Below are 72,089 nucleotides of genomic sequence, written 5' to 3' on the forward strand. Positions count from 1 at the left end.
AGTGCATGACATGACACGACACGACACGACATGACATGGTTAGTGCATGACATGACACGGCAGGACATGACATGACACGGCAGGACATGACATGACACGGCATGACATGACATGACATGACATGACATGACATGGTTAGTGCATGACATGACATGGTTAGTGCATGACATGACACACCATGGCATGGTCAGTGCATGACATGACACGACATGACACGACATGGTTAGTGCATGACATGACACGACACGACATGACATGGTCAGTGCATGACATGACACGGCATGACATGACATGACACACCATGACATGGTGAGTGCATGACATGACACGGCATGACATGGTCAGTGCATGACATGACACGACACGACATGACATGACATGGTTAGTGCATGACATGACACGGCATGACATGGTTAGTGCATGACATGACACCCCATGACATGGTTAGTGCATGACATGACACGGTGTCACGGTCCGCCTTTTTCACACCGTTGTGAAGGGCCGTGCGGCGCTAGCTAAAGCACTCTTGCTTAACTAGCCAGCCTTTTGTTTACCAACATTCATCCACGGAACACTTTCATTAACATTCAATCAGATAGCAGCGGAAATTATAATCAATTCATGAAAGCCGTGGCAACCAAGCAGTAAATATTGAAGCAAACGTAATTCATTAACAAATCCTCCGTTGACATGTTGTACTTAGCGAGGGAGGCAAGTAGGCTAAGCACGTTGACAATTGCTAGTGAGTTTTACAATGATTGATGAACACTCACCCTCCCCTAAAGAGCTTTCTGGGCCATTCTCACTCTGGCACTAGGAAACATCAATGTGACCGAGGAGTCATACTGCCTTATTTGGCTTACAATGAAGTAAATACTGGAAAATAACCCTACACTAGTATTTACATGATGGAAACCCATCCCAAACACACGAGATAAGCGGTCACAGGCAAGCATAATGCCCTGAACAAGCTTAGCTCGTGACATTCTCCCCCACTTATGCGGTCGACGTCCCCGTAGACTTTGACGCTAGGTACACTTCAACTTCATCTACGAACGGTTGCATGTCTTCCGCCGAAACCCAGCTAATTTCTTCGTCACCAAGGCCTTTCCACTTTACTAAGAATTCCTGCCGCTTCTTCCTTGAGGATTTGAACTCTCTGTCTGCAAGGATTTCTTCAACTTCACGTCTGTCAGGTTGCCCTGTACTGATTTCTGCTCTGGCTGACTGATTTCTGCTTAGATCGTCAGTGTCGGCGTTGTACGGCTTGAGGCAGCTGACGTGAAACACAGGATGCACTTTCATCCAAGTCGGAGGGTTGATTTTGTAGGAGACCTTCCCGACTTTGGCCAAGATGGGGACTGGTCCTTCATATTTGCGAAGTAGTCTCCTATCTCGTCCTCGTAGTGACCTGACTTGTTCAGGATTGAGCTTAACAAGCACCAAGTCACCTACGTTGAAGTGCTGGGGTCTTCTCCCCTGATCTGCCCACTTCTTCATCCGCTTAGTAGCTTTCTCGAGGTAGGCTCGGGCAATCTCAGCATTTCGTTTCCATTCTTTGGTAAAGACGTACGCCCTGGGACTCTTTCCTCTGTACGGCTCATCCACTGTGTGAGGTAACAGTGGCTGCTGGCCTGTAACAAGCTCAAAAGGACTCTTGTTGGTTGTGGAGCACTTTTGGGCATTGAAACAGAACTGAGCCACATCGAGTAGCTGCACCCAATTCTTCTGATTGGCGTTGACAAAGTGGCGCAAGTACTCTTCAAGTAGCCCATTGAATCTCTCCGTCTGTCCATCTGTCTGTGGGTGATAACTCGAAGAGATTTCTAGTTGTGAACCGAGGATTCTGAAAAGTTCTGTCCAGAAGTTGCCAGTGAATCTTGAGTCTCGGTCACTAACAATGTCGTGGGGAACACCCCAATATTTCACAATGTTCTTAAAAAATAACTGTGCTGTCTCCTCGGCCGAACAGTACTTCGGTGCGGCTATGAATGTACCATACTTCGAAAACCTGTCTATAATAACAAGTATAGACCCTGCGTCTCCCACTCTGGGCAGGTTGGTGATGAAGTCCAATGAGACACTTTCCCACGGTTTGGACGGTACTGGTAAGGGCTCCAACAGCCCAGCCGTTTTCCTCCGCTCAACCTTGTCTTGTTGGCAAGTGAGACAAGTTCGGGTATAATCAACCACATCATCAAGCATGTGCGGCCAATAGTACCCCCGCTTTAGTAAGGCCAAAGTGCGCTGCCATCCTGGATGTCCGGCCCACATGGTATCATGACATTCCTTCAACAATGTCTTTCTCAGATCACCTGCTCGTGGCACAAAGAGCCGGTTACCATGGGTTATCAGCAATCCATCTTCCATCCAAAACTGTCGTGCCTTCCCTTCTTCGGTAAGTTTCATTAAGTTCTGCGCAACTGGATCTTTGGCTAAGTTCTCTTTGATGCGCTCCCGCATCGTTGTGGTAACAGTGCTTGAAGTCAGATGCGTTACCATTTGTAAGGCCGCCAGTTCGGCCTTCCTACTCAGTGCATCCGCGACTTGGTTCAATCGCCCCGCCTTGTGCTCAAATGAGAAATCAAATTCTGCCAAGAATTCTTGCCATCGGCCTTGCTTGGGTGTCAACTTTGGCTGTGTGAAGAAATGGCTAACACCTGAATTATCAGTTTTCACCACAAACCTTGCCCCAAGTAAGTAATGCCTCCACACACGGAGACAATGTATCACCGCTAACATCTCCTTCTCTTGAGCTGTGTACTTCCGCTCCGCTTCACTAAGCTTACGGCTTTCATACGCAACAGGGTGTCCCTCCTGTACCAAGACTCCTCCAAGGGCGAAGTCTGATGCATCTGTTTGTACCTCGAAGGGTTTCATGACATCCGGAAGAGCCAGAACCGGATCTCTCATCATGGCATCCTTCAAGTCATCAAAGGCTCCCTGGCACTCCTCTGTCCAGTTCCACCCATGACCTTTCTTTAGTAGTTCTGTCATAGGGGCCGTTCTTCGTGAATACCCCTCTACGAACTTCCTGTAGTAGTTGGCAAGGCCAAGAAAGGAACGCAACTCTTTCACTGTTGTTGGGATCTTCCATTCTTGAATTGCCCTTACCTTCTCCATATCCATTCTGATATGACCTTGGTCAATCACATAACCAAGGAATTTTATGCTTTTCTGAGCGAAAGAGCACTTCTCCTTCTTCACATATAGACTGTTTCCCTTCAGCCTATCGAACACCTTCCGCAGATGCTCTTTATGTTCCTCCAGAGTGGAACTGTAGACAACGATATCATCCAGGTACACCACGACAAACTTGTCAAGGTATTCACGGAAAACCTGGTTCATCAAGGTGCAGAATGTTGCAGGTGCATTCGTTAACCCAAACGGCATCACCAAAAATTCATATGCCCCATACCGTGTCACACAAGTAGTCTTCGGCTCATCCCCATCAGCAATTCTCACCTGATAGTAACCTGACCTCAAGTCAAGTTTGGTGAAGTACTTGGCATGACTCAACTGATCCAATAAATCAGCAATCAACGGAATAGGATACTTGTTGCGCACTGTCACCTTGTTGAGCGCGCGGTAGTCTACACACATCCGCAGGCTCCCATCGTGTTTCTTCTGAAATAGCACCGGTGCTCCAAATGGTGCTTTGGAAGGGCGAACATATCCCGCTTCCAATAATTCATCAAGTTGCTTCCTCAATTCTGCCAACTCTGGAGGCGCCATCCGATATGGCCCTTTTGCAGGTGGTTTCACCCCTGGGAACAACTCGATCTCATGCTCCACACCCCGTAGTGGAGGTAGTTCGTGAGGTAACTTATCTGGCATCACCTCCTTGTACTCATCCAACACCGCTTGGATAGTTGTAGGCACCAGCTCTTTGCCTACTTCGTTATCTACCACCATCGTGGCTAGATATGTCTGCTCTCCCTTCCTCAGACCTTTCTTGAGTTGCATGGCTGAAAGGAACTTCCCATCATCTCCTTTCGTTGCAATAGCTTGCACCATGCACGGGTGATCTCCCATCAGGCATAGGGAACCAGCCGAAGGCATCATCACTGCCTTCGTTCCCCTTAGGAACTCCATTCCCAAAATGACTGGAAAGTCATCCAATGGCACTGCTGTAAAATTCACATGACCTTCCCACTGCCCAAGCTTCACAGTAACTTGCTTGGCTACTCCCAGAGTAGGCTGGGCTACAGAATTAACTGCTTTCATGCGTCCTGTATCCTTCTCTAAGGATAAGTTGAGTCTCCAAGCTTCTGGTTGCGAAACAAAGTTATGGGTAGCCCCGGTATCCACCATAGCGCGGGTGCTCTTCCCATTGATTCTCAAGTCCACAAACATTAGCCCTCTGGCTCGTGTAACCTTTGGTACTTTCGCCTGCTTTTCCAATGCGCTCACCTGCCGCATTGCACCCATCCTCGGGGTCTCATCTTCTTCCCCATCGTCTTCCCCTGCCTGTTCGGCAATGGAAGCCTGTAAAGCATTAAGTGATGCCTTGTGAGGGCACTCAAAGACTCTATGAGGACCTCGACACAAGAAACACTCAAGTTTACCCTTTCCTTTGGGTGTGTTGAACCCCCGAGACGACGAAGCTTCCTTTGAGGTTGATGCTTTATAGTCGGCTCCCCCATTCTTGGGTTTGCCTTTCTTGAAAGACTTTCCATTGTTTCCCTCTCCGCCAAATCCTTTGGACGAAGTGGTTTTCTCCCCAGCATAGTCAGTCAAGCGTTCGGCAGCAGCTTGTGCGGTAGGCAAGTCTTGAACTCTTTGTCTATGAAGTTCAGTCCTTGCCCACGGTTTCATCCCCTCAAGAAAATAGAACAACTTGTCCTTCTCCGACATATCTCGAATATCCAACATTAAAGCCGAGAATTGTTTCACATATTCGCTGATCGACCCCGTATGCTTGAGATCTCTCAGTTTTCTCCTTGCATTATACTCAACATTTTCAGGAAAAAATTGGGCCTTGAGCTCTCTCTTCAAGTCTGCCCAACTATCGATTACACAGTTTCCATTCTCAATGTCATAGTACTTAGCACGCCACCACAGTTTGGCGTCACCCACCAAGTACATAGTTGCAGTATCCACTTTCACCTGTTCCGAGGGCATCCTCACAGCGCGAAAATACTGTTCCATATCAAACAAGAAGTTCTCTAACTCCTTAGCATCACGGGCACCCCCATACGTCCTGGGTTCTGGCACCTTGGTCTTGCTGACTCCCGGAGTGTTGGAGTTCCCCATAGCAAGAACCATCAGATTCACCTTTGCATCCAGATCAGCCATCCGGGCCTGCAAAGTTTCCACAGTGTGGTGAAAGTCCTCTGACATTTCACTTGTCAAACTTGCTTGATGTTGCTGTGATCCCATCACCTCATCAACAAGTCCCCTCAGTTGGGCCATCTCGTTGGCCATATTGTTGGTTGTCTCTTCAACCTGTGCTTCCAGTGCACCAAGTCTCTCAGCAGTGTTTGGTGCCATGGTCAACTACAAAAGCTTCCCAAACCCAACAACGAAGGTAATCGAATTCACGTAGCAACTCAACCTTGGGCTCTCACCAAGTGTCACCGACTTGGGCTCTGATACCAAATGTCACGGTCCGCCTTTTTCACACCGTTGTGAAGGGCCGTGCGGCGCTAGCTAAAGCACTCTTGCTTAACTAGCCAGCCTTTTGTTTACCAACATTCATCCACGGAACACTTTCATTAACATTCAATCAGATAGCAGCGGAAATTATAATCAATTCATGAAAGCCGTGGCAACCAAGCAGTAAATATTGAAGCAAACGTAATTCATTAACAAATCCTCCGTTGACATGTTGTACTTAGCGAGGGAGGCAAGTAGGCTAAGCACGTTGACAATTGCTAGTGAGTTTTACAATGATTGATGAACACTCACCCTCCCCTAAAGAGCTTTCTGGGCCATTCTCACTCTGGCACTAGGAAACATCAATGTGACCGAGGAGTCATACTGCCTTATTTGGCTTACAATGAAGTAAATACTGGAAAATAACCCTACACTAGTATTTACATGATGGAAACCCATCCCAAACACACGAGATAAGCGGTCACAGGCAAGCATAATGCCCTGAACAAGCTTAGCTCGTGACACACGGCATGACATAGTTAGTGCATGACATGACACACCATGACATGGTTAGTGCATGCCATGACATGGTTAGTACATGACATGGTTAGTGCATGACATGACACGACATGACATGGTTAGTGCATGACATGACACGACATGACATGGTCAGTGCATGACATGACACGACATGACATGACATGACACACCGTGACATGACACGGCATGACATGGTCAGTGCATGACATGACACCCCCTGACATGGTTAGTACATGACATGACACGACATGACATGGTTAGTGCATGACATGACACACCATGACATTGTTAGTGCATGACACGACACGACATGGTTAGTGCATGACATTACACGCCATGACATGACATGGTCAGTGCATGAAATGACACGGAACGACATGACATGACAAGGTTAGTGCATGGCATGACACGGTTAGTGCATGACATGACACGACACGGCATAACATGGTTAGTGCATGACATTACAAGGTTAGTGCATGACATGACAAGGCATGACATAGTTAGTGCATGACATTACAAGGTTAGTGCATGACATGACACGGCATGACACGGTTAGTGCATGACATGACACGGCATGACATAGTTAGTGCATGACATTACAAGGTTAGTGCATGACATGACACGGCATGACACGGTTAGTGCATGACATGATACGACATGGTTAGTCGATGACATGACACGGCATGACACGGTTAGTGCATGACATGATACGACATGATTAGTCGATGACATAACATGACACGACACGGCATGACATGACATGACATGACATGGTTAGTGCATGACATGACATGGTTAGTGCATGACATGACATGACATGGTTAGTGCATGACATGACATGACATGGTTAGTGCATTACATGACATGGTTAGTGCATTACATGACATGGTTAGTGCATTACATGACACGGCACGACACGACATGACATGACATGACATGACATGACATGACATGACACGACATGACACGACATGACATGACATGACATGACATGGTTAGTGCATGGCATGACACGGCACGACATGGTTAGTGCATGGCATGACACGGCACGACATGGTTAGTGCATGACATGGCACGACATGGTTAGTGCATGGCATGACACGGCACGACATGGTTAGTGCATGACATGGCACGACATGGTTAGTGCATGGCATGACACGGCACGACATGGTTAGTGCATGACATGGCACGACATGGTTAGTGCATGACCTAATGTGTGTGGCTAGTACATGACATGACACAGAATGGCATGGTTAGTGCATGGCCTAGTGTGCTAGTACATTACATGACACGGCATGACATGGTTAGTGCATGCCATGACTCGTCCCGTTCGGGTGCATGTCGGCATAATCGGTGGGCGGGGCAGTTGGGTAGCATCATGGGGATAGGCAAGCTTCTTGGAAGGAAGCCATGATGCACCCTCCTTGAAGGCCCAACCACAAAAAAACCGAACCAACCCGCGCGCCGTGCACCGCTGCCTTCCACGGCATTTTTCTACCCCTCCCAGAGTGCAGAATCCAAAACCCAAGTACCCAAGGCCTCCAAATGGAACGCTCTACCTCCCCAAAAATTTTCATAATTTTTTGAATTTATTTGCTATTTTCCGTGAATTTTCTCTGTTTTTAATTCAAAAATTAATAATAACTACACCGGAGCCCGGAAAATTCAGAAATTTTTTCTGGAGGTAGCCTTTGCTATGCCCTTCCCATAATAGGAAACATCTCCCAAAAATTGTGCTCTCCCTTCATAAAACCGAACCAAACCGCGTGACATGCACACAAACTTCCTCGGAATTTTTCTTCACCTATTGGGTTTAAACGTACCTATTTATGAAGGGGTTTGGTGAGCAATCATAGCTTGTCTTTGGCTCCGCTGAAGGCTGTCTGGTTGGCCGCACATGCTAATCCAGATTGCATAATATAATAAATTGAAGGGCAAGAGACCAATCATGCTATAAGAGAAGCTTGTAGTCGTTCCTATATATGACTAGTAATAAATACACACGCATACATTAATTATACGCGTGCATTATGTAATGTAAGTACAACACATTATAGTGTTAAAATTTTTCAAAAGTGTACCCTTATTGGTAGGGCTAGTAATCCATAGCCGTCAAATCTTTTTTTAAGAAAATAAGAAAAAAGGGAAAGAAAAATGGCCCGTAACATGGGCTATGCTGTGGCAAATGGAACCTACAAGTCTCTCAAAAACGTACGTAGGTATTGACTGTTGACTTTATGGAACGTAAAATTCTCAGCACCCAATCAAAGCATAATATAATTAAAATGAATGACAAAAGCTTCGTGTGGCAGACAACAATAGATCCCCCAACCTCTCTCACATCTAGCCCATCCTACAGAGAACCAAATGTTAACGGGCATGCATTTTAAAAATTATTATAAACAGAATACAGTACAAATGTTAACGGCCATGCATTAAAAAAATTATTATAAAGGAAATGTGATGTGAGATGTGTGCCTCGTCATGCATTGGCGCCTCCCCAAGCTGGCTGCTACGCTAAGTGAAATATTTGATAAAATAACAAAATTTGGGGCTGCAAAAACTTGATCCCCCGACCATCCGCATCCAACCATCCAGCACAGACCAAACAGCCAACAAGGGAATTCGATGCAAGGGGAGCATTTATTTTATTATTATAAACAAAATGCAACACATGTGGGACAACAAAACGATAATGCAAGGATGATGGTTGGTCAAAGGTCAACTAAACAAGGACATCCTCCATTAAGAATCGCATGGGGAACCCAGTTGCTTAAGATGGAGCGCCCAAAAGATTTGCAATCTTTCCCTAAGTACAATGAAACCCCATTTTAAGGGGGAAAACAACCTTTTTTCGAAAAAATAATGGACCAAACCGCCTTCGGCGGTTTGCCATCACCTTCGTCTCGAAAAGTTACATGGAATCAAAAAAAAATTCACCTAAATCGGACACCCGAGCGCAAAGTTATGTCCTTTCAAAGTTTTACTACTTTATTGACTCCTTTTATGTGTCTTGCACCTCCCAGAGTGCCTTTCTTTTGCTCTCATCATCTTCCTCTTCAAAAGACGCACTGGATAGAGTGGTCATAATGTGCGAATGGATGATGGAGCGCAAAGTTGTGTTCCTTTCATGTTTGTCGTGTGTGTACACATAAGTTTACCGTGAGTGGTCATAATTAAAGATGCACTATTCTTGAATGCTCTAAGGTAGTGCCACCAAGGATTTTGGTAGCCTTATCAAGTCAGCAAAAATCATTGAAATGCATATAAAAGGTGGGAAAGTCAAGATCCAAAATAGGGGAGGGGAGATCACTGTTTGATCGATGGGTTATTTTGGGAGATGGGAGAGAGAAGCACCCATTTGATTTGCGTTATTTCTTGTTAATTTGCATAATTGATGTCTTAAAGTGCTTAAATTCTTGTTATTCATGCTCATATTAGAAATTAGGTGCCTCCTTTATGTCCGCATTAAGACAACTTATAGTCGATAGAAGAGTTATGCCGATGCTCTCCAACAAAAATTAGAGTTTGATATAAGGACCATGGTTTCTCTAAGGATAGCACAGGTGAAGGGGTTATGAGATTCGGGAAGAAAGGTAAACTGAGTCCTACATATATTGGGCTATTTGAGATTTTAAAGAGAGTCGGTCCAGTTGCGTATCGAGTAGCATTACTACAACAACCTAAAAATTCATACCATTTTTTTTTCTATATATACACTGTAAAATTATATTACATTGATACCCCTTATCAAATCTACTATAATGTCTCGGTCCCAAAGTGGACACCGAGAATTCTTGTTCATAGAAACAAGACACCTATGGAGTAGAAAACATAAATTACATCACCATAATTACAATACCAGAGTTTCAGTAATTTCCAAACATACATAGACACCTCTCCGAAATCATCCACTAGATCCCCTACGAACTACGGAGAAGCTGAACTTGTGCTCAACTTTAGTTGGTCTTCATGCTTGAAGACATATTTGAGCACATCATTTATTTATATACTGGTTGAGATAGTATCTTCTTCTCCAAGTGGAATCATAATACCGCGTGCCAAATTTATCCCATTAAATCACAATTAATCTATAAAAAGAGAGCATTTGCGAGTGAATATGCAAGCAAGTGAGCATTAGCAAAAGAGTTTGAAAGTGCTGAAAGTGAGAGAGAGAAAATTATGAGAAGAGTTGAGTGTGTCTCCTCCTCCTGTTTCTTCCAGGTTACAGTAAATTTGGTGTGCTCTATGGACGTAGGTCAAATTAAACCAAACCACATAAATCTGGTGTTCTTATTTTTGCATATTTATTTTTCTTGTGTGCGATTGTTGTTCCTAGATCCTATCAAAGATAAGATAATGGAGGAGCTGTCAGCGGTTTAAAAGGTTCGACCTTTTAAAAAACGGAACTAGTAGCACAAAGTGACTTAATTATTATTTATAATAGGAAAAGGGATAGATGTAATTTGGAATCAGATAGTGAGAAAGGATTTAATAGCTCTCAATTTAGCAGAGAAAAATTCTCCCGAACGAGTGAATTGGCAAAAAAGTATTCATGTAGTCAATCCCATGTAGTGGGACTTAAGACTTCTCGTCATTGTTTGTGGTTCTAAATTTTAAGTTGCTAGAAATTATAATATAAGCATAAGCTGTTGTTTAGTTGCAAAAAATATTTTTATCTCTTATTTTAAAATTTTAAAATCTTTTGAAAAATACTACCACATTTTTTAAATTTTTTCCACATTCGTATAAAAATTATAAAAAAATAATAAAATTTTCATAAATTAAAAAAATAAAGTGACATTTTTATAATTGTTTTAAAACTTAAAAATGAAAAACAAAACTGTTTACTTTGAGCTGACATTAATATTTTGGAGGGCATCATGAGCTTGCAAGTCTATTGCATAATACAAAAAGAGCAATATTAGGGTCCGTCTTATTGTGAAAATAATTTTTTTTTTCTATTTAGTTTTCTAATACTTTTTTTTTTAAAAATAGTTTGTTACTTTTTTTTTTACACTGGAAATAGTTTTTTATTTTTAACTTTTCAAATAATTATAAAAAATATTATCTTATATTTAAAATTTCCAAATTTATATAGAAAAATTAGAAAACATATTTTCATTATTTTTCTAAAAATCTAACTCTTACTTTATATATGTGCAACTAGTCAACTTTAATGATCAATCGACATTGCTTGCGCATGGTTGCATTGTTCTTTTGTATTTGATGTGTTTTGTCACCACCAGAGAAGGCTAACTAGTCAGAAAGCAACCCCTCACCAGCTTCTTCTTTTTTCTTTTTTCCCATGAAGCACTCACCTACCTACTTCCTGGTTAACACATAGCCCGACGAGAATTCTAGCTTAAGATTTAATATTTTCCATGTGAGCGTACCTGTGGAAAACTGAAATTTTATTTTCACAAAACACGATATTAAAATTTTACTAAATTCTTTTTGAACTGCAAATACAAAGCCTTCCAACAAAGGTAGTTATGTTGCTAAAAATAGTATGAGCCCAATAAACTTATGGCACATTGCAAAATTTGACCCATATAGGGATCTTTTTCATTTCAAACTCTTTAATTAAGTTCAGAGATCCCACTATGATGGGTAAAAAAGTTATCACCTATAAATAATGGATTCTCACTTTTCTATTCAACATGAAGTGTCACGATCGTGATCTTTCCTATTTGTTTTCAAGTTGTAGCTTCGAACCAACCTAGTGTAAAAAAATCTTACTTTCCACTAGGATGATTATTTCCATTTTTTTGCCTAAATTGAAGGGTGTAGTTCTACTCTCCATACGAATTGTCTAGTTTATAACCACAACTTATCCATTCCTTTGTCGGTTTCTAACCAACATGACCACCTGCAAACTACATTGTTTGGAAGTCAAGGTGTTATCCCAAGATCTTTGTCACTAAGTTCACTTATACTTAAAATATTATACTTTAGTCCATCAACTAAAAAAACATCATCAATAGCAAGTAAGGGTTCTTTATTAATTTTACCTATTCCGACGACTTTACCTTTGGCGTTGTCACCGAAGGCCACATAGCCTCCATCTTTTTGAACTAGGGACATGAACTTTGTTCTATCTCCCGTCATATGCCTTGAACACCCGCTGTCCAAGTACCATTTTTCCTTTGATGGAGTAGTCCTAAAGCATACCTACAAGGAAGGATTCATGGTGTTACTTTTGGAACCCAAACCTTCTTAATTTTTTTTAAGTTATGCATAGTTTTAGTGTTTACTTTCCGTTCATTCTTGATTTTGACTTATTTCTTTTTAAGTGGACAACTGAACTTTATATGTCCCTTATCTCTACACAAGCAGCAAGTGGTGTTTTCATGTATATTTGTAGAAGATGTGCTTGCATAGTATTTTGCTTCTTTTACAAAGTATCCCATAAATAAATTTCTATTCCATTGTAGTCTATACCTTCTTTATTACTTATCCTCCTTTGTTCACCAACAATCTTTTCAAAATTTTATTTACCTCTAGTAAAATTGTAAATGATTTTGTCTTTATCTTCAATTTTGCTTTTAAGATCACTTATTTCTAGGTCTTTCTTGCTTTCATCATTTACTTGTAGTTTTACTAATTCTTCAGACATATTCGTAAGTTCAATAATTCAGCTTGGATTTCCTTATAAGAAGGCATACTATCACATGAATTATTACTAGACTCTCCACTAGATTCTTCCGATGAACTATAATAAGAGTTTACCTCAGCATTGTGTGCCATAAAGCACATGTTGGCAACTTCTTGTTCACTTGAGTTATCCTCCAATTCGTTTGAGCTTGTGTCATCCCACTTAGCTTTCATTGCCTTCTTTTTCTTCTTCTTGTCTTTCTTTTGTTGTCGACAATCGAGTTTAATGTGTCCAACCTTGTTACAATTATAACATGTTGGTGGATCATTCTTAGTTTCCTTTGTGTTTCCTTCACCTTTGTAAGTTTTAGATCCTTTAAATTTCATAGGGAATTTCCTATTCTTCTTCAAAAATTTTCCAAGTCTTTTTGTGATAAAGGCTATTGATTTCTTATTTTTATTATTGTTTTCTTAATTTCATTCATTGCCATTCATATGTGAGTAAAGAACCTATTAATTCATCTAGGGAGGTGTTTTTTAAGTTTCTTCCTTCCATAATGACAGTTGCCTTAGGTTCCCAAATTGGTGGTAGTCCTATGAGGATTTTTCGGATCATTTCATAATTTGAATTATTTTTTCCTAAGACATTAAGAGAGTTTATTATGTGAGTGAACCTAATATACATACTAGTGATGGTTTCATCCGAGTTCATCTTAAAAGCCTCATTCTCACTTGTGAGCATGTCAATTCTACTATCCCTAACATCTATAGTTCCTTCATAGCTTACTTCTAACTTGTCCCAAATTTCTTTCGCTGACTTACATGCCACGACCCTATTAAACTCATTAACGTCTAAAGTACAATATAGTGCATTCATGGCACTAGAGTTTACTTGTATAATTTTATAATCATTGTCGGTCAAGTCTCTTTCTTCTTTAGGTACTTCTTTACCATCTATAAGTTTAGTGGGAATATAGTCACCATGCGTGATAACCTTCCATGCTTTCCAATCCATGATTTGAATATATATTCTCATTCTTTGTTACCAAAATGTATAATTTAAACAACAAAAGTTAGGCGGCCTAGTAGAGGATTGGCATTCAGCAAAAGGGAAAACACCTAGGTGTGCTTCTATGCTTTATATAGCTTCTATGCTTTATATAGCTTCTAATTAGGATTTTCTATAACTAGTCTCTGATACTAATTGAAAGTCAAGGTGTTTATCCCAAAAGGGGGGGGGGGGGGGTGAATTGGGTTTATAAAAATTCCTTGAAGTATTTTTACAGAATTTTCAACCTCTTAATTTTAAATCAACCATAATCCAAACACAACCCAAATGCCAAACAATAATCAACCAACCAATCTCAATACTTAATCAATTTTGTGAGAGCTGCTACACTTATTGTTTGCCAATATTTCAGTTTGCAACCTTGTATGAATAATTTTTTTAAGCGCTCCTTTTATTCAAGATTTTCGAAAGCGGTTAATCAACGTACTCCCTTTAAGGTTTCTGTAAAATATTAACCAACATATTTTCTTAAATTAAAAGGTCTCCTCAATCTCAGATTTTCAGCAAACCTGCAATTAAAAACACAATTTGTATACGCTAAAATTTAAATAGAAAAGGGTAGAGAGTGAGACCGAGATTTTTTACGAAGTTTGACTTATCCCTAGCCTACATGCTCGCCTTAGGTAAGACCACCTAAGGATTCCACTAACTCGTTCCTTTCTGAGCAGAACAAACTGATTACAATCCTCCTTTAAGGTGGAGCCCCCTATCCAAGCGATACCCCATGCTCGGTTACAATGATCCAATCACCTAAACTGTTAAAGAAACAAGAAACAATAAAAGGCTTCTTTTGTACAAAGAATGCTCTCAGATAGAGTTGGTTAGTACAATTAAAAACATTATATACTTCAATAACAAATATCAAAATAAATAATATTGAAGCTTAAGAACAATTTCACCAGAATACTTCTCTAGATGGAAATCAGTAATTCAGATTGTAGAGCTCAGAGAAGAATGATTAGCGCTTTAGAATATCTCAACAATTCAGATTGAAACAGTGAGCAAAAGATAGCTTTGAGAGAATAAGAGAGCTTTCAACTTGAGAGCATATTTTCAATTGCTTGGTGTTAAGTTTGATTTGTGAAAACATGTATTTATAGGCTCAAAAAGGTTAATTTGTGTGTTCCAAGTTTACTTGGAGTGTTTCCCAATTTTTACAAAATTTGGGGCACAGGAAACTTAATTTTTTATTTTTAAAATTTTAAAAAATATAGTCATTAACAGTGTTCAGGCACCTCAAGTCTCGGGGTTAGTCGCCTGAAGTTCTTTAAAACTGTGATTTTTTTAATTGAAAACAGGGTCAGGCGCCTAAGGTGACAAGGGTCAGTCGCCTGAGGGTACACTGTCGTACCATGCCTCTTCAGAAATTCATCAAGAAATTCTTCAGTCACTTAAGGAAATTCTTCAGGTGCCTGAGCTTACACTTTGGTCACCTGAACAGAAAAAATTTCTGTTTTTTAGTTCAGTTTTCAAGAACACTTTGCTCTTTTGCTTTGTTACTTTATAAAAACATTTTTTCAGGGTTTTAAAACAAGGTCTCTAAGTCCAACACAAACCCTAAAGAGCTTCAAAATATTTCTACATGATATTTAGAATGAAGTACTTACATAGTTCATCCTAAAGCCTTAAAAACTCTAAGCTAGAAGTCTTCATGGTGTCTTTTTCTTTGAATCCTCTTACACTTGAGCTTGAGTCAACTTTAAGTTTCCATATGCTTTGCTCATTTTGACCTTCTTTTGGATCACTTTAAAATAAGTGTGGCTTTATGGTCCTTGGTGATCTTGAACTTGCATTTCCTTTGATATTTTGAACTTTATCATTTAAGCATTCTTCAAACATCATCACTTAACAAAACATGTTAAAGCAACCTTCATTTGTTATCATCAAAATGAGATTTGAAAACCATGTTAGGCCAACATTACCATTATACATCTGTCATATTTTTTGGGATTTTAAGATTAATAAAGATAGAAGATGAAGTTAAATAACAATGAAAATGATAGCAATATATAAATATACACAGTAACATTATCACACTTATATACACCCACATAAATTCTTGCACTTATATATATATATATATATGTATACTTATATATATATATATATATGTATACTTATATATATGTATACTTAACTATCAACATACATATTTTAAATGACACACATTTAAAATAATAATAATAATAATAATAATAATAATAATAGCAATTAAACACAGCAAAAGACATACTAATATATAAATATACACATTAACATTATCACACTTATATACACCCACATAAATTCTTGCACTTATATATATGTATACTTAACTATCAACATATACATATTTTAAATGACAAACATTTATAAGGAAAATCACACCTATATTACCATGTACATATTTACACCATACATTATTAATATACATGTTTAATACACATACACACACTAAAGCATAACTAATATCTAAATATGAATATTAACACTATCACACTTAACTATTAACATATACATATTCTAAATGACACACACTTATAAGAAAATTCACACCTATATTCCATACATTCTTAATATACATATTTAACACACACATCTTTATGTGTGTGCGTGCACGCACATATACATACATACCTAAATATTAACATTTCCATAATCATATTCACACTAACACACACACACACACACACACACACACATATTCATATATCTATATTTATATGCACACACACATATATATATATATGAAAACAAAGGTGTAGTCCCAAGAGGGGGGTGAATTGGGATATTAAAATTTCTTTTAAATCTTTTTAAGAATTCTTTACCTTTTGTTTATTTATCAAAGTTACAACAAAAACTGTAAGTCTTTATTCAATCCACAACCATACAATAAAACAAAACTCAATCAACCAATCAAACCAATCAAATATCCAAACCAAGATATAAGATTAAGCTTTTTACAAGAATTCAACCTTTGTTTGTTTGCAGCCCTGTATATATGATTTTGATTCAATCCCTGTAGCAATGGATTTATGTTCTCAATATGATGCTTAATATGAAATCCAAAACTCTTTCCAAAAGCTTAGATCTTAAATAAATTTTCAGTTTTGGGTGTTCACCAATCAACGTATTTCCTTACGATTTCCGCAAAGTATTGATCCACCAATGTACTCCCTTACGGTTTCCGCAAGCCCAAAAATAATTTAAATTTCAGTTTATTTAATTTCTAAACTTTATAGTATTTATAATTAAGAATTTAAAACATCCACGCAGTTTATATGTATGCTGGAAATTAAAGAGAGTAAAGGGAAAGAGAAGGAGACCACAATTTTTACGAGGTTCGGCTTATCCCAGAACTAAAGTTCAGTATTTCTACGCGTATAACAATTTTTACAAGGTTCAGCTTACCCTGGATTTGGGATGGTTTCCACCTTACTTTCACCAACGATCCGCTCTGACAGATTTGTAGAGAACTTCCCCAGGAGCGTCATGGTGGCTTCGGATTGTCGATCCGGCGTAAATCGAGCCCAAAATTGATGAGAGAGAGAGGAAACCGAAGGGGAGAGAGAGAAGAGAGAGATTTATTAATTAGGAAGTAAAATCCAGATTTTTCTATATTTATAGAACTGAATTCATCGATGAGCCACGTCATTCGTTGACGAATCCTTCAATAATTTCGTCGACGAAATTTAGTCCTCGTCGACGAAATTCAGTCGGCGCAAAACTCTCTCGGTATTTCTTCATCAATGAAATTCAATTTTCATCCACGAATTCTCTTAAACCCTCATCGACGAATCCCCTGTATTCGTCGACGAAGCCCTGATGATTTCCCCTCGATTATTCCTTCCAAAAATTTCGTCCTCGAAATTTACTGTTCATATAACTCACATAACTCATCATCCCTTAACAAGAGAAAGGGTCTACCGTGGTTACATTCTGAGTCCCGGGAGATTACAAATTCTCCCAAAACTAAAATGCTACACTAATTAAACCGATACAGGTACTTGTAAAAGAAATACTACCTAACTACTTACATTTTACCTGTTTAGCCTTCTTGAAATAGATGCAGATACTTCTGCTTCATTTGCTTCTCGGACTCCCAAGAAGCCTCTTCAACGGTTTGATTTCTCCATAACACTTTCACCTGAGGAATCTTCTTCATACGTAACTCCTGTACTTTCCTATCCAGAATCTGTACTGGTACCTCCTCATACACCAGTGAATCACTAAGCTCTATGGGAAGGATCTGGGACGTATTTCCTCAACATAGCAACATGGAATACGTCTTGGATCCTAGACAACACTGGTGGCAAAGCTAGCCTGTAGGCTACCAACCTAACTTTATCTAGAATCTAAGTTTACCCTTCTTCCCAAATCGTATAACCCCTTTCATCAGAGCTATCTTCAAAAACACATGATTACCCACATCAAATTCTAGATTTTTGCAGCGATTATCAGCATAACTTTTCTGTCAGCTCTGAGTTGTACTGATCCTGTCTCTGATAAGCCGAACCTTATCACGTGCTTACGCGCTTGCTGCACAAGCTCTGGCCCCACTACTTGCCGCTCACCTACTTCATCCCAAAATAAAGGAGAACGATATCTCCGTCTGTATAAAGCCTCAAACGGTGCCATGCCAATGCTGGACTGGTAACTATTATTATACTTGAACTCTACCAGCGGCATGAACTGAGTCTAGCTACCCCCAAAGTCTAATACACACGCTCGGAGCATATCTTCTAGTATATGTATCATCCTCTCAGTATGCCCGTTTGACTGAGGACGGAATGTCGTGCTGAAAGATAACTGAGACCCCAGAGCCTCCTGCAAGCTGCTCCTAGATCATGACGTGAATCACAAGTCTCGATCTGACACAATTGATATTGGTACCCCATGAGAAGGAACTATCTCCTAAATGTAAATCTCTGCTAAATGGCTGAGGGAATAGCTGATCTTGATAGGAAGAAAATGGGAGGTCTTAGTTAAACGGTCAACAATCACTCAGATGACATTCTGGCCATGTAATGCCATCGGCAGTTTTGACATGAAATCCATAGATATATGATCCCACTTCCACTCGGGGAAAAATAACGGCTGCAACTGTCGTGCCGGCCTCTGGTGCTCAGCCTTTACCTATTGGCACATCAAACAATGCTGCACAAACTCTGCTATCTCCCTCTTCATGCCACTCCACCAGAAATAATTGCGAAGATCCCTATACATTTTCATACTGCCAGGATGAACAGTGTATAGAGATCTGTGTGCCTCCTCTAAAATCGTCCTCCTGATGTAGACACACATAATCTGGCGCGAAATCTTAAAGCCCCATCATTAGAGATACTGAATTCCTCTCCCTGACCATCCTGTATTCTAGCAAACACCTCCACTAACTCTAGATCATCTCTCTGAGCAGCTTTAATATTTTCATGTAATGTGGGCTGTACAATCAAATTGGTAATAAGTCCACTAATTCCACACCAAGTCTTTCTAAGTCCATTTGAATCAGATGTTGAATCTCCGTTGCTAGCTGTGGTGGGTCTCCTGACTTACGGCTCAAAGCATTAGCCACCACAGTCGTAATCCTTGATAAGTTCCAACCACCTCCTCTGCCGCATGTTCAGCTCTTTCTGTGTAAAGAAGTACTTTAGGCTTTTATGATCAGAGAATATTTCACACCTCTCACCATATAAATAATGTCTCCAAATCTTCAGTGCGTGTACCACTGCAGCCAATTCCAGATCGTGAGTAGGGTAGTTCTTTTCATATTCTTTCAACTGCCTGGATGCATATGCTATCACCCTACCATGCTGCATCAACACACAACCAAGCCCTTTCGAAGACGCGTCACTGTAAATAACATAACCATCACCTCCTGATGGAATCGTCAGTATTAGTGCAGTGACAAGCCGCTGCTTTAATTCCTGGAAGCTCTGCTCGCATTCTTCATCCCACACAAATGTAGCATTTTTCCTAATCAACCGCGTGAGAGGACCTGACAAGGTTGAAAATTCCTTAACAAAACGACAGTAATAACCTGCCAGTCCTAAGAAGCTCCTAACTTCCTACACATTTCTCGACCTAGCCCAATTTACCACTGCGTCAATCTTGCTGGGATCCACTGAAATACCATCCCCTGAGATCATGTGACCTAAAAATGCCAGAACTCACACTTACTAAACTTAGCATAAAGCTTCTCCTCTCTGAGTGTCTGCAACACTTGCCTCAAATGCACCTTATGCTCCTTAAAACTCATCGAGTATACTAGTATATCATCAATGAAAACTACTACAAAATGATCTAAATATTGGTGAAAAACTCTGTTCATCAAGTCCATGAACACATCCGGGGCATTCGTCAAACCAAATGGTATAACGAGAAATTCATAGTGCCCGTACCTGGTTCTGAAGGCTGTCTTCGCGACGTCCTCCACTTTTACTCTCACTTGATGATACCTGGATCTGAGGTCAATCTTTGTATACACCTGTGTACCCTGGAGCTGATCAAACAAATCGTCTATACGGGGTAGAGGATATTTATTCTTAATAGTAACCTTGTTTATCTCCTTGTAATTAATACACATCCTCATGGACCCATCTTTTTTTTTTACAAACAACACTGGAGCTGCCCATGGCGATACACTGGGTCGTATAAATCCCTTATTCAGCAAGGCTTACAACTGTTCCTTTAATTCCCCCAATTCGGCTGGAGCCATACGGTAAGGAACCTTAGAGATCAGCGCATTCCCTGGAGGTAAATCTATAGGAAAATCCACCTCGCACATAGGAGGCAACCCTAGTAGCTCCTCTGGAAAAACATCAAGAAATTCTCGTACTATTGGGGTGCTATCAATCTTCAATTCATTTTCATATACTTCTTTCACAACTGCTATAAACCCTTGACCTCCCTCCAGGAGTAATCTACTCGCTTGCACGGCGGTTATCAACTGCGTTGGAGCATGTACCCATGAACCAACAAATCTGAATTCCTACTCTCCAGGAGGTTTGAAAATTACTTCTTTCTGGAAATAATCAATACTAGCATGATTGGCAGCTAACCAGTCTATACCTAGTATTATATCAAACACAATAAGATTTGCTAGTAGTACTTTCCCCTGAATTTCTATCGATAGCTTATAAGTACCTTCTAACATCTGATCACTGATCCTGATGGCGTAACTACCGACAGTGCTATATTTGATGACTAGTTCTCACTCTCAGAGAATTTAATATAAGATGCAGAAATGAAAGAATGAGTAGCACCCGAGTCAAAAAGAACAATGACTGGATGTGATAAAGCAGTAAATGTACCTGTCACCATATCCGTAGCAACCTCTGCATCACACGGCGTCAGAGTGTATACTCGCGCTGGGGCCACATTCCTTTGCTGGCCACCAAGAGGCACCTGGTAACCTCCCCGGTATGGTCTAGGAGCCGGAACTGCATCTAGTAGGGTAGGCAGTCTCGCACCATGTGCCCTGATCTACCACAACGATAGCACACCACACCACCAGCTTGACACTCTCCCTAGTGCTTCTACCACAGGTCTGACAGACTGGACGACCCTGTCTTGTCTGCACCTCGCGTCCTCCTGTCTCCTGCCTTCGTCCTTTGCCATGATTTCCTCTCCTTCACTGACCCGGTCTATGACCCTACTGGTAGTAGATGTAGATCTCTTCCTTTGTGGTCTGCATCAAGATGCTCACCAACCTCCACCAAGGCCACCCTGTCAACCAATTCAGCAAAGTCCTGGATCTGCAACACCACCACCTTCCTGAATATGCTCCGTCTCAAGCCTCTCTCAAACTGCCTCTCCTTCTTCACTTCATCGGGAACAATGTATGGGGTGAAATGAGAGAGCTCGATGAAATGTGCTGCATACTGTTGGACGGATAGTTGTCCCTACTTCAGACTCAAGAACTCTTCTACCTTAGCCTCCCTGACAGTATCTGAAAAATACTTATCAAAGAACAGTTCTTCAAACTGGTCCCTTGTCATGGCGATCGGAGTCACCCTCTGCTGCTCTAGCAATCTTACTGCAGTCCACCACCTCTTGGCCTCTTCTATCAGTCTATAGGTGGCAAAGAAGACTTTCTGTTCCTTAGTACACTGCAACACAACCAAGACTTTTTCGATCTTTTGCATCCAGTTCTCAACGGCTGCAGGATCAACTCCACCTGAGAACACCAAAGGATTGATCTTCATAAGTTTCTCTATAGTACACCCATGGCTTGCAGATGGACCACTCTACTCCTTCGAGCTCCTAGGGATCTCAGCTATAACCTGCTGAGCCACGCTACGTAATAACGCGTCAGAGTCAGTTCTAGATACACCCGAAGGCCCTGCTCCATCACTGCCACTTGCATGGGCACTATTTTCTCCTGGATCCATCCTGAAAAATAGCAGTTGCAACTCAGTAATCCCATCCTTATAATTTACCCACCTATCCTCACCACTTATCTTAACATTTATAACTCATTTCAAATCCCCAGTCTTACATTCTAGGAACACAACCCGACAATAGCTTTCTATAGTTTTCCTGAAATCGTCACCCCAGGAAAAACACAAAAACTACCACGGAAGTCCCATAGTTTTCCTAAACTCTGGTATTGTTTCCGCTGCATTCTAAAGTCTACAGAACCTAGCAACCTAGGCTCTGATACTACATTATGACAACCTGCTTAATTTCCACATTTTTTTAATATATAATCAACAATATAAATCTCAGCAGATCATAATCCACCTGGACCCGTGGGTACCAGGGATATATCACAACATATAGCAAGAGCCTAAGCAGCTGGAAATACACAATCATATACATCTCATTATACCATACATTTCAATATACCAGAGTTACTACAATCACTGTATCCATATATACACAACACTCAACCCAAAAATATGTCTTAGGGCCATTTCCAAAAAATACATCCGAACTTATCAAAATACTCACCCTTCTAGAAGAGCAGATCTACAGCTCTAGATAAGCGGGGCTTTTCCCGCTCTCCTATCTGGAGCTCCTGAAAAGTTTATAAAATTTTGAGGTGAGACACCTCTTAGTAAGGGGAATAAATTAATACCAGTGTGTGGCAACATGAGTATTCCATGTTATACATATACCATATAGACCATAATCAGTAACTGTTATGTCAATCGGGGAAACATATATATATCATCAAAACATGGTAGAACATACTGCATTTTCATAAACATATCTCATCTTATATAATAGTAATACAAAAACATTCTTGGTAGGTTAGCTGACTGTTGTCATGTATTACCCCCACATGACTGGGTTGTGCGGCTCGAAGGTGGGACCTGACAATGGTTAGCCGACCACTGCCAAGTCAAAAGTACAGTCTGTAAGTCTAATGGGTCTGCCTGACCTGGTTCGTACACCAGGGGCACTCACACACTTCTTAAAAACCACATCGACCATCCAATCTCACACCACTCCGTACAGCGGCGTTAACACAAATATCATGATCACGAAGACCATGGACACATAGCAACGGTACCGTGCAAGTGCTAGCCTAGCCCAAGCCAACCAGGTTCTGATATCATATAACATATACTGAAATTGTGATACATGGATATCTCATATCATTAATTACCAAATCAATCATATCATTTTGCATATATATATATATATATATATATATATATGTGTGTGTGTGTGTGTGTGTGTGTGTGTCATGAAAATCATCGGCCCGTATGCCGGTATTACACATTTTATCATAGTTCAGCCCGTACGCCGACAAATCATAGCACAGCCCGTACGCTAACAAATCATTTCCATAACTCGGCCCGTACTCCGGCAAACATATCCATAGCTTAGCCCGTATGCTAGCAAAACATACACATAGATCGGCCCGTACGTTGGTAAATCATAACACAGCCTGTACGCTGGCAGATTATACACATAGCACGCCCCATATGCTGGAAAATATATAAAAATCTCGGTCCGTACGCCGGTTTTCCATTATAATAATCCATATCATAATCACATTTCCAGAAAACAGTATTTCATAACATTTTATACTCATGCCACACTAATAGATTTTTCATATGTTTAACATATCCTCATTTTCAACAGCATTTTCCCAAATAATCAATCATATATATGAACATATTTACTTTTCTGAAATCAAATGTTATATATGTATACATTTTCTCAAAAAGAACTAACTTAGTTTATCCCCTTACTTGATTCCTGAAAAGCCCCTAAGAAAATCTATCCTGCACTCGCGGGGTTCCTAACTCAATACCCTGGAAACAACATTTTCCAGAACTAAAGTTCAATATTTCTACGCGTATAACACTTTCTACAACTGTCAAAAATCCGAATATTGAGTAGAAAGCCTTACCCTGGATTTGGGATGGTTTCTACCTTACTTTCACCAATGATCCGTTCCGACAGATTTGGAGAGAACTTCCCCAGGAGCGTCGTGGTGGCTTCGGATTGTCGATTCGGTATAAATCTAGCCCAAAATTGATGAGAGGGAGAGAGAGAGAGAGAGAGGAAACCGAAGGGGAGAGAGTGAGAGGAGAGAGATTTCTTAATTAGGAAGTAAAATTCAGATTTTTCTATATTTATAGAACTGAATTCGTTGATGAGTCACGTCATTCATCAACGAATCTTTTAATAATTTTGTTGACGAAATTCGGTCCTTGTTGACGAAATTCAATCGGCGCAAAACTCTCTCGGAATTTCTTCGTCTACAAAATTCAGTCTTCGTTGACGAATTCTCTTAAACCCTCATCGATGAATCCCCTGTATTCGTCGACGAAGCCTTGATGATTTCCCCTCGGTTATTCCTTCCAAAATGCAATGTCATCGACTTCCTCCTTCCGTTACTGTCTCCATTTCCCTTCCTCTTTATTATATAAATCTCATTATTATTCGGGTCATTACATATGCCTTTTGTTATCATATTTTGGAGTTATGCAAGGTTTGCTCATGTTTTAAGAAAAACAGGTTAAAACTGAGGAGCTAAGCAATATGAGAAGCCAAGGGAATGTTTGAGATACTTAAAGCTCAAATAAACTATCCAGCCTTAAAGCTCAAATAAGCTAACCAGCTAAACTCCTAGTGCCTTAACACTCATAAAAGAGAAAAAAACTCTGCTCGACCATATGGTGTGACTAGCTAACACAAGGGGTGACCAGGTCAAAAGCTACAGATTCAAAGGTTTAGACTGAAGAAAAGATGCTGCAAGGTTCAACTAAGTGTTCGATTATGTGACCCTAAAGGGCGACCAAGTCCAGAAACTAAAGCTTATTGAGCCCAAAAATACTGAGAGTCTCAACTAGGTGCTCGACCAATAAGACCTTGAGGGGCAACCAGGCCGAGTTTCTAAGCTGAATTGAAGATTGAAATACTGTGAATCTCGACCAACAGCTCGACTAGCAAGACCTTAAGGGGCGACCAGGTCTAGATCTCGACTAGTAGCTTGACCAACAAAAACAGGGGTGTGACTTGGTCTTCAACAACGATCTTCTATGCGAGATTTTGTGCTAAACTTTCCTATTTCGAAATTCAAACCTTGTAAACCCTAATGGGTATAAATATTAGCTACAAATATGTTCTAAGGATTCCTCTTTGGCCAATCATGTGTTAGTGATAGGCCTAGAACGCCATATAGAACCATTGTAGAGTAGATTTACTTGCTTTCCTTTACGTTATTGTTGTGGTTCTCTTTAGTATTTCTGATCATTAGTGACAGACGAATCTGTTTGCAATAAGAAACCATTTTTCTTGCTTTCCTTTGACTCACTCAAAAAATGAGTAGTTCGGAAGATATCCCAAGTATAGGAGTTCTGTTGTATAATATTTAGCCCAAAGGCTGAATCGTCTCCTCAGGGAATGCGTTTTAATCTCAAATTTTATGTATTTCCAATCGAAAATGAAAAATCACTAAACTCAGTTCAGATTCAGCGTTTTCAAGATTGTTTTAGATTTCTTTTGATAAATTAAATGAACATGGAAATTAAATCCTAATCCTAGCATGCAATGAATTAAGAAAACCTACGTTAACAACTGAACAAGAATTGAAACACGTGTTGAATTAAAAATGATAACTTTAATACGTAAATTTAACACACAACTAAAGTAAACTCATTTGAATACAACTTCAATAAACACCAGATTTTTAGGGCAATCAAGAACTCAGGCTCAAAATTAAAACTTTAATCACTAAACAATAATTAAACACAAAAGAACGAACTCCAATTAAACTGAACTTAAATGAAATCAAACTCACCAAGATTCAACTTTTAACAAGATAACCAATCTAGATCCTAAGAAGAAAATATTTTTTTATTTATTTAAGAGATCAAACTGAGACTAAACTGGACACTAAATAAATACAGAGAAAAGGCTTTATTAAAAGTACCAAAACAAGATAAAAGAAACAAAATTAAAATTTTAATTAAATTCTACTAACAAATAAAATATAACAAATATTCAATTAATAATCTAAGAACAAACTAAAACTAAAGAAAAGAGAAATAAAGAAAAAGAGGAAGAGAGAGAGAGAGAGAGAAAGAGCCGTGAATATGGCAGGTGGCTAGTCTCGGCTGGGGAAGAATAGAGCTTTTGGAGCAGCAATGGTGGAGCACTTTGGGTCACTTTAGAAACATAACAAGAAACTGTGGGTAACTAGGAAGAGTTAAGAAGAGAGTTGGAGGCTCGGGTCGGCTTCTCTGTCAGTACCATTAGTAACAGTGGCTCGCAGTTGGGGCAGTGGCTAGCTGTGGGCTGGAAGTGGCTTCAGTAGCTATTTGGAACTGGTGGCTGGCTGGTTAAGGGTCTTTTGACTAGCAGCCGAGAGTTGGAAGGAGAGGGAGAGAGGAAAAGGAGAGAATGGCCAAGAGAGAAGAGGGACAGAACAGAGAAGGGAAGGGAAAGAGAGGGCAGGTCCCCTGTGTGAAGAAAAAAAAAACTTTATAAGAAGAGGGGGGTTGGGACCTACCCAGCGAGCCCAAGAAAGATCTGACTCCGCTACATGGCCGGGTCACATCAAATATATATATTTCTTTTCCTTTTTTCTTCTTCTTTTTATTTCTTAGAAAATGAGCCCCATTTTGACTCTCCTAGAGCATGTTTCTTTCAAAGTTCAAAACACAAAAGTTGTAGATAATCTTTTTATCCTTCTCTAGGATTTTGAATCGTCTCGATCAGAGCTTGGATGGGAAAATTATATGCAAATTATGAACTGGTACCGGTTTTAACTCCCCCAAAATTTTCTTGCGATAAAAAATGCCAAAAATTCACAAATTGCTCAATAAAATCCAAATATTATAAATAGGACATCATATTAAAATATTAAGAGTAATTAGGTATTTAATTCAAAATATTAAAACGCCTAATTACGCAATTTAAGCGTGTAATCAACCTTCTACGTACATGCCCACACCATCAAGTTCCTAAGTGGCAATTGGTCCAAAGTTTCTATGAGGGGTTAGCCGAGAGAGATAGGTCCATGGTAGATGCATCTTATGGAGGTACTTTCCTTAACTAAACATGAGAATGAGGCATGGGTTCTCTTCGAGAATCTCACCAAGAATTTTCAGAAGCATGTTGTTGCTGCTCGTAAACCCTCTAAACTGTCCATTTCTAAATCTAGGGGAGTTTATGAGTTGGCCACATTCCATGACCTAGAAACCACCCTGCACACTATAGTTCAAAAGTAAGATTGAGTCATGTCCTTAGGACAGCAATCGCAACCCACGGCATGTGTAGAAGTGTGTGCCATATGTGCTAATCCTTCCCACACTTATTACAATTTCCCACATGCGCCACCCCTGCCTAAGCTTGTGCTCTTAAGAGGTTAACTCTACCCATAATTGGTACGATAGTCCATCAAACGACCCCTACTTCAATACATACAATTCTGGGTAAAGGCAACATCCTAACTTCTCCTGGAGGCCACAGGCTTCGGGTTTCCAAGCTTAAAGACCTTAATAATCACCCAATCCTCCACCTCCTTGCCCATGTCAAAACTCACAAAATCCTCCCATTATTCCCCCCTAGACCACAACATTCATCTCATCCTCCCCTTAAGTATCGAGCTGATCGTTAGATTAATCGGTAATTGCTCAATTCCCACTCGTAGTCCACAATGAAGCTTGAGGCCACTATGGGCCGACTAGCTATGTCCCTAAGTAGGCGGGAGAAGGATAATTTTCTGAGTCAGTCCCCCATCAACCCTAAAGGACAACAATGGGTAGTGAGTAATCTGGTTTCCAACCATTCATCATATCATAAGCAAACCCAAACTGTGATCACCCTTAGAAGTGGTAGGTAGGTAGACAACAAAGTCAAGAAATAATTGGACGTAGGTATGGGTAGGGAGAAGATGGGGATAAAGTCTAGTGTTGAACCAGGCAACCCTTCTTTCCCTAATCTAGTGAGTAATCTCGTGGTACCCACCTCCTTCAATGATGGAGCATTGCCCCAGTACATCCCTGCAGTGTCATGTCACGCAACTCTTCACTTGAACCTTAAGTCTAAAGAGATAGCTAATGTCGAGTTCATGATGGACACATTTAACCAAGTTAAGGTCGGCCGTCCTCTTGCAAATGTAATCAAGCTTTAGCTTAATATCCATTCCATCTCAATCCTAGAGGGCCCGTATAAGAACATTTCCGCTGTTTGTGACTCGGCTCTAGTCTAGAGAGAAGACCTTGGACATGTGTGAAGTGGGCTAGTGAGGGATTTGTGGAGCAGGTTCTTATTATTGATCTTGGTTGAATCCAACACGAGCTTTCACTGCGTCTAGCCGAAGTCGGTAAACTTAACGTTTATGGGAGGCAACCCAATTGTGTTTCTTATTTTTCTTTCTTCTTTCAATCTATTGGTTGTACATTGTAGAGTAGATAGCGTTTAGGGTCCTTAGAGTAGGTCATAGGTAAGTTGGGAGTGCCATTGACTTAAATTAGGCCAGGACTAGCTCTTGGGATTTTTTTTAATGCACTCTTTGTGTATATATTGTCTTCTTTCTTTTTATTTCGTTTCTTTTCTCTTATTTGTATTTTCTTTTGTCTTGCGCATCGCCGTGCTTTTGGAAGGGTTGTACCTATTCTCTTGATGATTTATATACATTGTACTACCTATGAATATAAATGAAAATACATGGTGTTTTTGGTATCTCCATGTCTTTTGTGCTTCAGTGTATTATTGCATGTGATGTCTAGATTTTATGTTTCTTACTTACATAGGTACATTGGTTGATTTTTATTGCACCATGTCGTGTTTCCCCTCCAATAATTCCTATGTTCTTTCTTTCCACACTTCAGTGAGGACACTAAAGTTTTAAGTTGGGGGTAAGGGGTAGGAAACCACTACATGGCACATTTCAAAGCACAAAAATGACAACTTTTTAAAATATTTTCGTGAACACTGCGTATTTTATGCCATGTTTACATCTATTATACTCTTTACATACTCTTATATTACCTAGATGCTACATGCATAGGCTTATCAGTTATATGACCTTATTATACTCACTAACGAAGTAGTGAGTTATTTTTGTGTAGTTTCACATAACATAGCCTATGTATGGATATAACACTTTATGTGGGTTGACTACTGATGCACTTGTGTTAATGTGGTTATGTAAACTCTTGTATTCACATGGTACATCATGAGACTAAAAACACACTTACACGTGATTTGTAGCATTTAGGGTTCCTGGAGAGCACTAAGAGAACAATCATGGAGACTATGACACCCTATAAGGTACTGTTAAGTCGTTCGTTCATTTCTTGAGTTGTTGACATCAAACTCCAAGTTTATGGAACTCAACTTTCCCTTTCTTTCTGGATTTTCTTTACCTGCGAGTTTCAGTTCTTGCATTTGCAATCTTAGAGGTGATGTCTAGTGGGGAGATATAAACATAGGTCTTGTAACCTACTCAGGACATGAAAATTGAGCTACCCGTAGAAACAAACTTAGTTCATGGAGTCCTTTTTGAGCTATATATAGAGTGTTGTCCACGTGGCCTCGTCGACAAGTTCAAGCAATAGTCTCATCGACGAATGCCTACTCCTCATCGATTTGCATGAGTGCATGAGTATAGTTACATCACATCTACACCTCATGATTTGTGCATTCAAGTTTTGCATGCATAATGGTGACCATTTGTCTTTCCATATTCAATTCTTGAGCATGTATACATTCTTGATCCATGGATGAAACACTTTACCCATCTATGCTTAAGGGTAGGAATGAAACATTCTGCCCATTCGTGTATCCACACATGAACCATGGAATTTACCCATGCTTAGCCTCAAGCATCTCTAGTAGAAATTCCTTCATGCATGCTTAACCTTACACATCCCTTCATCAGTTTAACATGAAAATCATCTTTATTCATGCCCATGATCCATTCATTCACTCGTCTAGTAAAAATGCATTCATGCATGCATTCATTCATGCATTTATACAAGATTTTAGGAAATAGAAATGGAAGATCGTAGGCTCACCAAGGCTTGGGTCCTTAACTACCAAAACTAATATTTACAAATCCTAACTTTCCCAAATTCATTAGAAAGTAGATAAGTCAGGTATCGATCCACGGAAACTTGAAACGCAGTTATTAAACCACTTCCAATTTAGTTTACTAAAGCTTTGTTATGAAAAAGAAGTGAAAGATGGTATTTTGCAATGGTGATTGTCTAACAACTACTGGAAAGCGTGTAAATGAAAGCAAATAAATCTAAACTACTAGAAAGCAAGTAAATTTCTAATTTACCCTACTCCTACAAAGTGATACCGTGGTCCAAATCAGACGCTGGACGCCATGCTTCTAACTACACTCATCTAGACTCCAATAGAAGTACCGACCCGAGAGGGCCAAAGTAGGAGAGGGGCGATTGAGGGCATAGAGTAGCATGGGTGCACCAACTATCCGAAATACGATCCGGAACCAGACTATACCTTATCTTAATGATAACAAAAACCTCCGTGGTTTTGTAGCTGACTACTTTCCCCTGACTAATACATAGCAATGCTTATCCTTATTTGTAATTTTTCATCAAGCACACAGCAAGGTAATGAAAAGCAGTAAATTGAAAGCAGTAAATGAAAGCATGAGTAAAAGGATCATCCCTTTATCATTCAAAACGTCTATCACTAATGCCAGAAGCACAAAAAGAGATCCTAATATACACTACTATTGTATGAACACTGCCGATTGTCACAGGTCGTCACACACTCCATACACGAACTGAAACTACTTTACTCCTATTCTAACTTGACTCTCAATGACTTTCTAGGTCTGTCACTAACCTAAGAAAGGACAAAGAGGAACCTAGAGCCCGTGTTCATAGTAAATGCAATCCTTATAGGCTCTAGGGTTTAAAAGGGTTGTTCTACAAGTTAGGAAAGTTTACAGCAAATCTCACGCAACAAATCGTTGCCATCAACCAAGTCACCTTTCTGTCATTCTTATGCGCACCCTGGTCGAGACTCATGGGAATTTAGGGATTTGAATCTTCAATATCTTCAACTTTGTTGCACCTCAGGGTCTTTATGGTTGAGTTGATGGTCAAGACTTGCAGGATCTTGATTATTAGGAAATCTCAGGAACTTGACATAGTCGCCCTTAGAGGTCTCTTGGTCGAACACTTCGTCGAGACTCTCAATATTTCTGAATTTTAGTTCTATCTCATTATCTTAACATGATTGCTCTAGGGTGTCACTTGGTTGTGCACTTGGTCGAACCTTACAACATTATGATGTTAGTCTGAACCTTGGATTTTCCAATTAGGAAGACTAAGTTACCCATATGGTTTGCTGGTTACGCCATATGGTCGAGCATTATCTTCTTGTCTATTTATGATCTAAAAGTTCTGGAGCTTGGCTGAGCATATAAATTTGAGCTTTGAATCCTCCAAATCCTCATTGGCTTCTTGCAAGGCCTAACTTCATGGTTTTAACCTGTTTTTCCTAAAAACACAAACAAACCTTGCATAACTCTAAACAATGATGACTCTGGGTAAATACATAATAAAATGAGGACAATCAAAGGTAAATGAGGCTCCAAAATCATGTATTTTAGAGACTCATCACAACCCTCAACTTACACTTTGCTAGTCCTTGAGAAAAGCAAAATCTAAGAAAACTATCAAATCCTACCTATATCCTTTTTCGCGGGAAATATGATTGCATTTACCGTATGCAACTAGGCTTTAAACCCCTAGGTTGATCCTAGTAGATGAATTCAAGTTTCGTGAGGGTTTCCAGGGTGATACCCACAAACACAATGCCGTAAATATAAGAACACATGCAACATAATCATACCATTTAACATACAGAGATATAACCTTATTACATAGTGATTCCTTCATACACAACTCCATTATTCACACACTCCGCAGCATTTTAATCATGCAAAACTCAACATAACACAACCATTTCAAGATGCTACTCACAAATGATTAACCCATGATTATAATTCAAAGTTATTATTAGCATGTAAATCCAAGTATGAATATGCCACTTCATAGGGCATGTGTACGGTATATGATTTGTCTCACTCAGAATGCTCAGAGGCACCTATAGAACAGTCATCTTGACTCAGCCTTACTAGTTTATTCCCTCAAAATTCACTCAAGAAAATGGGTTCACTCTCATATGTGAGGAAGAGTGTTATGATCAAACGACCCACATATTTGAAGATCTAATGTTAGAAGTATGGAGTTGACTAGTCTTATAGGAAAGGGATCCAACCTTTATTGAGGTGTCGGGTCCTTCACCCTAACATCTTCTCACTCACTTGCCACATTTAATTAAGACCACCCTAGATGAACTTATTCCCAAACTTGCGTGAATTCAGCAAATGCATTGGTTAGAAGATCTTTTATACGTGCAGACTCATAGTGTGTGTCCTCAGCTTGACCTTTTTATCCTTTCTCAGAGCAGATGTATATTTTTTTTTTCTCTGATCAGATTTTTATTTCTTTTTCATTTTTTTTCTTTACATGGTCAACTAAAACAATCAACACATTCTTATTTTTTCTTCATGTTTCCAATAGGAATGTAGCTCCAACAACAATCCATGGAAAAAGTTGGTCTCTAAAGGTGGCTTGACCTTTATGTCTTGAGTAAGCTACAAGACCTAGGTTTATATCTCCCCACTTAATGTCACCTCTAGGCTAGCAAATACAAGAGTAAAGACTAGTTGACAAAGGAAATCCAGAAAAAGAAGGAAAGTTGAGTTTTATAAACTCAGAGTTCGACGTCAAAAACTTGAGCAATGAACGAATGGCTCAACAGTACCTCACAAGGTGTCATAGTCGCTACGGTTGTTCTCTCAATGCTCTCAAAGAACCCTAAGTGTTACAAATCACGTGTAAGTGTATTTTTAGCCCCATGAAGTACCATGTAAATACTAGAGTTTACATTGCAGTATTAACCCGAACAAACCATAGTTAATATCAAGTTGTCAACCATGTTATGTGATCTTTACACATGTGCTTTACTACATTGTTAGTGAGCATAATGAAATCGTATAACTGAAAATATTATGCATGTAACATTAGGTTATATAAGTGTACGTAAAGGGTATAAAATATGTTAGCATAGTTCACTGAAATTTATTTTCAAAAATTTAAAATTGTGTCATTTTTATGCATGAATGTGCCACCCGCTACCCCCAACTTAGAAGTTCAGTTTCCTCACTAAAGTTTTGAAAGAAAAATAGAACCCATGCAAGGGATAGGACAGTGCATGGTGTCAATAAGAACAAATGGTGTACTTGAAAAATATAATACCCAAAATAGCATGCATGCAGAGATACCTTGTAGCACAAAAGACCAATGCTAGCCAAAAGCACCATGTATATATTATTAGTATCAATAGTTGGTACAATTGTGGAGAAGACATTCAGGTGAGTGTGAACTGATACTAGTGACAAGGTTGAAAGGAGAACGACAAAGTAGGAAAAAAGTCGAGCATGAAAGCTTGTTTTAAATGATGTTGCTGAGTTGTCGACTAGGGCACACACAGTTCGGTGCTAGTCACAGACATGGTCGACCCTCTTGGAAAACACTAAAATTCAGCACGATGAAAGGGTTGGACCTAGTCGCCCAAGTATATGATGGTCCCCGCGTTAGCCGCATCCCTAACTTATTCTAAAACCTACTCTAAGGACTCTGACTTCTAATTAATCTATTTTAAATACTTTAAGAACCTAAAAGGAAAATGAAAACTATTGGGTTGCCTTTCTGAAGCGCTAAGTTTACTGTCTTTAGCCAGACACATTGAAGCTCAATTTGGACTCATCTTGGTTCCTAAGTAGCATTGGCTTCTCTCTTTTATTCCTCACACCTGAAGTTGCATACCCCCAAATTATGATCAGAATTGGGGACCCACTCATTTTTTATTATAAATTGCTCAAAAGGGTTAACAAATTCAGCAGTGGTAGGGTTGTCACGTTGAATTGTACTTTCCCAAGGGTCTTTCCATAGCATTGAAGGAGTAGCTTCCCTAACAATTTTGTCAACCATGTCTTCATGAATAGCTCAGGCGGCTTTCAGAGGATGTTGGGAAGCATTGAATATGTTCAGCCTACGTTGCTTATGGCCCCATGTGATTTCTATAATCCTCGTCCTACATTGGATGCAGGTGTTAGCTGTGGCTAGGAATGGTCGTCCCAAAAGGACAGGGCTCGGGTTTGTGGAAGTCTCCATGTCTAAAATGATGAAATCAATAGGGTAATGAAAATCTCCCACCTTGACTACCACATCTTCTACCACACCTCGGGGTTGCTTAAGTGATCGATCAGTAAGGCATAAAGAAACCGAGGCGGGTCGCAACACTCCTAAGTTAAGTTTTTGGTAGGCCAAGAATGAAAGGATGTTCACACTTGCTCCTAAAACTAGAAGGGCCCCATTAATGGTGTAATCGCCAATTACACATGAAATAGCAGGTGAGTTGGGATCTTTTAGTTTAGGAATAAGGTGTTTTAGTATTATGGAACTCATATGCTCGGCCTGCTTAACTAAATCATCCATGTGCACCCTTGATTCTATACCCTGCGTTGACAAGTCCGTAAGGAATTTTATGAACGCAGGTGATTTCTTAATGCCATCGAGGAGAGGCTTATCCATTCTCACTTTTCTAAACATGTCTTAGATGGATTCAGTGGAAGCCTCTTTCCTAAATATAGAGGATGCAAGTGGGGCTGCTGGATGTGTCACTGAGTAGCCGTGAAAAGCCCTATGGGGGGGGGGGGGGCGAAGTGAGGTGTAGTCCTTCTGGTGGTGGGCATGAGATTCAATGGTCTTTGTGCCCGACTAGAGGAAGAAAGAGTGCATGTGCTAGCATTGGGTGCTTCCAGTTTTTCGTCTTGGGTCTCCCCTGTGCTTAGCTGCTCCTTGCTTTGTTCAGCTGTCAGCCTGCCATTTTTAAATGTGGTTATCGCCCGAGCTTGCTCAGAATATGATGAGGGGCCAGCGTCCGATTCACATTCAATCCATATAGTCCCATAGGATTTACTATAGGCTAACTTGGCAACTTGCTTTCATCTCTCCGACTCAAGGTGGTAGCTAGTTGTCCCTAAGTGGCTTCTAGCTTCGCAATGAATTGGGAGTGAGAGTAAAGGAGTTGTCAATCCACTTGGCGATCAGTTTCAATATTCTTAAGGGACCTCATTTGTAAAGACCCGAAAAATTAAAATGATTAAAATAATTAGAAAAATAAATAAATAAAATAACAGATAAATAAATAAAAGGAATGGCATTGGAAAAAGAAGAAGAAAAAATTAAAAATAAAGAAATTAAATTAAATTAAGATAAATTAAATAATTAAATAATTAGTTATTAAATTAAATATTTTTACATTGGATTTAAAAAAAAAAACTAATTAGAATGATATATATAAGTAAGTTATTATAATATATATATATATATATATATATATATATATATATATATATATAAAGTAAAGTTAAAGAAAGAAGAAGAAGAAAGAAGAAAGAAGAAGAAGAAACAAGAAGGAGAAGAAGTCAGATGGAGCGGGCAGCTACACCCCCCCCCTTGAAACTTCCTGCGTGCAGTGCGCAGCCACCTCCGTCTCCGTCTCTCTCTCTCTTTCTCTCAATTTCTCGGCAAGTTTGCGATGGATTGGGAAACGGAAGGTGCTATTGGAATCCTGGTTTCACTGCCGGCATTTCAACTGGAGCAGATTTTTCATGGGAATAGCATAGTTACTGCTCCTAGGGAAAGGTAATTTTTTCCCATTTTCTTAATTTAGTTGTTAATATGCAGTTAAATCGATGATCAGACACAACCACGGGGTCCTAGTCGTTGTCGTCGACAGTTTGGCGTAGGTAATTTTCCAATTGGGGTTTTCTAGGCCCTACTCCAAAGTGAGAGTAGGATTTGGGAAATTTGGCTATATTTAAGGGTATTATTATTTATTTAGGAATTATGACCATAGGAAATATTTAAATAATATTTTATTTAGGAATAATTTATTGGAACTAGAAATTTAATTTCAGGGTCCGGGTGAGCGCCGCATGCATCTTTTCGAGGTCCCTGTTGGCATAGTTCAAGAAACCAAGTAAGGGAAAAAATATATATTAAATTAGAATTTTTATGAATTTAATGGAAAAATAAATTGTGTTATATGTACGTGTATATGTTTCGGTATGAGTAAAATGCCAATTGTTTAAATTATATATTTTTTGAGTTTAGGGTTGTTTATTATATATGTATATGCGAAAATGAACTGATGAAAGTGGGAAATATTTTCAGGATAATTATGTAAGAAATGAAAGGTATTTTCAGTATATGAATATTAAATGTTGGTTGGCTTATTTTACAGGCAGTGTATGAATTTTATTGCTAAATTGTGTGGCATGAGTAAATAGAATGTTGTGTGGAAATATATGTTAAATGTATCAGATGCAGGTTAAATAAGTAATGTATTGTGAATAAAACATGACATGGACTATGTTTCTTGTGTGTGTTAATGCAACCATGTAAATAGCTGAAAGATGCTGGGTAAAACAGTTGAAAGATGCTGGGTAAATGTACGACAGTTGAAAGCCGGGTTAGTAGAACTAGCTCATTTCCATGTGGACTAACTGTAGCAGATTCTAGCACATTTCTACGTGGACTAACAAATAACGGCTAAAGAGCGACTGTAGTACAAAGGAATGAAACGAAAATGTTATGAAATGAAATGACATGGTATGACAATGTAATGAAATGAAATGTGAAATGTGAATGATACGAATAGGAAAGAGTCACTTAAAGTGAAATGCAATGCAATATTAAGCGATGAATATGAACAGATATGTATGATTGAATAATGATAGAAAGAATGATGTATTATGATATTAGAAGTATGTATGTACATAGAACATGTTACAATTGGGCGAGGCGTACCTTTCGCCTGAGGGCTTGCTTAGTAAGGCGCGTGCACTAGTAGTTACAGATGTGACAGTAGCCACATAACGTACTAGGGCAGAGGGAATCTACTTGTATGGGCGGGTAGATTTCCCTATCCTTAGGACCTTTGCCGGTAAACTTTTGTATGAACTATGTGAGTACGAGATCAATTTATTACTTGAGGGCTTACTAAGTAAGGTGAGTGCCCTAGTATGCTTTAGTTGTGACCTTTGGGTTGCCAAATGTATTAGAGTAGAGGGGTGCTTCTTGTATGGGCGGGTAATCACCCCTATCCTTGGGTAATCTCGTGGGTAAAATATCTTGCATGTGTTTGAATATGATCGGAAAATGATTTCAGAAATTATGTTAAGAATTTGCAAATGTTAAATATTATGTTGATTATAAACTTATGTTGGCCACACACTGCTTTAGTATATTGTTTCTTCCCTTATTGAGATGTGTCTCACCTGAATATGAATTTATCTTTTTCAGGATTTCCTCGAGATCGAGCTTTGAGAGCTCGAGGTTTTTATAGCATTATTTGGAAATAGAAAAAGAAAATGGTATATTTCAATGTTAATTTTTGGGAATGTAAATATTTATGTTTTATGCCTTTATGTTTTAAGGCTATTGAGTAAGGAATGATTGTGAAAATACTGAATTGTTTTGGAAGTTATGTAGATTTATGGAAATGGAGGTGATGGATGATTTAATATGGATTATAGTTGGAATTAGTAAACTCTGGTATATTGTTATATGAAGATTATATTTATATTTTCCGCTACGTATGATATGGATCATGAATATCAGGGATTTTATCAGGTATAATGCGTCGGACCCGGGTTTAAGGGTTTGGGGCATTACATTGTGGTATCAGAGCAATGTCCAGCCGGAAGTGTGATTTATTTCACATCGCCTGGATTTGGAAATGTTAGAGTATTAGGTTAGAGATGATTTATACCAGAGTATAGGAAACAATTAGGATAAGGATGCTAAATGGTTGGGTTAGGTTAGGTGTTGAGAAGTAGGTATGGTGTAGGGAAGCATAGGATTTTGTCTTATAGCTTGGAGGCGGAAATCCCTTGGCGGACTTCTATGATTTTCTAATTCATTCGAAAATCCATTGACGGTGATGTTTCTTAGCCGTGAGACTGGTCCTTATATGGAGAACTTGGATGTGTATTGGATTTAAAGTATATAATTGTGTTGTTGAGATTATGGTGTGGGATATGATAAATCGTAGAATTATGGGAATGAAAGATCGGGTAACAAATTTTGAGGACGAAATTTCTTAAGGAGGAGAGAATGTAAAGACCCGAAAAATTAAAATGATTAAAATAATTAAAAATAAATAAATAAAATAACAGATAAATAAATAAAAGGAATGGTGTTGGAAAAAGAAGAAAAAAAAATTAAAAATAAAGAAATTAAATTAAATTAAGATAAATTAAATAATTAAATAATTGGTTATTAAATTAAATATTTTTACATTGGATTAAAAAAAAAACTAATTAGAATGATATATATATAAGTAAGTTATTATAATATATATATAAAGTAAAGTTAAAGAAAGAAGAAGAAGAAAGAAGAAGAAGAAAGAAGAAGGAGAAGAAGTCAGATGGAGCAGGCGGCAACCCCCCCCGGAAACTTCCTGCGTGTAGCGCGCAACCACCTTCGTCTCTATCTTTCTCTCTCTCTCTCAATTTCTCAACAAGTTTGCAACGGATCGGGAAACGGAAGGTGCCGTTGGAATCCTAGTTCCGCTACTGACATTTCTACTGGAGCGAATTTTTCATGGGAACGACTTAGGTACTGCTCCTGGAGAAAGGTAATTTTTCCTCATTTTCTCAATTTCGCTGTTAATATGCGGTTAAATCGACGATTGGACACCACCATAGGGTCCTAGTCGTCGTCGTCATCATTTTGGCGTAGGTAATTTTCCAATTGGGGTTTTCTAAGCCCTACTCCAAAGTGAGAGTGAGATTTGGGAAATTTGGCTATATTTAAGGGTATTATTATTAATTAGGAATTATGGCCCTAGGAAATATTTAAATAATATTTTATTCAGGAATAATTTATTGGAACTAGGAATTTAATTTCAGGGTCCGGGTGAGCGCCGCAGGCATCTTTTCGGGGTCCCTGTTGGCGTAGTTCAAGAAACCAAGTAAGGGAAAAAATATATATTAAATCTGAATTTTTATGAATTTAATGGAAAAATAAATTGTGTTATATGTACGTGTATATGTTTCGGTATGAGTAAAATGTCAGCTGTTTAAATTATATTTTTTTCGAGTTTAGGGTTGTTTATTAGATATGTATATGCGAAAATGAACTGATGAAAGTGGGAAATATTTTCAGGATAATTATGTCAGAAATGAAAGGTATTTTCAATATATAAACATTAAATATTCGTTGGCTTATTTTACAGATAGTGTATGAATTTTATTGCTAAATTGTGTGGCATGAGTAAATAGAATGCTGTGTGGAAATATATGTTAAATGTATGAGATGCAGGTTAAGTAAGTAATGCATTGTGAATAAAATATGACATGGACTATGTTGCTTGTGTGTGTTAATGCAACCATGTAAACAACTAAAAGATGTTGGGTAAAACAGCTGAAAGATGCTGGGTAAATGTACAACAGCTGAAAGCCGGGTTAGTAGATCTAGCTTATTTCTATGTGGACTAACTGTAGCAGATTCTAGCGCATTTCTATGTGGACTAACAAATAACGGCTAAAGAGCGGTTGTAGTACAAAGGAATGAAATGAAAATGTTATGAAATGAAATGACAAGGAATGACAATATAATGAAATGAAATGTGAAACGTGAATGATACGAATGGGAAAGAGTCACTTAAAGTGAAATGCAATGAAATGTTAAGTTATGAATATGAACAGATCTGTATGATTGAATAATGATAGAAAGAATGATGTATTATGATATTAGAAGTATGTATGTACGTAGAACATGTTACGATTGGGCGAGGCGTACCTTTCGCCTGAGGGCTTGCTAAGTAAGGCGAGTGCACTAGTAGCTACAATTATGGCAGTAGCCACATAACGTACTAGGGCAGAGAGAACCTACTTGTATGGGCGGGTAGATTTCTCTATCCTTAGGGCCTTTTCCGGTAAACTTTTATATGAACTATGTGTGTACGAGATCAATTTATCACTTAAGGGTTTACTGAGTTAAGTGAGTGCCCTGGTATGCTTTAGTTGTGACCTTTGGGTTGCCAAATGTATCAGAGTAGAGGGGTGCTACTTGTATGGGTGGGTAATCACCCCTATCCTTGGGTAATCTCGTGGGTAAAATATCTTGCATGTGTTTGAATAAGATCAGAAAATGATTTCGGAAATTATGTTAAGAATTTGAAAATGTTAAATATTGTTTATTACAAACTCATGTTGGCCACACACTGCTTTAGTATATTGTTTCTTCCCTTATTGAGATGTGTCTCATCCGAATATGAATTTATCTTTTTGAGGATTTCCTCGAGATTGAGCTTTGAGAGCTCGAGGTTTTTATAACATTATTAGGAAATAGAAAAAGAAAATGTTATATTTCTATGTTAATTTTGGGGAATGTAAATATTTATATTTTATGCCTTTATGTTTTAAGGCTATTGAGTATGGAATGATTGTGAAAATATTGAATTGTTTTGGAAGTTATGTAGATTTATGGAAATGTAGGTGATGGATGATTTAATATGGATTATAGTTAGAATTAGTAAACTCTGGTATATTGTTATATGAAGATTATATTTATGTTTTTCGCTGCGTATGATATGGATCATGAATAACAGGGATTTTATCAAGTATAACGCGTCGGACCCGGGTTTAAGGATTTGGGGCGTTACATCAGTACTATCTCTTGAAATGTGTCATACTTGGGTTGCGAGGGAGACGACTGCTAGGTGGTTGAAAATCTGGGGGCTGAATCAGTATGACTTTGGGGATTTTGGTATGGTCGTAGAGGCAAAGCATTCGGGGCTTATGGAGGTATTTGGGCTTGAAAACCCAGAGCTTGCGACCTCCACAAGATGTTAGGATGTTGTGTCCACCCAGGGTTTTATGTGTTTGAATACGGGTCATTAAAGGGCTTATCATACTAGTTGTGGGTGGCCTTTACTTCCTTATGCCCAAGCTCAGGTGGGGAATGTGCATGTGGACAACTATAATATGTATGAGAAGGGTTAGAGCTGATTGCACATATCTCTGCACACGTCATTGTTTGCGGTCCTAGAGACAAAGCATTGATCCAGCTTTTTGGATATGGCATACAGAGTAGGAGCTAAGTCTTGGCTTATGGCTAACTCATAAACTCCCTTAGGTTTAGAAGTTGATGGATTAGGTAGTTTGTGGGTCGCAGCCATGTGTTACTGAGAGTTTTCAACCAAATTTTCAAAGAGAATTCAGGCCTCATTCTCGTGCTTAGTGAGGAAAGTACCTTTGCGTGACACATCAACAATGGACCTATATCTCTCAGCCAACACTTCATAGAAAGTTTGGACTAATTGCCACTTGGGGACCTGGTGATGTGAGCATTTACGAAGCAGGTCCCTAAAGTGCTCCCAAGTCTTGAAAAAGAGTTCCCCATCCATCTGTGAAAAACTTGTGATGGCTCTCCAAAGCTAGTTAGTCTTCCCAATTGGAAAGTACTTTTTAAGAAATTCATGTTGCATGGTGGCCCAGTTGGTCACCGAGTTCAGTTCTAAGGACGTCAGCCAATATTTGGCTTTATCCTTAAGAGAGAACGGGAAAAGCCTAAGATGGAGAGCATTATCACTGAAATTAGGGATGTGGATGGTGGAACAAATTTCCAAGAACTCATCTAGATGCAGATAAGGATTTTCAATAAAGTTCCCTTGAAAATTGGGTAGCATCGAGATGATCGAAGTCTTAATCTCAAATGTGCTGCCTAAATATCTAGAAGCCGGATGCAATATGGCAATGTGTATGCATTAGGTATAAAGTAGTCCCAAAAAGGCCGAAGATGTTTCTCTCCCACCACAGGTAGGTGGGGAGCATGGGGTTCTGAGATTTATTTAGCAGGAACTGAGGGGTTATCTTCGACCATGGCTTTCAGTTCAAACGTGTGGCGAACTGCATAATTTCCACTTTTTTATTTTTATTTTTTTATAATAAAATCAACAGCATAACTCTCAGCAGATCATAATCCTCCTGGACCCATGGGTACCAGGGATATATCATAACATTTAGCAGAAGCCTAAGTAGCAGGAAACACACAATCATATATATATATATATATATATATATATATATATATATATCATTATACCATACATCACAACATCAGAGTTACTACAACCACTGTATATATATACACAATACACAACCCAAAAATATGTCTTAGGGCCATTTCCACAAAATACATCCGACCCTATCAAAATACTCACCCTTCTACAAGGGCAGATTTACAGCTCTAGATCAACGGGGCTTTTCCCGCTCTCCTATCTGGGGCTCCTAAAAAGTTTATAAAATTTTGGGGTGAGACACCTCTCAGTAAGGGAAATAAACTAATACCAGTGTGTGGCAACATGAGTATTATGTGTCATATATATATATATATATATATATCATATAGACCATAATCAGTAATTGTTATATCAAATTTGGGAGAACATATATATCATCAAAACATGGCAGAACATACTGCATTTTTGTAAACACATTTCATCTCATATCATAATAATACAAAAACATTCCTAGTAGGTTAGCTAGTTGTTGTCATGTATTACCCCCATATGACTGGGTTGTGTGGCCCGAAGGCGGGACCTGACAATAGTTGGCCAACCATTGCCAAGTCAAAAGTATAGTTTGTAAGTCCGATGGGTCTTCCAGACCTGGTCCATACACCAGGGGCGCTTACACACTTCTTATAAACCACATTGACCATCCAATCTCACACCACTCTGTACAGCGGCGTTAACACAAATATCATGATCACGAAGACCATGGACACATAGCAACTGTACCGTGCAAGTGCTAGCTTAGACCAAGCCAACCAGGTTCTGATACCATATAACATATACTGAAACTGTGATACATGGATATTTCATATCATTAATTACCAAATCAATTATATCATTTTGCATATATATATATATATATATGTCATGAAAATTATCGGCCTGTACGCCGGTATTACACATTTTACCATAGCTTGGCCAGTACGCCGGCAAATCATAACACAGCCCGTACACTGGCAAATCATTTCCATAGCTTAGCCTGTACGCTAGCAAAAATTTCCACAGCTCAGCCTGTACGCTGGCAAATCATACACATAGCACGGCCCGTACGCAGGAAAATATATAAAAATCTCGATCCGTACTCCGATTTTCCATTATAAAAATTCGTATCATAATCACATTTTTAGAAAATAGTATTTCATAACATTTATACTCATGCCACACTAACAGGTTCACATATTCAACGTATCATCATTTTGACAGTGTTTTCCCAAATATAAATCATATATATATAAACATGTTTACTTTCCAGAAATCAAATGCTATATATATACATACATTTACTAAAAAAGAACTAGCTTAGTTTATCCCCGTACCTGATTCTTGAAAAGCCCCTAAGAAAATTTGTCCCACCTTAGGGTCTTTCTGGTCGAGTTGATGGTCAAAACCTGCAGGGTTTCGATTATCAGGAAATCTCAGGAACTCAACATAGTCACCCCGTGAGGTCTCTTAGTCGAACACTTCATTGAGACTCTCAGCATTTCTAAATTTCAGTTCTATCTCAGTATCTCGATGTGGTAGCTCTAGGGTGTCACTCGGTCGTGCACTTTGTCGAACCTTGAATTATAACCATAATACTGTTATGTTAAGCAATAGGGAAAAGGGGTGGTGTATTTTATTATTTGTACTGTACTTTTGTACTCAGTTATTCATGTTTATATGAAAACATATTGCATGATATATAGTAGCTCATTTGCCACACACTAGTAATAGCATATTTCTTCTTACTGAGCGTTGGCTCATCCTAGTGTTGAAACATTTTTCAGGTGATCTAGGTAGGCGAGCAAATCAAGCTCGCAAATAGAGGGGCGCCTGTAGTGCCCTGTCAACAAAGTGAGTACAGTGGAGGATTTTTGTATTTGCCCTAGTTAGCTTAGGGTAATTTGGGGATTCAGTGATATGTGTATATTTTGGGGGAAACATGTAGTACACTGGTATTGTGTGGTACTGTTTATATATATGTTCAAATGACAATGTCTATGTGATTTATGCTTCTCGCTGCTTAGGTTGATGATGTAGTATCAGAGTATGTTAATTATTACAGCATATATATATAACCCAGTTAATTAAGCAGGTCGCTACAATTTGGTATCAGAGCCTAGGTTTGCTAGGTTCTGTAGACTTTAGAGTGCAGTAGAAGCAATACCAGAGTATAGGAAAAAGGATTTGAGATTTGTTCTGTGTCTGGAAACAAGATTTCCGTAGTGGTTTCTATGCTTTTATTGGGGTGACGATTTCAGGAAAACCATAGTAAACTTTTGTCGGGTCGTGTGTCTAGGTGACAGAACTGGATATTGGTTAAGGTCAAGGAAGGTAGTTAATTTTGAGCTGGTATAGGATGGGTCCTTATAAGGAATAAAGTGTTTAACTGTGTTTCTTGTTTTCAGGATGGACCCAGGAAGTTGGGGCACGAATGCTAGAGATGGTAGGCCAGGACCTTCCAGTATAGGTGGAAGAGATACTAATGCTGTGCTGCGCAGTGTCACTCAGCAGGTGATGGCTGAGATGGCCAGGAGTTCTAGGGAGCATGGCTGTTCGATTGAGCAGTTTACGTGTATGAAGCCCCCATCCTTTGTTGGAGGAGATGACTCGACTGTAGCTGAGAATTGGTTTCGGGATATCAAGGAGCTGTTGGCGGTGCTTCCATGTACGGATGAGCAGAAGGTAGCATTTGCCACATTTAAGTTGACAGGGGAGGTAAAGCGCTAGTGGAGAGCAGCGCATCTGATAGAGGAGCAGAGTCCGGTTCCAGTTTCAGTGACGTGGGATCGTTTCAAGGATATGTTCTTCGAGCGGTATTTCCCTACTATTGTTCGAAGTGCGAAGGCAGCAGAATTCCTACATTTGGTACAGGGGCAGATGACTGTATCTCAGTACACGGCTTAGTTTTTTGAGTTGTCGCGTTTTGCTCCACATCTAGCACCTAATGAAGACAAGAAGGCTAGGAAGTTCAAAGAAGGGTTGAGGCAGAATCTGTTTGAGCAAGTGATTGGTTTTAGGGCTCAGACATTGAAAGAGGTTGTAGATAGAGCTGCGATTATTGAGAGTGGCATTCAGAGGGTTGTAGCAGCTCAGAGTCAGAGAAAGAGGCCTGCGCCTCAGGGTTTACAAGCTGGCTCTAGTAGGGGTCCTTAGAGAGGTGGTTGCGATAGGGGTGACCAGAGGCAGATGGTAGGACCTCGTGGGAACCAGGGTGCACAGACTTACCCAGTGTGTCAGACATGTGGGAGACATCATTTGGGAGGGTGTCGGGTAGGCAAGGGAGTGTGTTATCGTTGCGGGCGACCCGGTCACATGATGCGTGAGTGCCCAGGTCAGCAGGATTAGGTCCCAACTCCTAAGCCTTATCAGGGAGGACTTTAGGCAGCTAGGGGAGGATATCAGGCGCCTCGGGGTGGCCAGTAGAGGAATGTGGCCCCAGCGCAGGTATATGCTCTGACGCTAGGAGATGCAGAGGCTGCTACGGATCTGGTGACAGGTACATTTACTGTTCTATCATACCCAGTTATTGTTCCTTTTGACTCAGGTGCTACTTATTCTTTCATTTCTGCATCTTATGTTAATTTATCTGAGAGTGATACCCAGTCGTTAGATATAGCATTATCGGTAGCTACGCCATCGGGATTAGTGATTAGGTGTCAGAGGATGCTTAGAGGCTATCCGATAGAAATTCAGGGGAAAGTACTACCGGCAGATCTTATTGTGTTTGATATGTGTGGATTCGATATAATATTGGGCATGGACTGGTTGGCTGCCAATCACGCCAACATTGATTGTTTCCAGAAAGAAGTGATTTTCAGACCTCCTGGAGAGCAGGAATTCAGATTCGTGGGTTCACGGGTATGTGCGCCAACACAACTGGTGTTCGCAGTACAGGTGAACAAATTACTCCTAGATGGAGGTAAGAGGTTTATAGCATTTGTGAAAGAAGCATCTGAAAATGAATTGAAGATTGGCAGCACCTCAGTGGTACGGGAATTTCTAGATGTTTTTCGAGTGGAGATACCAGGGTTGCCTCCTGTGCGCAAGGTAGATTTTTCTATAGATTTACCTCTAGGGATTGCGCTGATCTCTAAGGTCCCGTACCGTATGGCTCCAACTGAATTGGGAGAATTAAAGGAGCAGTTGTAGGATTTGTTGAACAAGGGGTTTATACGGCCTAGTGTATCGCCATGGGGAGCTCCAGTACTATTCGTAAAGAAGAAAGACGGGTCCACGAGGATGTGCATCGATTATAGATAAATCAAAAAAGTTACTATCAAGAATAAATATCCTCTACCCCGTATATACGATTTGTTTGATCAGCTCCAGGGTACACGGGTATATTCCAAGATCGACCTCAGATTCGGGTATCATTAGGTGAGAGTAAAAGCGGAGGATGTCGCGAAGACTGCCTTTAGGACCAGGTACGAGCACTATGAGTTTCTTGTTATGCCGTTTGGTTTGAAGAATGCCCCAGCCGTGTTTATGGACTCGATGAACAGAGTTTTCCACTAGTATCTAGATCAGTTTGTAGTAGTATTCATTGATGATATACTGGTGTACTCGAAGAGTTGAGGATCATGAGGTGCATTTGAGGCAGGTACTGCAGACTCTCAGGGAGGAGAAGCTTTATGCTAAGTTTAGCAAGTGTGACTTCTGGCTAAAGAGGGTGGCATTTTTAGGTCATGTGATCACAGGGGACGGTATTTCAGTGGATCCTAGCAAGATTGATGCGGTGGTCAATTGGGCTAGGCCGAGAAATGTGCAGGAAGTTAGGAGCTTCTTAGGATTGGCAAGTTATTACCGTCATTTCGTTGAGGGATTTTTAGCCTTGTCAGTCCTCTCACACGGTTGACTAGGAAAAATGCCAGATTTTTGTGGGATGAAGAGTGCGAGCAGAGCTTCCAGCAATTAAAGTAGTGGCTCGTCACTGCACCAGTTCTTACAATTCCATCGGGAGGCGATGGTTATGTTATCTATAGTGATGCGTCCTTGAAAGGGCTCAGTTGTGTGTTGATGCAGCAGGGTAGGCTGGTGGAGTATGCGTCCATACAGCTGAAAGAATATGAAAAGAACTTCCCTGCTCATGATCTAGAATTAGCTGCGGTGGTACATGCACTGAAGATCTAGAGGCATTACCTTTATGGTGAGAGGTGTGAGATATTTTCTGATCATAAGAGCCTAAAATACATCTTTATGCAAAAAGAGTTGAATATACGGCAGAGAAGGTGGTTGGAACTCATTAAGGATTACGACTGCACCATCAGTTACAACCCAGGTAAAGCAAATGTAGTAGTTGATGCGTTGAGTCGTAAGTTAGGAGATACAGCACAGTTAGCAGCAGTAGTTCAACATCCGATTCAAATGGACTTAGAAAAGACTTGGTGTGGAGTTAGTGGTGGATGATCCTTAGGAACTTATTGCCAGTTTGGTTGTACAACCCACATTGTATGAGAAGGTTAAAGCTACTCAGAGAGATGATCCAGAGTTAGTGGAGGTGTTAGCCAGAGTTCAGGATGGTCAGGGGGAGGAGTTAAGTATTTCTGATGATAGGGCTTTGAGATTTCGCACCAGATTGTGTGTGCCTACAGATGATAGCATCAGGAGGAAGATTCTAGAGGAGGCACACAGGTCTCTATACACTGTTCATCCTGGCAGTACGAAAATGTATAAGGATCTGCGAGATTCTTTCTTGTGGAGTGGCATGAAGAGGGAGATAGTAGAGGTTGTGCGGTAGTGTTTGACGTGCCAGCAGGTTAAAGCTGAGCACCAGAGGCTGGCTGGTCAGTTGCAGCCACTTTTCATTCCTGAGTGGAAGTGGGACCATGTATCCATGGATTTTGTTACAGGGCTGCCACCAGCGGTGCACGATCAAAATGCCATCTGGGTGATAGTTGATAGATTGACGAAGACAGCACATTTTCTTCCTATTAAGATCAGCTACCCTATGAACAGGTTAGCAGAGATTTACATACAGGAGATTGTTCGACCCCATGGAGTGCCGGTATCCATAGTCTTGGATCGTGATCCACATTTTATGTCACGATTTTGGAGGAGTTTGCAGCAGGCACTAGGGACCTAGCTAGCATTCAGCACAACTTTCCACCCTCAGATCGATGGTCAGACTGAGAGAACCGTCCAGGTATTGGAAGATATGCTTCGTGCTTGTGTGTTATACTTCGGTGGTAGCTGGATTCAGTTTTTGCCGCTAGTTGAATTTTCTTATAATAACAGTTATCAGTCTAGTGTCGGCATAGCACCCTATGAGGCATTATATGGTAGGAGATGTAGATCTCCTCTTTTCTGGGATGAAGTAGGTGAAAGGCGAGTTTTGGGTCTAGAGATAATTCAGCAAGCATATGATAAAGTCTGACTTATTCGAGATAGGATCAATGCAGCACAGAGTCAGCAGAAAAGTTATGCAGATACTCGCCACCAGGAACTGGAGTTTGGAGTAGGTGATCATGTGTTTTTGATAATAAATCCACTAAAGGGGTCTTGAGATTTGGGAAGAAGGGTAAGTTGAGCCCTAGGTTTATTGGCCCTTTAGAGATACTTGAGAAGATTGGGCCAATAGCCTATCGGCTAGCTTTACCGCCATCTTTATTTTGAGTTCATGACATATTTCATGTTTCTATGTTGAGGAAATACATCCCAGATCCTTCCCATATCATCAGTCACGTAAAATTAGAAGTCAGTGAGGCTTTAGCATATGAAGAAGTTCCAGTACAGATCCTAAATAGGAAAGAACAAGAACTACGCAACAAGAAGATACCACTAATGAAAGTTTTATGGAGAAATCACGCGATTGAGGAAGCCTCGTAGGAGTTCAAAAGCGAGATTAGACAGAAATATCCCCACTTATTTAGTGGATCATAGTATTAATGTATATGCTTAGATAGTAATTTTATTTTATTGAGTCCAGTGTAATTGGAATATAGAATATAGATTAGGTAGTATTTTGTTTTGGGAGAAATTTTCTTTTATGGTTGTAATCTCCCAGAACTACCCATGTAACCACGGTATTCCTCCACCATAAGTGAGGGCAGGTAATTAAATAAGTAGACCATTTTCTTTACAGCATGACAAAAGTATAGATAGAGATTCAGATAGTAAATTTCGAGGATGAAATTTTATAAGGAGGGGAGAATGTAGTGACCCGAAAAATAATAGTATTTAAATAATAAGAGAGAGAGAGAAATAGATACAGAAACAGAAGGAGGCCGTAGACTTCATCGACGAACGCGACATTGCATTTTAAGGGAAATAAAAATTTCAGAAATTTCCAGGGCTTCGTCAACAAAGGTATAAAGGATTTCGTCGACGAACATAGGGCTTCGTCGACAAGAAAATACTGAGAGATGGTTCAGGCTGCTCTGAATTTCGTTGATGAATACAGGGTCTCGTCGAGGAATTTTATGAAGGGCTCGTCGACGAGGTGATGTGTCTCGTTGACAAACCTAGCCCTATAAATAGTGGAAACCCAGGATATTTATCATTTTCACCACACCTCTCTCTCTCTCTCTCTTTCTCTTTCTCTCTCTCTCTCTCTCTCTCTCTCTCTCTCTCTCTCTCTACATCTCCCTCTCCCTTCTCTCTTCGATTTCAGCCCCACCAGTCGCCGGATCGACAATCCAAAGCTACCACGACACTCCTGGCGGAATTCTCTGCAAATCTGTCAGAGCGGATTGTTAGGAAAATATAGTTGAAATTCATCCCAAATTCAGGGTAAGGCTTTTTAGTCCCCTTTTGGCCTTATGAAAATTATAGAAAATGATGTAGGCGGAGAAATACTGATATTATGTTCTGGCATATATTATTTTCAGGGTGTTTTGTAGGAGGCCCTGCGGGTGTTAGGCTGGTATTTCGTAGGGGCTTTACAGTGGTCAGGTAAGGGAAATATGCTATGCTAGGTATTTTTAGAAATATTATACAGCTTATTTAATTATGAAAAATTATGTGTTTAAGTATGGTGTGGCTTGTGAACTTGAATATGGTATGGGTATATGTTTTACAAATGTTAGTTTCATGATTTTACGAATTTCGGTACCATGAGTATGTGAATTTTAGTACTATGATTTTATGGATTTTAGTACCATGATTATACGAATCTTAGTATTATGAATATGCAAATTTAGTGTTATGAATAGATAATTCTCAGCATTATGACGTACGAATTACAGTACAGTTTATGCAGTATCATGGTTATTTCAGTGCTTTAGAATCATGGTAAATCATATATATATATATATATATATATATATATATATATATATAGAAATGTACTATGTGATATTAGACCTTGTTGGACTTGCAGCTACAGAGCACGGTACCGTTGCTACAGATATTATGTTACTTTATGAGTGCAACCACCCATTCAGATAATAAGTGGTAAGGTCGACCACCTAGGCCCTTGAAGAGGTTAGGCTCCCCATCTAGATATGGGTTGAGGTGGGCAGGTCGATTGACGTAGTTCAGTGATTTATTCCTGGTTGGCCAGCTAGGGTAAATCCAGCCTACTGGCCGTACAACCTTGTCATGAGGGAGCAAGTCATGACACACAGATAGCCACAGGGAACAATTTCAGTTACTATTACATACGTATGAATTTACAGAAACATGGACCATACTTATGTACACTAGAAGTACTTTGAATTATAACCATAATATTGTTATGTTAAGCAATAGGGAAAAGGGGTGGTGTATTTTATTTTTTGTACTGTACTTTTGTACTCAGTTATTCATGTTTATATGAAAATAGATTTCACGATATATAGTAACTCATTTACCACACACTAGTAATAGCATATTTCTTCTTACTGAGCGTTGGCTCATCCTAGTGTTGAAACATTTTTCAGGTGATCCAGGTAGGTGAGCAGATCAGGCTCGCAAATAGAGGGGCGCCTGTAGTTCCCTATCAGCAAAGTGAGTACAGTGGAGGATTTTTGTATTTGCCCTAGTTAGCTTAGGGTAATTTGGGGATTCAGTGATATGTGTATATTTTGGGGGAAACATGTAGTACACTGGTATTGTGTGGTACTGTTTATATATATGTTCAAATGACAATGTCTATGTGATTTATGCTTCTCGTTGCTTAGGTTAATGATGTAGTATCAGAGTATGTTAATTGTTACAGTATATATATATATAACCCAGTTAATTAAGTAGGTCGCTACATACATAGTAAAATGAGGATAATCAAAGGTAAATGAGAGTCTAAAATCGTGTGTTTTAGGGACTCATGAGAAGAAAACATGTAACTTTATAGCATTACCTTAAGGCCAAATTGGTTATTCCTTACCTCAGGACCAAATTGGTTATTGGGTTTTAGAGTTTAGGGTTTTGAGTTTTAGGGTTAGTTTAGGGTTTAAAGGGTTAAGGTTTAAGGTTAAAGGTTTAAAGTTTTAGGGTTTTAGGGTTTTAGGGTTATGGTTTCAAGGTTTAAGGTGTCAAGGTATATATAGAAATGCTGGTGTCCAAGACCCTTTGGATACTCAACTATTTTATTAGGATAGCACACCCACCCATATTTCTTTTAATAAATACCAAAGTATTATCTTAAATGGAAAACATAGCCTCCAAGACTTAAAAATTTGACATTTTAACCTCGAGCTTACCACCTAAGACATTCTCGAAGGCCCTATGAACCACTATATTTTGGCATGCATGCTTGATTTTATAATGTACCAAAGGGTTGGATTCACCTTGAGCAGTCGAATCGCACCTGATCTCAATGACCTTGTCCTAACCTTCCTACATGATAGATATAGCTCAACGCAACAATCCATCTTATTCATTGAAAAATTATCCCCATGATGATTATGGACCATCATCGCCTTTATGAATAGGAAACTCGTTAAGCGTAAAAAAGCTACAATCTTGAAAAACCATTACTATTTGTACACAAAGCACCTACATACACATTTGGCCAAAGATGTACTTGTGCTAAAGTCTAGGGTGATCAAGATACCTTAAAATGATGAGAGAGACCTATATTATTGGGTTTCACATGAATTCACTTGCTTGTTTTGGTTTAAAGTGTTAATTGATCACTGCATATTTTACCTTCTTGAAGGAAAATTTGAGGGCAATCCTAACACCGTTGCACCCTCTCTACATTAATAGAGTTACATCACATCTTCACCTCATGCTTTGTGCATTCAGCTCTTGCATATATAAGGGTGACCATTTATCTTTTTGTATTCAATCTATGAGCATGCATACTTTCTTGATCCATGGATGAAACATGCTACCCATCTATGCTTAAGGGTAGGAATAAAATAGTCTACTCATCCGCACATCCATACTTGATCCATGGAATTTACCTATGCTTAGCCTCGAGCACCTCCAGTAGCAATTCCTCCTTGCATGCTCAACATTAAAAATCCCTTCGTTGACCTTTTGAGTCTGATCCCATTTTGATTATGACAAACCATTCATATATCATGTGTGCATTTAGTTTTTGAACAGGTATGATTCAGCACACACATGAGGTAAAGGAGAAATGGAAGCCTAAAGGAATTAAAGAATATATTGTCCAACATAGTCTATGAAGAATTAGAAGAGCAAAGAAGAAGAAGAATAAGAAGATATTCATATCATTTAATTTGTAATTGCATTTAGTTTATATTCGGTCTGTAATAGTGTTGCTCCACGTGATATGATGCTAAGCTTAATTGACCATAGATTGGCCTTAAGGAACCAAAATTTTCATAGAAAGCCTTTCACTTAAAATGTCATACTCATGATCATAGGGTTGGAAATTTTTAAGGTCAAAAAAGAGCTAATACTTAGGTTTTAACTGAGCTCAGTTGACTGAACCCTTCACATTCAAACTCGCTCAGTCGACCGACCATGCCTTCAGCCAAAAATCAAATTCTACAAAGCTCAGTTGACCGACCAGTTTTCCACTTCACTTTCCTTAGTTCGCCGACGTTTGCAAAAATTTGAAAGGTGTTTTAAGGCCAGCCGACTAGTACATTCACCAGTCAATCAAACCTCGTTATTTGGCCATATTCAAAGCTCAGTCGACCGTCCATAGAAGCACAAAAAGTGCTTAGTCAACTGACCTTCAATGCTTAGGCGACCGAAGCATAGCGTTAGCCAACCAAGTATCAAATGCTTTAAAAATCGTCTGAGGTCAGTCAACAGAAGCATGCCTTAGTCGACTGACCCTCTTGGGTTGCTCAAAATTCTAGCACTAAACATGCTTAACTTTTTTATTAAACAATTTTAAAATGATGAGAATGTCCCTTAACGGTCATATTTTCGGAAAATCTATATATAGTCCTTTCATAACTCTAATTAACAGCTTTTGATTAGCAAAAAATCCTCCCAAATACTTTGGGCATTTTAAATCAAAATCAAAAGCTCCACTCCATCATTTTCAATGCATTTTTTTTTTGGAGTGAATAAAATATAACTTTTCTCCTATACTTTGTTTTTGAAAATATTCATTAGAGAAAACGTTTTTCTTTGAGCTTAGATTACTTAAAGGAGCCTTTTATAGCATATCTTGTTTTCACTCATTCCTTCAAAACAAAAGTATATCTTTCACTCTTCTATTGTTTATCTCTTGTTTTACAAAATCTTCGTGGGTTGATTTTGAAAGGCTTAAGCACATATTTACACTCATATATATGGTGCTAGAAAAGCCTTATTGCATTTGAGATTTCATATATAAATCTTATGTTTGCAAAAATCATTTGAAAGCAAACCCTAGGTTCTCCTACATTTTTATTGAAAAAATATGCTTTGGAAAAATATTTATTAGGGTTGAATCTTTGAAGCTTTTACCATATACATCTCATTCGAAGATTTCAAAAATTATTTTTGAGACAATAGCCCCTTACTTTACTGAACTTATTTCATATCATTAGAGAGTGCATATTAGAGCTTCAATGTGTACATCTCTGCTTATTTTTCAAAAGCATTCATGTGTACAAATATTAGATATCTTTATATTTCAGGCATGGCTTGAAGAGGAATACACCGTTTTGTAAGGTGTACCGGTTTGGCTCTAACCCGATTAGGTGAGTTAGGAGGTGCACCATCTTGTAAAGTGTGTACCGCTTGGTTCCACACGGAAAGTGAACCAGGGTGACTACCTCGTAATGAGAACTGGTTGTGGCTCAGCTCTATAATTGAGCTGGGGAGACTCAGCCATATAAAGAGAAACTAGTTTGGCTCAGCCTAGTAATTGAGCTGAGGTGACTCCGCCTTGTAAAAAGAACTGGTTGTGGCTCAGCCCTGTAATCGAGTTGGGGCAACTCTACCCCGTAAGGAGAAGTGTAAATGGTTTCTTCTCCACCCGTTAAGTGAGCAGGGTTAGTGGAATCCTTGGGGGGTTTGCCCAAGGTGGGGACATAGGCTGGTTTGGCCAAACTTTGATAACAAATCGTGTGTATCTCTCTCTCTCTCTCTCTCTCTCTCTCTCTCTCTCTCTCTCTCTCTATCTATCTATCTATCTATCTCATTTATTTTATTCACTTTAATTTCCATATATGTATTATTTTATAATTATTTGCATGCACACATTTAAATTAAATGAGATATGCTACGCACGTGTATGTTCGCATTCATTGCTCATTCATTTTATATACACACTTAATAATGAATGGGATATGATTTGTCGTGAATCGACAAATGTTTAAATTAGCGAAATATTTTTAAAATCCAATTCACCCCACTTTTGGGATCACACCATAACTCTTACCTTCATCAATTTAACATGAAAATCATCCCTAGTCATGCCTATAATCCATTTATTCACTCATTTAGTCAAAAAACATTCATCAATTCATTCATTCATGCATTAATACAGAATTTTAAGAAATAGAAAGGGTAGAAAACATGCAACTTTAGAGCGTTGGAGAGTTGATTCCACCAGTTGCCGACATAATGATTACCAAGATTAGGGTAAGATGATGGTGCTTCGACAAAGAATATAGAGTATTAGTAGACGAAGAAGAAAATTGAAAGCGCAAAGGATATGAATTCAATTCTAGTTGTGATCTTCAACATATATATAATAGAAAAAGAAGAATTGAAATGAGGTGGGACAAAATGTGATTGTATACTATGAATAAAAGATATTGTTTAATGGGGATGACAAATGCCCAACCCTCTCTCCCTCCATCTTTACACCACTAGCAAGCTAAAGTCTAACCCTCTTTTTCGTTTGTTGCATTTGTAAAATATAAAATTATGATCCAAAATATTCACGCCCATGTAATATGAATGAGAAGGATGCTCACAATTGAGGTAGATAGATAAGTTCTAACTAATTGAGCCTATATGAGAGGGGTGTTAATGTAGGACGGGTATGGTTGGCCTAGTCTTACTATTCAACCCTCACATAAGAACATACACTCAAAACACTTTGGTTTAAGAATTCAATTAACTAAAATAAACACCACAAATTATATGATATTTCACATGTTGTCGAATTTTTGAAAAGGTGTATGATTTTTTCTAGAAAATAAGTCCCAAGTGTTCCTTATCAAGGAATCAAGCTTTATGCAGAAAGATGTAAATTTCAAAGTCAAGATTGCAAGTTCTAAGTTAACAAACTAATATTCTTACAATTGATATTACCTAGCTAGTGTCAATATTGAAATTTAAGGATTCAAATGGGTTATTCAAATATGGGATTTTATGCTACAAGAAATGGTTCACTAAATAAAGCAAGGGTTCAAAACAAGTACCTAATTTACCAAGAGACTCATTGAATGACTTGACGTTGTTCAACATGAGTTTAGACCACGCCGTAAGCCCTTCGAACAAACTTTGAAACACCAAGATGATTGAAGCTATGTAGTGTAGGGGAGGTGGTTATGTGGGTGTTTTAGAGGGGAGGTCGTGTGAGTGAGAGGGAGGAGGGGGTTGATGGTATCACTGGATAGAGTGGTCTCTCACCACTTGATCTCCGGAGAGAATTTTGTAGCCTCACACTACACAATCAAGAGATTGGACAAAGCTTTCAAGCTTCAACAATGGAATTCTTTTAATATTCAAAACATAAGATTCCATAAGAGTTCTTACAATGAAAAGATATAAAGCTAGCATGGGGGGACAAGACATTAACAAGCTTACACTTCCCACACATGCATAGGTGACAAAAATATTAAGTATTCTCACTAAATCCTAACACAATAAATACTCTCCAACTTACTAAACACACATGCAAGCTTAGTTGTCTTGCATTATTACAAATTAAATGGAGACATGCCAAAAGGAGTCCAAAATTGTGTGGGGCCCATGGAGCATAACCGTGTGGGGCCCATGGAGTACACAAGCCATGTGGAGACCACATGGGTCTTGAGGTGGATCTTGCTTCAACACTTCACTTGGGTCTTCAAGCACCTTAGTCTTGAAATAAGATAACCAAGCAAGACATAAATCCAACATAATAATAAAGTCTTCAACCAAAAGTATTTCATCCAAATAGTAGATATCTGCAAAGGAAATGGTCAAAGCATGTAGATCTCCATCATCTTTAATACAAAAGTTAAAGAAAGAGAAAGGGTAGAAAACATGCAAATTTAGAGTGTTGGAGAGTTGATTCTGCCAGTTGCCAGCATATGGATTACCAAGATCTGGGTGAGATGATGGTGCTTCACCAAAGAATATAAAGCATTAGTAGAAGAAGAATAAAATTGAAAGCGCAAAAGATATGAATTCAATTCTAGTTGTGATCTTCAACATTTATATAGTAGAAAAAAGAAGAACTAAAAAGAGGTGGGACAAAATGTGATGGATCACTATGAACAAAAGATATTGTTTAATGGTGATGACAAATGCCTAACCCCCCCCCCCCCGATCTCTACACAGCTAGAAGGCTAAAGTCTCACCCTCTTTTCCGTTTGTTGCATTTTTGAAATATAAAATTCTAATCCCAAATTTTCACGCCCAGGTAATATGAATAAACTAACTAATTGAGCTTCACAATAGGTGGAGCACCTGAGGTGTAAGATATGGTTGGACTCGGTGAAAGTGGCCTAGTTTTTATGAGAAGCTCCTTAAGCTCTACCCTAGTGGTAAATCAAATCACAATCACATAGGATTCAAGAAAAATGATAAAAAAAATATCAATATAAACTAACATAGAGAAGTTAGAGGATTTTATCCCTCCATGTTAGCCTTTCTAGATGAGGAATAATCTTCAAGGCATCCTATAGCATGGAACTTAGGGTTCATTAAGTGTGAGCTTGTCTCTATCTCTTCAGGATGGAAATTTCCTAGAGTACCACCGCTATGCTCAAGTTGAGTTAGTGAATCCCCAATCCTTGCTTGTTTCAGGTTAATAACGGAAATGATTCAATTTTTTCAAGGGTGTTTTGTCCACCCATGTAGGGACTACAACCTTATGAGAGATATCACTACTTTCCCCCTTACCTAGTCTTGTAAGGGTAGGCTCAATTTGTGGGTACTTGTCTATTCACCTCAATTTATAAGCATCCTTTTCATTCATACAAAATTTATTAGCATTCATAAAGCCATGCTCAAACTTTGAACATCTATTTATTTGTCCCTTAGTCTGGTATGAACACTCCATATGTAAGAACTTGATACTCATGCTCAATCCTTTAACATTCCGTTAGCTATTCTCAACTTGACCACTCATTTATTCCTTCCATTCGTTCATGCTCAATATATGAGCATCTATTTTTCAGCTTCCATGCTTAAGTACTCATTTGTGGGCATCAATCAGCCATGTAACGACCTCTTTATATATATATTAACTGTTTTGATACCCCCTGCTATGGAACTCGAGCCCCGGAAGGCACCGGGGTGAATCTGAATCTAAGATCATACCTATGCAGCGAAAACGTAATCCATACATCCATACACATCACACAATACTAGAAATTTGTATTTATATACCATAACTATATAATACATCTCTCTCCAAAATACATGTCCCAAAATACAAAACCCTACACAAACTTACCCTCTGAACCAGGGTAATCAATATACTCTCTATCTGCAAGTCTAATCTGCTCGCCTAGCTGGCTCACCTGAAAAATGTTAAAGTCATAGGGTGAGTCAACGCTCAGTAAGTGGAAATATGCTATTACTAGTGTGTGGCAACTAAGTTAAGAATACTTTTTAAATAACAACTGAACTGTAATACAATAATAAATCTGTAAAGCATATCTTTCTCTTCATAATTTAAAATATAACTAAATCATCTATGTTTTCTATTTTTCATACTGCTAATATCATACTATACTCATCATATACTATAAATTTGTATACATATACAAAACTGTGTTTTATCCCTGGAACTCTGTATGTCATGATTTGACCCCTCATGATAGGGTTGTGCGGCTCATAGGCGGGACTGAATCTTGTCGGCCCTCCAAATAAATCAATATACTCTACACTACCTCAGTCCGGCCAAACTGCATCCACTCCTAGGCTCGGTACTGGCTGCTACCTCGTCAAACCGGCCCCTCCACCTAGTGAACTGGGGAGCTGCATACTCTCCAAGCACGGTCGATGGTACCTATATACTATTTGAGATATGTGGTTGCACTCTATCCGTATATAACAACGGTACCATGCTCTGTATTCTTTATCTGAATCTGTCTGTATTCTTTCCTCAAGGATCTGATACTGTATATATATATATATATATATATATGTATATATACATCTATACTTTTTTACTGTTTTCATCAAGTTTCCAAAATTACCATAACACTATCTTTCTGTACTGTAAATACTGTAATCTCTGCATACTGTATCCGTAGCATCTTGATCCTATCTCTGTATATCTGTTTATATACTCTGTATGTATACTTTGTATGTTATGGTAATAGGAAACATGACATACTGTAAAGACTTATATATACTGTTCTGTGTAAAGCTGTAATATATATACTGATCTGAGTAAAACTGTATGCATGTATATGTATATATATATATATATATATATATATATATATATATCTATTTTATGAAACTATTCGTATTAAAGTTGTACATGCATGCATATCTTTCTGTATAATATCTGTGAATATATAACTATATCTATATATTATGTGTAACTCCATATACTGGAAAAACTATATAAACTGCATATACTGTCTATATCTTTGTAATCAGTATAGTATGATACAATGTAATAACTATATAAGTTCTTCATCACATAAATATCCTGTCAGAACCCGAATTATGAAAATGGGTTAATATATATAAAGAGAGGAAAATTTGGTGAAGGAGCAGGTTCATCAACGAAGTTGGATTTCATTGATGAGGCCTTTATTATTCTCGTTGACGAAATTCAGAGCCTCGTCGATGAGAAAAAGCCGAGGGGTTCAAGAAAATTTAAATATCAGGGTTCGTCCATGAAATTGCTGCCTCGTTGATGAAATCTCTGAAGACCTCATTGACGAGGACACCACTTCGTCGACGAAATCCTATGGGTCAAAGGTGCTATTAAGGAATATTTTGAGTTAACTTTGGGACTAAGTTCCCCAAACTCTCTCTCTCTCTCTAAGAAATCTCCCTACACACTCTCTCTCTCTAGTTTTCTTTGCCGTTTGTTGCTAGATTTGTAAATCCAACGATACTGCAAGGACTAGTGAAGGATTCTCTATGTTTCTACTGGATCGGAATCTCGTTTCGAAGGATTTCAGGTTTCGGGCCAAAATTGAGGTAAGGCTCGATTTTCATTTCTGATTTAGTATATGTATAGTAGTACGGATTGTAAGTATGTTTTGTACTGTGGTTTGTAGATTTTGGAGTCTCGGTTCGTAGTTTTGAGGACCGTAGAGTTCGTATTTGGATTTCGGGTTAAGGTAAGGGGATTTTATTTATATCAGTCCATTTTTGAAATCAGGATCAGTAAGCCTGTAGGCTGAGATCATATGTATGTTTTAGATACTTATTTGTGGAAATCTATTGGGTAAAAATGTGGGATTTTCGGGTTACAATTTTTGAGAAAATTGGGGATTTCGGGTATTATCTATTTTGTTTGAAAATTTGTTGGTTGTATTAAAACTGTATTATTGAGGTGACCGTAATCCATATTTGCATAAACTGTATACTTGATATTGTAAATGATATAATTTTTCGTAAACCAAATAAGTGTGGTATGTATGAATGTATGTATTTGTTCCAGGTATTTGTAAGACGGCTATGTGGCAGCTAATTACCATACGCTGAAATGTATGGGGACGTGAGTTCCAAAATGATTCCAGGTTTTGTGAAATCGGCTAGGGGCAGCTAATTACCGTACGCTAAGAGTGACCGGCTCTATATCCGAGGGTGTGAAATATCACCAATCTAATTTCGGTTGGTCACCGAAGTGGTGTGAGCTATATGCTACATTGTATGTTGCAATGGATTCACAGTGGGCCTAGGTCATCGCAGTGTAGTTGTGTATATGGCAATGTAATCATGGTGAGACTAGGTGACCTTTGTGTTGTTGTGTATGTAGCAATGGATTCACTATTGGGCATGAGTCGTAGATCTTCGTAGTTGCATATGACAATGTAATCACTGTGAGACTAGGTGACCTTGTGTAGTTGTGTATGATGCAATGGATTCACCATTGGGCCTTAATCGTCACAACGTAGTTGCGTATGTAGCAATGTAATCGCTATGAGACGAGGTGACCTGGTGTAGTTGCGAACTAGTGTGATGACACTGACCGTATGTATGTATGTATGTATGTTGGGTATCGTATGAACTGGAATGGTTTTCTGAAAATACTGGAACTATATAGATTTGTATGAAACTGTACGAATTGTTTCAAATTGTATCGTATGTATAGTGTTATGAAGTATGTAAAATGACACTGGTATGCCACATACTGATATAAACTGTTTTCTTCCTTACTGAGAGGTGTTTCACCCCGAATGTACGTACAATATTTTCAGGTCTTTTAGATAGTGGTAAGTAGCATCCTAGCATCTGGGAGCAGGGGTGTCGTAGCTATTGCTAGTACCTTTTAGGTACGAGTTTTGGTATCTAGGTTGTCGAGATAATTTTGTAGACACCTAGGTATCTTTTGTATTGTGGGTATGTTACCTTAGTGTGTATAGACTCTGGTATGATACTGGTTGTGTATAACAGACCGTATTTCAGTGCGTATTATGGATGAGTATGGATGATTGCGTGTATGTATGTGGGCACCCGTTTACCCCTCGAGGTCGGACCCCTTTTTGTATTGTATCATGTATGTTTAAATTGATACAGAGATAGCTTAGGTTACTTAAATTCACGCCTGGGACCCACCTGCGGGTTCGGGGCGTGACAACTTGGTATCAGAGCTAACCAGGTTGTTAGGTCCTATAGACTTGGTTAGGAGTATTGATGTGAACATACTAGAGTATAGGATGTAGGAAATGGGTAGTATTGGTTGAGGGTTGTTCTATTGCTAGACCAAAATTATCGGTGGTATTCCGTGTTTTTCCTCGAATGACGATTCCAGTAAAGGCAGGGCAGAGCATTGATGACGTTTGTGTCGGTGTGACAGGACAGGCTTAGATCTGTGAGAGTAATAGTTGACATGTTTAGGTTTATGACTATGTTAACTGTGTACAATATAGGAATTCTAACCGATTTCTATTCTGTTTTCAGAATGGAGCCCAAGGATAATAGCTTGGAGAGTGGCTCTGAGGAGACGGCGAGCGACGAGTCTCCTTCTGTGTCTTGTGGTTTAGCGAGACAGGTGATCCGAGAGATTGAGCGGAGTGTTAGGAGACGCGAGAGCTCTCCTACTGATGCGAGGTGTACCTTTGAAAGGTTCACACGCATGCACCCTCAAACATTTACAAGAGGACCTTATCCGATAGTGGTAGAGGACTAGGTCGAGAAGACCGAAAGGATTTTGGAAGTCCTCCACTGCACTGAGAAGCAGAAGGTGTTGTACGCTACCTTCCAGTTAACTGGGGAGGCAGAGTGATGGTGGACTGCAGTGAGCCTGCTTGATAGGCAGAGAGCTGGTCCATCTGATATGACATGGGGCCATTTCAAGGAGGTATTTTTTGAGAGATACTTTCCGGTCTCCACTCGAGATGCGAAGGCCGATGAGTTTTTGGGCCTGACGTAGGGAACTTTAACGGTGCAGAGGTATGCTTCTAGATATATCGAGTTATATCGATTTGCACCGTACTTGGTTCTGAATAAGCACGAGAAGGCTCGAAGGTTCGAGCGGGGTCTGAGGAAAGACATCCGCCGTCTTGTAGGGATGCTGCAGATCCATGAGTTCTCTGTCCTGGTGGATAAAGCCACCATAGTTGAGACTGACCTTCAGGGAAATGAGATAGCGCAAGTTTAGGGGAAGAGGCCAGTATCTTCTGGTCCTCAGAGTGGTCCTCAGCAGAGTAAGTGGAAGAAGAAGAAGAATTACAGCTCTGGTTATCGGCAAAACACCGAGCGGCTGAGTTCTCAGGGGGATCCATCCTCCTCACCATGCACTAAGTGCCATAAATGGCATGATGGTGAGTGTCGGCCATTCTGGGGTGTTTTCTACAACTATGGTAAGTCAGGCCACATGGCAAAGAGCTGTCAGGAACCAAGGAGGATTATGCCTGCACCGATTCAGAGCAGTGGAAGTAACCAGGTGCCTCGGGTGAATTACCAGGCAACCACGGCTCTGGTGAGAGTATATTCACTTAGTCTAGTTGATGCGAAACACGCTGGGAACGTGGTGACAGGTACCATGTTATTGCTTTCGAATAAAGCTGTTGTGTTATTTGATTCGGGGGCAACCCATTCGTTCATGTCTGCTAGATTTGTGAAATTGTGTGGGGTTGAAACCCAACTTTTGGAGGAAGGTTTGGCTATAACTACGCCGACTGGGAGTATAACAATTTGTAGTAAGATGTTAGGAAACTTCCCAGTTGTGATTCAGGAGAGATTGTTACCGACAAATCTTGTAGCATACGACATGTCAGGTTTTGATGTCATACTGGGAATGGATTGGTTGTTTTCCAGTTATGCGGTGATTGATTGTCGAAAGAAGGTGGTAGTGTTCAGACCTCCTGGGAAGCAGGAGTTTGAGTTCACCGGATTGTGTGTGCATTCTACACCACAGATTCTATTAGCTTTACAGGTGAGGAGGTTACTCTTGGATGGTTGTCAGGGGTACCTAGCTTGTGTGAAGGAACCGTCGCGGGATAAGTTGAGGCTCAAGGACATTCGGGTGGTCAACAAGTTTTCAGATGTGTTTCTAGATGACTTACCCGGTTTACCTCCAAATCGTGAGGTGGAATTTATGATTGAGTTGCTGCCTGGTAAGGCACCGATCTCTAAAGCTCCATACTAGATGGATCCAACAGAACTTTGGGAGTTAAAGGAGCAGTTACAGGAATTACTGGACAGGGGATTCATTCGACCTAGTGTTTCTCTCTAGGGAGCTCCAGTATTATTTGTGAAGAGGAAGGACGGGTCGATGCATATGTGCATTGATTACCATGAGATCAACAAAGTGACGGTAAAGAACCGTTACCCTTTGCCTCATATAGATGATCTTTTTAACTAGTTGCAGGGAACGCAGGTCTTTTCGAAGATCGACTTACGGTCAGGATATCATCAGGTGAGGGTTAGAGTGGAGGATGTAGCGAAGACTGCTTTCCGAACCAGATATGGCCACTACGAGTTCTTGGTCATGCCTTTTGGGTTGACAAATGCTCCGACAGTGTTCATGGATCTGATGAACAGGGTTTTCCATGAGTACCTAGATCGATTTGTAGTGGTATTCATTGACGAAATTCCGGTATACTCGAGGAGTACGGAAAAGCATGTGGAACATTTGAGGTTAGTATTATAGATTTTGCAGAAGAAGAAGTTGTATGCTAAGCTGAAGAAGTGTGAGTTCTGGTTGAATCAGGTCGTGTTCTTAGGCCATGTGGTGTCTGAGGGCGGTATTTTCATTGATCCCAGCAAGATTGAAGCTGTGGTCAGTTGGGCTAGACCGAAGAATGTGCAGGAGGTTCGGAGTTTTCTAAGACTGGAGGGTTACTATCGTCGGTTCATTGAGGGATTCTCTAAATTGTCTGGACCTCTAACACGATTTACTAAGAAGATAGTGAAATTTGACTAGACTAGTGATTGCGAGCAGTGTTTTCTTGAGTTGAAGCACCGGCTGGTTACTGCTCCAGTATTGACCATTCCTTCGGGGAATGGGGGTTTTGTGATCTATAACAACGCATCCCTGAAAGGTTTGGGATGTGTGCTTATGCAACAGGGTAAGGTGGTAGCTTATGCTTCTCGACAACTTAACGAGTATTAGAAGAATTACCCTACGCATGATTTGGAATTGGCTGCTGTAGTATATAATCTAAAGATCTAGCGACACTACCTATATGGTGTTCAGTGTGAGATTTTCACTGACCACAAAAGCCTCAGGTACTTTTTCACGCTGAAGGAGCTGAATATGAGGCAAAGGCGGTGGCTAGAGTTAATTAAGGACTACGATTGCACGATCAGTTATCACCCAGGAAAGGCTAATATAGTAGCAGATGCGTTAAGTCGGAAGTCAGAACATGTAGCAGTATCTGCAGTTGTAGCTCAGCATCATGTCAGACGAGATCTGGAGAGCCTTGGTATAAAGTTGGTGTTTGGTGATCATCAGGCTTTCATTGCTAGCTTGGTGATCCAACCAACCTTGTTTGAGCGTATCAAAGCCGCACAAGCTAATGATGCAGAGTTAGTGGAGATTGTTGAGAAAGTGCAGCAGGGTTTAGCTGCGGGTTTTAACATCTCTGAGAGAGGTGTGTTGAGATTTGGGACCAGGCTATGTGTTCCAAATGATGAGGAGATCCAAAAGACGATTCTGGAGGAAGCGCATCGTTCTTTGTATACGATACATCCGGGTAGTACGAAGATGTATCAGGATTTGCACGAGTCCTTCTGGTGGTCTGGTATGAAGAGAGATATTGCCCGGTTTGTTTAGCAGTGTCTGACGTGTCAACAGGTGAAAGCTGAACATCAAAGGCCGGCAGGGCTGTTGCAGCCTTTGCCTATTTCGGTATGGAAATGGAAGCACATTTCCATGGAATTTATTATCAGATTACCAACAGCGCTTCACGGGCAAAATGCTATTTGGGTAATTGTGGACAAGTTAACGAAATCTGCTCACTTTGTACCGATAAAGGTTAGCTACCCTTTAAGTAGGCTAATTAATATGTACATGCATGAGATTGTGCGAATGCACAGAGTACCAGTGTCAATTGTTTCAGATCGGGATCCGAGGTTTACTTCTCGATTTTGGAAGAGCTTTGACCGGTGCAAACTGCAAGTGCACAGTATCGTAGTTTTATAATATAATGATGTGTAGAGTATCGTCCTCAGGGATTGATGTCTTAATTTTACCAAGTACCGAAATTTTACTAACCTTGATTTTATTTAGAAAAATTAACAATTTTAGACTGCAAAATTTAAACAAAGCTACTTTAAATAAACTATTCAGGAGAATTTAAAACTGAATACCGCGTGTCAAATTGATGATGGTGAAAACTTCTAGGAAACCGATTTCACCTAGTTTCTCACTATGCTTTACTCATTTAGCTAATTTAACTTCGTTTTCTCTGTTTGTTAGCAAATTGCCAATTTTTCCAAAAGCCTCTTTTGATAGTCAATCGGAACCTATTCTTGTTTATTATTTAACATAAGAGTATGCAAATTAATAATGCAAGAACGCAGTAAGACCCTCGATTTTTTATGCTACGTAGGTTCATACAAGTCTTTCGATCTCTATATTTACCTACGCTGAATTATCCAAGATCTATCCTATAATCCCCCCTTTCGGTAGCAAATCACAAGACTAAAATCATTTAATTAATGGCCAGTTAATTAAAAGCATTAGGCACAGAATAACTCAAACAAACATTAATGAAAACTATTTCAGATTAGCATCAAAGAGCAAGCATAGTTCGAAACTGACTACATCGTTTTCCTAGAATTCAAAATTTTAGTTCATTCCGAAATTAAAATCCAACATAACAGATTTCACCATATTTTCTTCAATTTGGAGCGTACGGGAAAGATCAACACTCGTCGCACCGCCGTCGCGCGTCACGAACACCCAGAACACCGCCGTTGTTCGCCGCCTTCCGATTCTGAAAAGATAGTATTTTTGCTTGCTTCCAACTCTCCTTTGCTGGCTATGTGTGTATCTCCGCAGCACCCCCAAAAGAAAACCACAAGAAAGCTCTCCAAAAACTAATTTTTCCAAGAAACTCTATGTGCTTTGGCCTCCCTTCTCTTTCTCCCCAAGAAAAATCCTTTTTTTTCTTCCTATGGTGCAGCCTCTCTTCCTCTAGCCCCCCAGTGCACGCTGCACTCTCCCCCTCTCTTCTTGCACACGGCACTCCCCCCACAAGGAAACCCTCCCTTGTTGACTTTTCCATCCTTTCCTTTTGTCCTTTCTTTCTTTGCTTTTCTTTCCTTTCTTTTTTTCTTTCCATTCTTTTGTCTTTCCTTTGGATGTACCCAACGCACACTGCCCTTATGAGATGACCTGGCTGCATGGCTGGGTCACATCTCATTTTTTGATTTTTTGATTTTCTTTTTTTTTTTCAAAGGTACATGAACTGCCCTCATCTTTCAAGCCCACTTTAGACTCTCTTAAAGCTCGTAACTCTCAAAGCTTAAAACATAAAATATGTAGAGCTCTTTTTCAGATTTTCCTAAAATTTTAAATCATCTCAATCGGAGCTCATATAAGAAAGTTACGCCAAGATTACGAAGAATTGTTGAAAAAATCCATAAAACGGCGTATGCTAACTTCACGTCTGATTTCTGCCTTGATGCTGCCAGTATTTTGCAAAACACAAAACATGAAAATTGTATATTGTTTTCTTATATTTCTATGGCATCTTGAATCATCTAAATCAAAGGTTGGATGAGAGAGTTACGCACAGATTGCAAAGTACTGTCGGTTTTTTTTAGCTTCCAATAGTTGCTCTGCAATAAAAAACACCAAAATTTCATACATTACTCAATAAAACCCAAATTTTATAAATAGAACACAATGTTAGAATATTGAGAGCAATTAGGCATTTAAATAAAAAATATCATTTGCAATGCATGAATTAAAGCACCTAATTACGCAATTTAAGCGCGTAATCAAGCTTATAGGAAGCATTGGGGATGAAGCTTACTTTCAGTACAACATTCCACCCCCAGACTGATGGACAGTCAAAGACGATAATACAGATCTTGGAAGATATGTTACACTTATGTATTGGACTTCGGTGGTAGTAGGAGTCAATTTTTGCCATTAGTGGAGTTTGCCTATAACAACAACTTCCAGGCTAGTATAGGGATGGCACCGTTCGAGGCTTTGTATGGTCGGAGGTGTCGATCTCCTTTGTATTGGGATGAGGTCGGTGAACGTTAGGTTTTAGGACCTAAACTCGTACAGCAGGCATCTGAGAAGGTAGGTTTGATTCGGGAGAGGATTAGATCGGCTCAGAATCAGCAGAAGAGTTATGCGGATGTTCGCCGCCGTGAGTTGGAGTTCGAGGGGGGGGGGGTAAGGTATTCCTTAGAATCGCTCCTATGAAGGGAGTGACGAGATTCACAAGGAAGAGCAAGTTGAGCCTGAGGTATATCGGACCATTCAAGGTACTTGAGCGAGTGGGTCCGGTAGCCTACAGAGTTGCATTACCCCCCAGAACTCTCGAGGGTCCACGATGTATTTCACGTATCCATATTGAGGAGGTATGTGTTGGATCCGTCACGTGTTATCAGTTACAAGTCTTTGGGACTTGAAGATACTTTAGCGTATGAGGAGATACCTGTTCAGGTTTTGGACCGTAAAGTTCAGAAACTTCGTACCAAAGAAATACCGTTAGTAAAGGTATTGTGGCAAAACCACGAGGTTTAGGAAGCTTCTTGGGAACTAGAGACGGAGATACGCCGGAAGTATCCACAGTTGTTTGAGTAGTATTCAGATAGCAGGGTGGTATGAGTATGTATGTATGTATGTAATCCTCTGTTATCGTATTGTATTTAGTGGTTAGTCTCAGGGAGAGTCCTGTAGTATTGTGAGCTCCTAAGACCGTGTATGTATGTGACCATGGTATTCCTCTCCCATAAGTGAGGACATGTATGTATGTATCATAACGAGGCTGCGTATAAATGGTCGTCATATTCTCTAGAGCATGTATGTATATATCGTAACGGGACTGCGTATAAATGGCTTCTGTATTCTCTAGAGTATGTGAGTATGTATCGTAGAGGGACTACGTTTAGATAGTCACCGTAATTGTTGTAAAGAGGGGAGACTATAAGAACCCAAACTGTGAAAATGGGTTAATATATATAAAGAGAGGAAAATATGGTAAAGGAGCAGGTTCGTCGACGAAGCCGAATTTCGTCGACGAGGCCTTTGTTATTCTCGTCGACTAAATTCAGAGCCTCGTCGACGAGAAAAAGCCGAGGGGTTCAGGAAAATTTAAATATCAGGGTTCGTCGACAAAATTGCTACCTCGTCGATGAAATCTCTGAAGACCTCGTCGATGAGGACACCACTTCGTCAACGAAATCCTCTGGGTCAAAGGTGCTATAAAGGGATATTTTGAGTTAACTTTGGGACTAAGTTTCCCAAACTCTCTCTCTCTCTCTCTCTCTCTCTCTCTAAGAAATCTCCCTACACTCTCTCTCTCTAGTTTTCTTTGCCGTTTGTTGCCGGATTTGTAAATCCAATGATACTATGAGGATTAGTGAAGGATTCTCTACGTTTTTATTGGATCAGAATCTCGTTTCGAAGGATTTCGGGTTTTGGGCTAAAATCGAGGTAAGGCTCGGTTTTCATTTTTGATTCAGTATATGTATAGTAGTACGGATTGTAAATATGTTTTTTACTGTGGTTTGTAAATTTCAGAGTTTCAGTTCATAGTTTTGAGGACCATAGAGTTCGTATTTGGATTTCGGGTTAAGGTAAGGGGATTCTGTTTATATCAATCCATTTTTGGAATTAGGATCGATAAGCCTGTAGGCTACGATCATATGTATGTTTTGGGTACTTATTTGGGGAAATCTATCGGGTAATAATGCAGAATTTTTGGGTTACAGTTTTCGAGAAAATTGGGGATTTCGGGTATCATCTCTATTTTGTTTGAAAATCTGTTGGTTGTATTAAAACTGTATTATTGAGGTGACCGTAATCCATATTTGCATAAACTGTATACTTGAAATTGTAAATGATATGATTTGTCGTAAACCAAATAAGTGTGGTATGTATAAATGTATGTATTTGTTCCAGGCATTTGTAAGACAGCTATGTGGCGGCTAATTACCGTACGCTGAAATGTATAGGGATGTGAGTTCCAAAATGATTCCAGGTTTTGTGAAATCAGCTAGGGGCGGCTAATTACCGTACGGCGAGAGTGACCGGCTCTATATCCGAGGGTGTGAAATATCATCAGTCTAATTCCGGTTGATCACCGAAGTGGTGTGAGCTATATGCTACATTGTATGTTGCAATGGATTCACAGTGGGCCTAGGTTGTCGCAGCGTAGTTGTGTATACGACAATGTAATCGTGGTGAGACTAGGTAACCTTTGTGTAGTTGCGTATGTCGCAATGGATTCACTATTGGGCCTGAGTTGTAGATCTTCGTAGTTGCACATGACAATGTAATCGCTGTGAGACTAGGTGACCTTGTGTAGTTGCGTATGATGCAATGGATTCACCATTGTGCCTTGATCGTCGTAGCATAGTTGCGTATGTAGCAATGTAATCGCTGTGAGAAGAGGTGACTTGGTGTCATTGCGAACTAGTGTGATGACACTGACCGTATGTATGTATGTTGGGTATCATTTGAACTGGAATGGTTTTCTGAAAATACTGGAACTGTATAGATTTGTATGAAACTGTACGAATTGTTTCAAATTGTATCGTATGTGTAGTGTTATGAAGTATGTAAAATGTCACTGGTATGCAACACACTGATATAAACTGTTTGTTTTCTTCCCTACTGAGAGGTGTCTCACCCCGAATGTACGTACAATATTTTCAGGTCCTTCAAGTAGCAGTAAGTAGCATCCTAGCGTCTGGGAGCAGGGGTGTCGTAGCTACTGCTAGTACCTTTTAGGCACGAGTTTTGGTATCCAGGTTGTTGGGATAATTTTGTAGACACCTGGGTATCTTTTGTATTGTGGGTATGTTATCCTAGTTTGTATAGACTCTGGTATGATACTGGTTGTGTATAACAGGCCGTATTCCGCTACGTATTATGGATGAGTATAGATGATTGTGTGTATGTATGTGGGCACCCGTTTACCCCACGAGGTCGGACCCCTTTATGTATTGTATCATGTATGTTTAAATTGGTACAGAGACATATTAGGTTACTTAAATTCACACCTGGGACCCACCTCCGGGTTCGGGGCGTGACATATCCACTCAGGCCACACAAGCATGTAAAACTCATATTTTGTAAAACTAGGTAATCAATTGGGATATACATATGTGAAAAACCTCTATTAACATTATAACAATTTCTAGCATAGCATATTTCCCTTACCTTAACTCTGAAAAGCCCCTACTAACTTCTAGCACTATTTCCCACAAAGTTCTCCACTCGACACCATGAAAATCAATTCCCCCATAACAAAACATCAGTATTTTCTTACCTACAACATTTCTTATAACTATGAGAAAGGCATAACTAAATAAAATACCTTACCCTAAATTTGGGATGATTTTCAAACCGACTTCCTCCACGATCAGCTCCGGCAGACTTGTAGAGAACTTCACTAGGAGCGTCGTGGTGGCCTCATATCTTCAATCCGGTGAGAACCAAAGCCGGAATCGAAGAGAGAAGGGGTGGAAGACATTTAGAGAAAGAGAGAGAGAGGGGAGTTTTTTGCGCCAATTCCCATAAAAAATCGGGCTTTGGCAATTTATAGCCTTGGGTTCGTCGACGAGACACGTCACCTCGTCGACAAGTCTTTAAGGAATTTCGTCGACGAACTTCCTCCCTCGTCGACGAGGTCCTGTTGTACCCTCGCCGCGAATCCCCTGTATTCGTTGACGAGGCCCTGATAAATTATTGGGGTATTTTCTCAAAGTACGATGTCGTCGATTGCCTCTTTCTATTACTGTTTCCATTTCTCTCCCTTTTTATTATTTAAATATCATTATTTTTTGAGTCGTTACATTCTCCCCTCCTTATAAAAATTTTTTCCTCAAAATTTACTATCTACATGTCCATCTATACACTCCATCATTTGGTAAAGGAAAAAGGATCTACTTATTTTATTTCCTACCCTCACTTGTGGCGGAGGAATACCATGGTTACATTTATATTCTGGGAAATTTCACATATAAAACTAAAAACTATCCACTAACTAAAATCAATACATGTACCTGCAAAAGAAACTTATCTAACTATTATACTTTACCTGAGTACCTTTATACCTCTTGGAATAACTGTGGGTATCTTTGTGTGATTTGCTCCTCGAGTTACCAAAAAGCTTCCTCTGTAGCGTGATTCTTTCACAAAACTTTTATTAATTGAATTTCTTTGGTGCGCAGTACTTGTGTCTTTCGGTCTAAAATCTGTACTGGTGTTTCTTCATAAACTAATGAATCCTTCAGCTCTATCTCTGCATAACTGATTATGTGGGACAGGTCTGGGACATATTTCCTTAACATAACAACATAAAACACGTCATGAATT

At 39.4% G+C, this 72,089-nt stretch overlaps 1 non-coding gene across 1 annotated transcript; it reads left to right on the top strand.

Moving 5' to 3' along the window:
- Window positions 1-41,714: 41,714 nt before the first annotated feature.
- On the top strand, window positions 41,715-41,820 carry LOC131147384 (small nucleolar RNA R71). The gene has a single exon (XR_009134769.1). It is a non-coding gene; the product is annotated as a small nucleolar RNA R71 (small nucleolar RNA).
- Window positions 41,821-72,089: the final 30,269 nt, after the last annotated feature.

This window comes from Malania oleifera, chromosome 1 (assembly GCF_029873635.1).
Source record: "Malania oleifera isolate guangnan ecotype guangnan chromosome 1, ASM2987363v1, whole genome shotgun sequence".
Classification (NCBI taxonomy): Eukaryota; Viridiplantae; Streptophyta; class Magnoliopsida; order Santalales; family Ximeniaceae; genus Malania; species Malania oleifera.